This window comes from Chenopodium album, chromosome 26 (assembly GCF_948465745.1).
Source record: "Chenopodium album chromosome 26, dcCheAlbu1.1, whole genome shotgun sequence".
In the NCBI taxonomy this organism is placed as follows: Eukaryota; Viridiplantae; Streptophyta; class Magnoliopsida; order Caryophyllales; family Amaranthaceae; genus Chenopodium; species Chenopodium album.
The window spans coordinates 20,808,369-20,880,457 of record NC_137859.1 but is presented as its reverse complement, the minus strand read 5'-3'; the positions used below and the strand labels follow the sequence as shown (position 1 = coordinate 20,880,457).

General features: G+C 37.1%; 2 protein-coding genes and 3 pseudogenes across 4 annotated transcripts; 3 read left to right on the top strand and 2 right to left on the bottom strand.

Moving 5' to 3' along the window:
* The first annotated feature begins 16,303 nt into the window (after positions 1-16,303).
* LOC145617587 (mitochondrial inner membrane protease ATP23 pseudogene) lies at positions 16,304-22,061 on the top strand (annotated as a pseudogene). Its single transcript, XR_014107760.1, has 2 exons — positions 16,304-16,441; positions 21,214-22,061. The product of XR_014107760.1 is annotated as a mitochondrial inner membrane protease ATP23 pseudogene (transcript).
* Positions 22,062-37,415: 15,354 nt separating this feature from the next.
* Positions 37,416-38,577, bottom strand: LOC145616936 (uncharacterized). The gene is made up of 3 exons (XM_081671650.1): positions 38,274-38,577; positions 37,934-38,181; positions 37,416-37,817 (listed from the first exon to the last, which is right to left on the bottom strand). The coding sequence occupies exons 1-3, from the start codon at positions 38,575-38,577 to the stop codon at positions 37,416-37,418; spliced, it is 954 nt and encodes a 317-aa protein (XP_081527776.1).
* Positions 38,578-40,429: 1,852 nt separating this feature from the next.
* LOC145616934 (mitochondrial inner membrane protease ATP23 pseudogene) lies at positions 40,430-40,894 on the top strand (annotated as a pseudogene).
* Positions 40,895-41,089: 195 nt separating this feature from the next.
* On the bottom strand, positions 41,090-49,121 carry LOC145617384 (mitochondrial inner membrane protease ATP23 pseudogene; annotated as a pseudogene). Its single transcript, XR_014107719.1, has 2 exons — positions 48,966-49,121; positions 41,090-41,916 (listed from the first exon to the last, which is right to left on the bottom strand). The product of XR_014107719.1 is annotated as a mitochondrial inner membrane protease ATP23 pseudogene (transcript).
* LOC145616933 (uncharacterized) lies at positions 43,903-45,250 on the top strand. Its single transcript, XM_081671649.1, has 4 exons — positions 43,903-44,068; positions 44,161-44,408; positions 44,525-44,816; positions 44,928-45,250. The coding sequence occupies exons 1-4, from the start codon at positions 43,903-43,905 to the stop codon at positions 45,248-45,250; spliced, it is 1,029 nt and encodes a 342-aa protein (XP_081527775.1).
* Positions 49,122-72,089: the final 22,968 nt, after the last annotated feature.

The window sequence follows — 72,089 nt, the reverse complement described above, 5'->3', positions numbered from 1 at the left end:
AATCCAATTATACTTTCAATGTCCTTCTACCCCATTGGGGGGACATGTATAATTTCAAAAAGTAATCTAAGTAGGAACTTCAGTCGGTCACCGGCTGATGTCCTTTGGACATCCGGTGATCGAAACTTGGTCGTTCCTTAGATTGCTCAGGTCAGACGGCTATGGATGGCTGAATCAGCCATCAAATTGTGGCCGCCTGCATAGGTACGTAGAGTAAGCAGGTTGGCTTCTCTCTGCGACGATTGCACCCGGAGGGGTGTCGCCGGACGCCTTTGTCCATGATTGGGACAGGCGAATTTAGGTCGAAGTAGCCATCCGGCCATTGGCCTCTGGTCTTGTTATAGGCCGGCTGTATAGCCACTAAGCGTTTCTATGCTTAGCTTACTTATCTGGCCATTGGCCTCTTCGTCAATCAGACGTTAATTTAATTTCCAAGTGTCAAACTCAGAAAAACAAACAAGTGAACCGTCTGGGTTCAGACGGGAAACAAAGTATGATAACAAAAAGCAAATTCTCATTAATGTACTTCTTGCTTACAAAATTTACAAAATCTCAGAAGTAGTATTTTTTCAAATTATCTACATTCCAAGTTCTAGGCAGGCGCCTGCCGTCTGGAGTTTCCAGGCGGTAGGTGCCGTCTCTTACTTCTTCATAAATCCGGTAGGGGCCTTCCCAATTAGGAGTTAGCTTTCCAAGCTCATTGGCCCTACCGGTTGCCTCCATTTTCCGTAACACTAGGTCGTACACTTTTAAGGGACGCCTGTGTACTCTCTTGTTGTAGGCTCTTGTCATTCTCAGACGGTAAATCTCATGACGCAAGGCGGCATTGCCCCTACGTTCTGGAAGTGAATCCAATGCCAGGCGCATTGCCTCCCAGTTTGCCTCTTCATCATATAACATGACTCTGAGAGTCTGCTCATAGTGTTCAATGGGCAAGACGGCTTCAGCACCGTAAACCATGAGAAATGGGGTTTCTCCGGTTGACCCCTTTGCTGTTGTCCGGATGGCCCATAGGACATGGATTAATTCCTCAGCCCATAAGCCACCGGCTCTTTCAATTTTCTTCTTTATGCCGTCTGAGATCAGCTTGTTGAAGGCTTCAACTTGGCCGTTTGCTTGGGGACGGCCGACTGATGCGAAACAGGTTGAGATCCCTTGATCTCCCAACCAAGTTTTTAGCTGAGGCGTCTCAAACTGAGGGCCATTATCAAACACCATGGACATAGGTACCCCATACCGGGTGATGACATTCTTCCAGATGAAGGAAATGACGTCTGATGTCTTGATATTCTTTACCGCCTCAGCCTCTACCCACTTGGTGAAATAATCTACAGCCACCAAGATATAACGCTTACCGCCTGGTGCAGGCGTGTAAGGACCTAAAATGTCCATGCCCCATTTGGCAAACGGGATTGGGCTGTGGATGGCCGTCAGGTCAGTAGCCGGACGGTGAATAAGTTTGCCAAACTTCTGGCACTTGTCACATTTTCTCACCAATTCCTTGGCGTCTGCCTCTAGAGTAGGCCAAAAGTATTGCCGCCTGGCTCTGACGGCTAGAGATCTGCCGCCTATGTGGGAGGCGCAGAACCCCGAGTGCAAGTCTTCGAGAACTTCCTTCCCCTTCTCTGGGGTTACACACTTCAATAGAGGCTTAAGAAACCCCGCCTTGAAGAGTTCTCCATTTCTCAACTCAAAGCTTGCGGCTCGCTTTTTCAGAACGGCTGCCTCCTGTGGCGAGTCAGGGAGCGTGCCGTCTGAGAGGTACGCCCGGATGCCATCCATCCAGGTGGAGCTTCGGTCTAGGACTCCAATGGGATCTTCAAAGATGCTTCTTTTTTCAAGTACTTCCCAAAAGACTGACCGAGGCGTATCATGGCAGGCGGAAGATGCAAGCTTCGATAGCGCATCCGCCTGGTTATTGTCAGACCTGGGCACTTGATTCAGTCGGAACTCCTCAAGTGACCCAGCCTCTTCTTTGACTGCCTGAAGATATTTGATCATAGCCGGGTGAGTTGCCTCATATGTTCCCTGATACTGGCTAACGACCAACTGCGAATCTGAGTAGGCGTCAATTTTTGTTGCCCCTGCCGCCTTACACATACGGATTCCGGCTAGCAGGGCTTCATATTCCGCCTCATTGTTTGAGGCCTGAAAATTAAACCGTAGTGCATACTCATATCTGTCCCCTTCAGGAGACTCATAAATTACGCCTGCACCACAGCCGTTCTTCGTAGAACTCCCGTCTACATACACTTTCCAAACCTGATCAAGATTATCCGGAGCCACCGGACGGGTCATTTCCACAATGAAGTCGGCAAACGCCTGACCTTTCACTGCCTTTCTTGGTTCGAAAGTGATTTCAAGACTTTGCATTTCAATAGCCCATTTTAGCATTCTTTCGGATGACTCCAAGGTAGTCATTGGCCGCTTGAGTGGCTGGTCGGTGTAAATTACCACCGGATGGGCCAGAAAGTAAGGCTTCAACTTTTTGAATGCCATGTACAAAGCAAGGCCAAATTTTTCAACCAGGGGGTACCGGAGTTCAGCATTTTTAAGAACATGGCTAATGAAGTAAACCGGGAGCTGAACGCCGTCTCGTTCAGCAAGGAGAACGGCACTGAGAGCATGGTCTGAGACGGCCAAATACATATACAACGTCTCCCTAGGTAGAGGACTGACCAACCTAGGTAGAGAGTGCAAATGCTCTTTTAGCTTCTGGAATGCCGTCTCAGCATCGTCTCCCCATTCAAACCTGGTCTTCTTCCTGATTGCTTGGAAGAAGTAAAGGCATTTGTCACCTGACCGGCTGAGGAACCTCCCCAAGGCGGCCAGGCAACCAGTCAGCCTCTGGACTTCCTTGACAGAACGGGGTGACTTCATGTCAATTACCGCCTGTATCTTTTCGGGGTTAGCCTCTATCCCCCTTTGATCAATCAGGAATCCGAGAAACTTCCCAGACTCAACACCAAAGACGCATTTCTTGGGGTTTAACATGACCTTATGCCGCTTGAGGGTGGTGAATGTTTCTCGGAGATCAGCAAGGTGATCCGCCTGTTGCTTGGATTTGACTATCATGTCATCAATGTACGCCTCCACATTCCTCCCAAGTTGATTGATGAAGACCGTATTAATCATTCGTTGGAAGGTGGCAGGCGCATTCTTCAAGCCAAACGGCATCACAGTATAACAGAATAACCCCAAATCAGTGACGAAGGCCGTCTTCTCTTGATCTTTTTTCCAGAGGGGTATCTGATGGAAGCCGGAGTAGGCATCCATGAAGCTCATCAAGGCGTGACCGGCTGTAGAGTCGACCAGACTGTCGATCTTTGGAAGCGGGTAACTGTCCTTTGGACACGCCTTGTTGAGGTCTGTGTAATCAACACACATGCGCCAGGTCCCATTCGGTTTCTTAACAAGGACCACATTGGCCACCCAGTCGGGGAAATTGCAGGGCCGAATGAACCCGGCGTCTAGCAGCCTTTTGATTTCGGCAGCTGCCGCCTGACTTCTTTCCTCGCCATGGTTTCTTTTCTTTTGCCGGATGGGCTTCTTTTTGGGATCCACGGCGAGTTTGTGGACAGCGAGATCCGAGCTGATGCCTGGCATCTCTTCCACTTCAAAGGCAAAGATGTCTTTGAATTCTTTCAGCAGAAGGTGCAAGTCTGCACCCAGAGCAGCATTAGCAGCCGTCCCAACCTTCACCGTCCGCTCTGGACGGCTGTCGTCCAGAACGAGATCAATGTGTTCTCCAGCCGGTTGGGGACGGAGCTCTTCTGACCGTTCGCCGATCAGTGATTGCTATTTTTTCTCTTTTTTCACCTCCACCAGCAGAGGCGCTTTTCTCTTCTTACCAACGGCTGGCGGGGCAGGGTTGGCATCCTTGACAGCGTCAAGGTCTATTGGTTCCTTCCCTTGGCCGTCTGAGGCCACAGTATCTTTAACGGCTGAGAGATAACACTCCCGAGCCGTCTTCTGATCCCCGTTCAGGGAACCAACAGAGCCATCATCCCGCTCATACTTGACAAGCATGAGAGACGGGATGATCACCGCCTTGGTTTCGTTGAGGGTTGGCCTACCAAGGATAATATTGTAGGCGGTCAACTCCTCCACGACCAAGAATCTGACGACAACATGCCGTCCCTGGCCTTTTTCTCCCAGCCGGATGGGCAAATCAATTCTGCCGGCTGGGAAGACCATCCCACCCCCAAAACCGACCAAGGGGTGGGTAACCGGATGCATGCTGCTGGAGTTGTACTTCAGCTTCTGCAGGCACCGGAGGCTGATGATGTTCGACGAGCTGCCGGTGTCAATAAGGATCCGTCCAACCAGCTGGTTGGCAACCTTACATTCAATGACGACCGGGTCGTCATGCGGACGGCGGACGCTGCCCCTGTCCTTCTCAGTTATGAGGACGTCTGGGAAGGTGGAGGAGGCAGACGCCTGCTCATCATCATCCTTGTCCATCTTTCGAAGATGGCTCTTGGTGCCCCGGATAGTAGGGCCACCACATGAGAATCCGCCTGCTATAGTGTAGACCGGATCCTTATCTGTATCCGAACTACTAGCCGGCTGGGTAGCCTTGGAGGACTGACCCTTGCTCTTCTTTTTTGCCCCGGCTGGGGACTTAGAAATGTAGGACTTTAAAAGCCCTTTGTCAGCCAGACGGTCCAACGTCCGCTGCAGACTAAAGCAGTCGTTGGTATCATGGCCAACCTCCTCATGGAACTGGCAATATTTATTTTTGTTCCGTGACTGGACGGAGCTCTTCATTGGATTCGGCTTCTCAATGGACAGCCGGTCCTTTACCTCCATGAGGATGGAGTTGCAGTCTTTGTTAAACTCGTACTTGGGGACGTACGGTTTAAACTCTTTCTTCTTCTTCTGGGACGGCTGCTCAGAATCACTGACCGCCCAGACTTCTTTTCTCTTTCCGCTCTTTTCTTTTTTATTACCCGGCTGAGCTGGCCGGCTGTCTCTCTGTTTGTCAGACTTCTTAGAGTCTGACTGGCTACCAGGCGTGCAGAGGTCGGTAGCCTGTATATAGCTTTCCGCCTCCCTCAGGGCCGCCTGTAGCGTAAATGCCCCTTTTCTGACAAGGTCGAACTTAAAAGCCGACCCGTCTCTCAGACCTTTGAAAAAGTCTGTGAATGCTACCTCGTCAGACAGTCCTTGGATCTGTATTCTAACCAGGTTGAACCGCCTGACATAGGCGCGTAGCCCTTCTCTCTCACCCTGCCTAACGGTGCTCAAATCGAGGCTCGTTTTCTTGGCAGGAATGTTCATTGAGAAGTTGGTAGCAAACAAGAAGGCTAGCCTCTTGAAGCTATCAACAGAACCGGCTGGCAAGTTGCCAAACCACTGCTGGGCAATGCCCTTCAGTGTAGCCGGGAAACAACGACACCAGGTGGCATCGTCCCACCCCTGTAAGCACATGAGGTTGGTATATGCCATCAGGTGGTCTTCTGGGTTGGTGGTACCATCATAGGTGCCCACCAACACATTCTTAACCTTGGACGGCTGTGCCGTCCCGGTTATATTGGCTGCAAAGGCAGACGGTTGCTCGCCTAGCCTCATTAGCCGAAGCTGCCAGTCTAAAGGCTGGGCAGGAATATATGCCGCCTGACCTCCAAAAGGAGGTGGCTGCATGAACTGGAGGCCATATTGCCCATACTGCGCCTGAGGTGCGTATGGTATAGACCCTATCATCAACTGAGGTTCGGTGTTGACAGTTTTACCGCCTGTCCGACTCTCATGCAAGGACACAGAGTTCCTTGCAGAAGCTTGCTTGAAGCTGTCTGGAAAGCTCGAAGTGGAAGCTGACTCAGACTGCTGCCGTCTCCTTCGATCGATGACTTGTCGTGCATCGAAGGTAGACGCATTTTGTGCCTCCGGCTGGGGTCGCCGGGGCATCAGAATCTTAGACCAGTCAAGTGTTGCGGCTGCCTTCTCCTTTGGATGAGGAGTTGGCTGCCTGTCCTTGACCGGCTTCTTCTTCTTTCCAGAAGTGGGAGTCTTTTTAGCCGGCTGACTCTTGCTAGAGCCTGCCTTGTTTTTGCTGATCATAGCCTTGATTTCACCCTTGAAAGAGGTCATGAATTTCATGAGCTCATCCCGGGTGACTGGGGCTTGACCCTTGGCCTTCTGGGTTTCCCCTTCTGGCCTTCCAGATGGGCGCCTGCTTGGGCCCGCCTGGTCTTCATTTCGCTCCAGTTGATCCCTGGAACGAATGGATTTAGAGATGAGAGAGCCATCCTTAGATGTGTAAGTCTCAACATCATTGTCTTCCTCCTCATCCTCCTCCTCAGTGAATAACTCTGGCTGAGGCTGAGGTGGAGGCTGGGGGATTTCGAACCCGACCGGTTGAATAACCGGTTGCAAGTCATCCAAGTTACCCGTCTGGGTACCCGGACGTAGAGAGATAGAATTGATAATCGGTACAGAGTTTTGAACCATCTTGAGGTACTCTCCCCACAGACGGCGCCAAATGTTTTGGGGTTTTTTGTCCCTCGGGAGAGTTACAACTCGAAGACTGATCCTGCCGGCTCTGTACCTGCAAAATTAACGGAGACACCGGTTGGATGGTGCTCCGCCTCCAACGCTCAAGTTAGTAACTTGAAGTAGAGTAAAAGGTGCGGAAATTAAGGTGGGGATCTGCTTGGATTCCAAGCTCAGTTGTCTCTATCAAAGGGACAGTTTTTTGTTAATGGAAAAACGTGTCCTCTAAAAGAGGGGAATCTCCTTATTTATAGGGTCCTTGGGAATTGTACTCCTGATTAGGGTATCAAACCCTAATCATTGGTGGGCTGCGCCGTATTTGCGGCTTTCTCGGGATTTGGGCCTGAAGGCCGACATTCTCCCAAATATCTGGGACGACACGTGTCGGGCAGAGATAGGTCCACTTCGGACCATCCTGGGGTTGACACGTGTCGCCCTCTGATTGGGCCACTTGGCGGGGTAAAATTACCCTAAACAGTTTCAGTTTACCTTGTATCATACAGGCCTCGTTTTCCAAATTTGTTGACATTGAGCTAATTGACCAAACATCCCTTTTCCTTTCAGCTTTGCTCCTTTATTCACTCCTGTCCTCGAGTGACTTTGGACTTTTAATTATTTTTACTACATTTATTTCTATCAACATGTTGGGCGTTGGGCGTTTTACTTTGGTTTTGGGATTATCTAATATGGCCCACATGTCCATCTTAATAAGGCAGAACTTTTTTTGCCTTTGAGGAGCAGTGCCTAATGAATTTAAACAATATTCAGAACCTTATTTAGCTTTCAGTTCAGATTTGGAACAATAAGGTATAAGAAAGAAATTATTATGATTTTATTAGGCAACTGCTCCTTGATAGGAAGGTCTCTCTGAAGATTAAGATTAAGGGCTGTTTGCTCCATGACCCAAAAGGCCAAGGAAGGAGTGGAATAGAAAAAGGGATATAATAAGAAGCAGAAAACTTGTGAATTTTCTCTTATATTGCTGGCTAAGAGAAGGGTTTTAAAATTTTATAGTTATGTTTGGTAGATGAGTTATAATAAAACCTGTCCATCTCTATTTTCTGTTTTCCGGTTTTATCAGTCCAATAACTACTCCACACTATCCATCACTGCATTGCCATACCACCTAACAACCATATCTAAATTAAGATCTCCATACTGCTGTTCCTTTGCCGGTTCTCAACTATTGCCACATTAAAGCTGCTTTTGATGTTTTGAATTGGTCAAATGGCTATCTGAAGTCATATCACGGGGATTTTGGATAATGTATTCCTATTTGTGGCTTTCAATGGTCCTAATTTACAATTTGTGGTTCCGATGGTTCTAATGCTATTTTCTGCCCTTGTAAGTTGAAAGCTGAAGTTTTTGTGATCAATTTTGTTTGTTTTGATGAGGAATTTTGGGTGATTGTGGATCTCTACAGAAGCTGAAATGTTGTAAAAAAAGATGCTGTCTTTATTTACTGTTTGGTTGTTGCAATTAAGGAAGTGATGTTGGGGCGGGCGTTATCTGAGGTTGTTGGTTGAGATGTCAGTACTCGGCAAGGTATCTAGTGATGGCGCGTTATGGGGCTGTTGTGTTGGTGGTGGGGAGAAGCCTGGTGGCTGTGGCTTAGGGGATTATGATGGCTATGTTGTTGGTCCAAAGTTTAGGACTTTAGGGGAATTAGAAATTTTAAGCTTTTTGTGGGTGGAATCTTGGAGGGCAGGGGAGGGGGTGGGGAGGAGTTAGGAACTTATTATGATTATGGTGGTTGTCAAACCTATAGAGAATTTTCGGAGAATTGAAAAACCTTCGGAGATAAGTAGGTTACCAAAACTTAAGCATCAACTGAAAACCATAACAGAACAAAGTTTATAATTACTTTCCCTGTTTTTGAATCATCCTTTACCAAAAAGCCTGTTGACGCTTTGCTTTTACCCCCCTAGGTATCTAGTTCTTGAGCACGTGATGGCTAGTGAGGTGTTGCCCAGTCATTGGTCAGTTCCCTATGTTATTTTTTCTAATTTTTTATTTGCTTAAGGCATCACAGTGTAGATGAGAACAATTTTGTGTTTCTATTTATAGTCAGACCTCTTTAAATATGTAATATTGGCATATTTTAGCTTGTATGGTCATATTCTCTGCTTCTTTCCATCATGTTATTGCTGAACTCTCATTTTTCCTTGTTGACTTAATATATTGGCTCTTGACCAATGCTGAGTATATTTGTAAATGTGACAGAAGTTGGACCTATGAAGTTTCTTTTGTGTTTTGTGAATATTAAGGCCATGTTAGGGTGAGCAATGAGTGTAGATTACTGGAAATTTATATACTATGTATATCCTGTGGATTTTCTGCTGTATTTACATGCAAGAGAAGTGATGATGAATTTAGTTCATTTTTGGTTTGGGTGACTTATTAGGCTCGCTTTTCTCTTAATAGCTATATCTATTTTCAACATCGTATATGTTTCATAACCTCGTAGGTGTTTGTTGTGTGCTCATGTCAGATATGCTGAGTGCTAATTTTTTTTGTTTAGGCATTCTGAGTATGGCTTAGTGTTTATACAACCATTGTTGTAAAAGCTTTAGGGAATGTTTGATCACTTAAACTCTTTGCTTCTGAGGCAAATTACAAAGAGATTTTGATGACCTTGTTATTTTGTAAGACCCAAAAGAAAGAGAGATTTTTTAGACCATAGTTAATTGATTATGGGGATGATGCTAGGACTTGTAAGTGGGGAGTCAGAATCTAGTTGAAGATTATACACACCTGAACTATTGGGTTGGTTATTGTAAACTACCTTGATAGGCCCCCACTTGATGATAACTCGTTCTCTGTTACTAATATTGCATAATTTACTTCTCTTTTTTGTATGTTCTTAATATAAAAATATTAAAATGGAGTCCAATAAAGTAGGTCTTACTTTCCTCGAAAAAAAAAAAAAAAGAAAAGAAAAAAAGGTTTTCCCTTATGACTCTTTACTAAACACATTAATTTAAGTTATTGCACTGGTTCTATATAAAAAAAGTGAATTATAACGAAAACTTTTGACTTATCGATTATTTTCTTGAAATTTACTTTAATATATACTTCCTCCGTTTTCTTTTCTTGCAACACTTCCCTAAAAAGGAAATGTCACAATACTTACAACACACTATAAAAGGAAAGTTAGGGAAAAACTATACTATTTCCCTTATTTAAAGCACATGGCCCACTAAATTACACTCCTAACAACAACTCATCCTATTTTAAAGTTTATTATATCATGTAAACCCCACATTTCTTAATTACCGCGCTAAAGGGTGTGTTGCATCTAAAAGAAAACGGAGAAAGTATATAGTTAATGGTAGTATATTAATTTTTGAAAAATGAACATGGCTTACTGGCTTAGAAATTACCTAGTTTTTAACAAGCTATATGTCTTTTTAATTGTGTTGTTGATGCAATTGCCAGTTTGTTGAGGACTTGAGGTTGTATGTGGTATGAGTTTTTTGGTTAAAATTGGAGAATGCAATCTAGCAATACCTTGGGAATTCAATGTCCTGCCACATGAGAGTTCTAATAAGATTTTTATGGATACCTAACTGCGAATTTGATAAAGCTGCATTCATTTATTTTTTTAGCTGGTCTTATATTCGATCTATCAAATTGACAGTTAGGTAAAGCTGCAATAAGATTTTGATATATCGCACAATAACTCTGCAACTACATGTTAACAGGTTAGCTATCTTTGGAAGTAGCTCCGCTCATTGGGACGTAATAGTCTGCTGTGACAGAGGTTCAGTTTTGTCATCACCAAATGCTTTGTGCTGCAGATGTTCTCAATGTGCTTCCTGACTTCTTTAATCTCTCCTGCTCAGTGTAGTTTAGTTTGTAGTATCATAGCCTTTGAAGCCCTTGTTGAAGATATGTATATCATTATGTTAATTTATGTGATGTAGCTGTAGCTGTAGTTTGTTGGTGCCAGTAGCCCATATCCTGGCAACCTATTAGCTTTCTGATTTAGCCCATATTTGGCCGTCATCTTAGCTGAACTTTTTTCCTGTACTGTAAATGTGTCCTCGGCGGATGGGCTTCTGGGATATTATGATATATGCAGTGTTTTGACTTCGTTTATTTTCAATTATTGTTGTTTTGTTCTTGACTACGGAGTATATGATTCTGTTCGAATTTGGACGAAGAATCAGAAACCAGTCAGCAGGTGTGTTTGGGTTCTTGGTTTGTTCGTATATGAGGTTGTCTTTGACTCTTTGTTGTGGAAAACCTTGAAACAGAAGTGGATTGATGAAGTTCATGGTCTATCATGAATACAAACTCCATGTGTTTTCAGGTTTTGTAAGAATCTGAAGAGTGCTGCTACTGATTGGGAAATTGATAATGTGTAATTGTCAATAGCAATAAGTGTTACACTATACCTCCGAGATGTAAGTTGACGAGATATACAGCATATACTAGTAATAGTAGTATGTCGTATGGATCACTATGTAACTTATGGCTTAGGTAGCTGATTACTTGCGAGTATATCATCGTATCTGTATCTCTGTTCTCTGTTATAAGCTTGAGACATCACCTAGATTCTACTTGGTTGCAACTTGCACGTTAGATAAACTGTAGATTTTGCTTCTTAAATTATATTCGAGTTTTCTTTGTATGTAATTAATCTAATTATCAACACTTTTTGAAGCCAAAACCACTCTTAAATGTTGGAGTTTTTGTATGAAACAATAACCCTCACAACTCACACCGTTTCCACTCAATCAAGCAAGTAATAACAGGAGCACAAAATGAATTTTGGATAGTACCTTGAAGAAATGTCTCCTAGTACTTTTACAAAAAGAAAATAAACATACGGAAAGAGCAAGAGCTACCCCTCGAAACAAATCATGTCAGTGAAAATTCTTTTTTTAAAAAAAATATCATGTCTGTGAAAATCAAGTATGAAACATAGACTCAAAGTAAAGCAATGACACCCAATTTTTGTTGAAACATACCCCCCTCCCCCCCCCCCCCCACCCCACACACATTTTTTTTTTTTAAAAAAAAGGGGGCAAAAAAAAAGGGCAACACTTTTTATTAAATAATTTTTTAATTGCAATACTTCCTTAAATAGAATTACTGAAATAGAAATACTATGTACTTCTACTTTTTTTTATTTCAAACAAATCCTACTTATTAATATTTTGACAAATTCAAATCAATCTCATAAAACTCCATGTTGAGCAAAGTATTGCAATTTCAAAAAAAAAAAAAAAAACAAAAAAAAACAAAATGGTACAAGTATTAATGAAATAACTTTCCTTGATATGTACGTTCGATATGCAATGTCCAATGAAATGCAATTTTTAGATTAAATTCACATGTCAATCAAACAAGCACTTTCGCCAATTGGAGTTGTGTAAATAGTTCTATGTTGAATATATTATTAAGGTTGGATATTTTTTTGGATCTAAATGATTTCAGTGGTTAGATGTTAAACTATTAGATCTAACTAGCTTCGGCTAAATAATGAATTCTAGGTTGATTTGGGTTGTTGATCATGAAACTAATTTCAACTAATCTCCCGATTAGTTACATAAGAAGAGTTTGGATCTAAGGTTTTTTCGGGTCAAATCAATTCAGACTCAGCTCAATTCCTACCTTTTATAAATTATGATAAAACACTATAAATAAGGTGAAGACAATTATATCCTCAAGCGAGTTTGAATCTAAGGTTTCTCGGGTCAAATCAATTCAGACTCACTCAATTCCTACCTTTTACAAAGTATGATAAAACACTTATAAATAAGGTGAAGACAATTATATCCTCAAAATATTTGTTTTTGCCTATATGCTCCTATCAATCATCAATCAATAATCAATAACATAATACCAAAATAGGCACCAGTAATGGCACGTGCCAATTCCTAGTGTAATTTTTTCCCTCCATTAAAATTTCTTTGCTTTTTGCTAAAATTTTCTTTGGGAAATTTTGTATAATATAACTATCATAATATTATTCCAAATCTTTTATACGTATCTTTTATAATACATATATTCCCTTATAGCCATCATTACTCCATTTCCCATATCTTTTATTAATTGGACAATAAACCATAATAAATACTTCGTATTACTTTGTATGTCACATCTTTAAAACATCATAATTTATTCCTCCATATGATGAACATATTTTTAAATTACGTAATTTTGTAACAATATTTAAAATGATGAATCTATTAAATATTAATTAGTACTACACACAACACCATAGCATAACATTATAAACACTTTATCTATGCATGTAATCATGTAAGAAATTTTGATTAATTAAAATTTTATTCTTTTTTATTTGAATCTCTAGTACTTTCATGTATTATCATATTTTAGGACAAATTTACCAAATATAATTAAATTGGGTTTGTTATTCCTATCCATTAGGTGTAATAAATAATTTAATACTTATATGGTTAATAATCATAAAAATAATAAAGAAATGATACTAATTTATCATTAAGTTTTTAAAGCATTCATATGGTCTAACATGTAGTTTTGATATACTCACTTTTCTTATCGACTATTTTCATTATAATTCATGTTTCATTTCATTATATATGCAAAATAGGATGATAATGCTACTATAGTTGTATTTTATCTATGTTATTTTTAATAAAAACAGAAATTTATTAGTTAAATGTAGTGAGATTACCGTGCATGGTACATGACCTAATCTAGTTATTATAATGTTAATTGCCTCCAAGCTTTCCTTGTATGATTTAATGATTAACTCTTATAAATAGTGTTCGAACATTTATATCCTCTAATATGTTTAATTACTTATTTACCCTTATTAATGTTGCTAGCAACCTCCGTTAAATTTTTTGTGTAACTTTTGCCCAAAATGGATGATCAACATTATGTGTAACTTTTCATTTTCATTCCTATTTTAGTAAACAAAAAAGCTTAAAAAGACTTGCACCCTTATCAATAAAATAATAATAATAAATAAATAAGATTTTCATAATTATGCCATTATCTTATTAATGGTCCCATTTTCTCTAGCTCTCCCCTTACTATAATTGCTTCCCATTACTTTAGCTAATTGTCGTCCTTCAAATTTTGTCTTGGTAACCGTAAACTCTTCCAAAATTGCATAAAACATCTAACGAAGATAGTTGATGTTTTTTGGAACTCATAAAAATAGTAGCGGATATTTATAACCTTAAAATATGGAAAAATTAGAAATAATAATCCTAACTTTGATGAATTTTGGTAGAATAATACCACCTTTGGATTATTCTAGAATATCTGAACTTTGGGAGTTCTTTTTTTTCTTCAATCCCAATTACCAGTTACCAATAGAGTCAAATGAGAAGATCTTTAAAATGAGAAGGATAAGAAGGATTTTATGTGCATAATTTTGTACTGAATATGCATATTTTTCGAACTAAATGTGCAAAAAAAATTTGACAGAAACTCAATGTGCATAAATTTTGAACATAATGTGTATATTTTTAGTTTTTCTAGAAAATTCAAAATTTTTATTTGTTCGAAAATCAATTTTGCACATTTAGTGAAAAAAATATGCACATACTATGATAAGGGTATATTTTTAAGGTTGAACATACTACATAATGTGTAGTTAGTTCTATGTTGAACATATTATTAAGGTTGGATATATTTTTGGATCTAAATGATTTCAAGGGTTAGATGTTAAACTATTAGATCAAACTAGCTTCGGCTTGACAATGAATTCTAGGTTGATTTGGGTTGTTGATCATGAAACTAATTTTAACTAATCTCCTGATTAGTTACATAAGACGAGTTTGAATTTAAGGTTTTTCGGGCAAATCAATTCAGACTCAGCTCAATTCCTACTTTTTACAAAGTATGATAAAACACTTATAAATAAGGTGAAGACAATTATATCCTCAAAATATTTGTTTACCTATATGCTCCTATCAATCACCAATAACTTAATACTAAAACAGCCAGTATTGACACATGTCAATTCCTGGTGTAATATATTTCCCTCCAAACAAATACCTTTCCTTATTGCTAAAATCTTCTTTTAGAATTTTTGTATAATATAACTATCATAATATTATTCCAAATCTTTTATACGTATCTTTATAATACATATATTCCTTTATAGCCATTATTATTACTCCATTTCCCATATCTTTTTCGTATTACTCTGTATGTCACATCTTTAAACGTCATTTATTCCTCCATATGATGAATATATCTTATAATACGTAATTTTGTAACAATATTTAAAATGATGAATCTATTAAATAATAGTTCGTACTACACACAACAACATAGCGTAACATTATAAATACTTTATCTATCCATGTAATCATGTAAGAAATTTTGATTTATTAAAATTTTATTCTTTTTTATTTGAATCTCTAATACTTACATATACGTAGTATTATCATATTTTAGGAAAAATTTACCAAATATCATTAAGTTGGGGTTATTATTCCTGTCCATTAGGTGAAATAAATAATCTAAATACTTATATGGTGAAATAAATAATCTAAATACTTATATGGTTAATAATAATAATAATAATAATAATAATAATAATAATAATAATAATGATATTAATGAAATGATACTAATTTATTATTGAATTTTTAAAGCATTCATATGGTCTAACATGTAGATTTAATATACTCGCTTTTCTTATCAACTATTTTTATTATATGTCATGTTTCATTTCATTATATATGCAAAATAAAATACTCAACCATGTTAAAATGAGAATTAAGGCTATAATAAATTAATAAGAAGTAAGAGCTACTGTGATGGCTCACATGCTTTTCGTTTCATTAATGGCATTTTTGTAATTTTGCGATTTTTATAACTTTTTTCTAGTTAGCCAAAAACATAAAAAAAAATTAAAAAAAAAAACCAAAACCCCGGCCACCACCATCCCCTCCTGCATCGGAAACTCACAACCCTCCTCTCGCCATCTAGCCAACGCTAGTCAACCCCATTGCCCACCGAAACCCCAGCCGTCCTTCCCCCTTGAACCACCACCTTCAAATTTCCTTGGAAACCTCGTATCCACTATATTAAAACAGAGCAACAGCCCGCACCAACCACCAAACACCACTGCCCAACTATTCCTCTCACCTTCAATTATCCACCATCAACTCCCACTCTTCCACCAAACCGCATACACCAGCGCAACCACTCCCGAAAACCCCCCAAAACTCCTCCCCATTGTCAAAAAATCCTAGCCGCTTAGGGTTTAAGGGTGGTGGGAGTAACAATTTGGGATTTTTGGCAGTGGGGAGGGATTTCACCGGTGGTTTCTAGGGGAATACTTAGGGTTTTGGGAGTGGGGGTGTTGGGGAGGGAGAAAGACGGCGATGCAGCGGAGATTGTTTCACGGAGCTGGCCGACGATAAAGGTGGGTAGGCTGGGCAGTGTGGTGGTGGTTAGGGTGGGCTGGTAGGGGAAAGGTAGTGGTTGGTGATTTTTGAATATTTTGTTTTTTTTTTAGATATTTTTTAAATATTTGGATCAATCAGGGCTTAACATGTGTCAAGTGACCTGATATAATAGGTCAATGATTTTTGTTGACCGATTATGGATTGAAGAAAAAAGACCTCAAAATTCGAATTATTCCGGTATAATCCAAACTTATGATTATTCTACCTAAATTGATAAAAGTTGAGATTATTATTTCTAAATTTTCCTAAAAATATTTATTTACATATTTTCATAATTTATTTTACCAACAACTAAAAGGGCTCTCTGGACATTTTGTTTTAAGGTTGATGTAATAGGCGTGCCCTTAATATTCCTCCAAATCTCCAATGTCTATATTTTCCGTTTTTCCTCTTTAGATCTATTTCACATTTCCCCTGTTTGCACTCTTCTCCCTCTCTCTCCTCCATTGAAGCTTACTCTGATTTCTTCATTGAAAGGGCTGAGCTTTCGCATTTCCATTGAAGCAGCTTCCGAGGTAAGACGTTTTTTCAACAATTTAATCATCAAATGTCAATTTCACAATCTAGTGTTAATCGTTGATTTAATTGCTAGTATAGTCAATTTAGGCTTCTTCTAAGTTGGATTATTGAACTATTAGATATAAATTCTGAAGTTATGAATGATTAAAACGAGCGATCTTGTTGCTAGAACGCCTAGAAATTTGATCTTCATATGGAGTTTAAGATAGTGTTTAGAAATCTGATTTCATTTGAAATTGGTATTCATTTCAAATGTTGGAAATGAAATGTTGAAATTCAATTCCAAATATAGAGTTTGGCAATTACTGAAAATTTTTCAATTGAACTTTGATAATTAGAAAGTGAGTGGGATTTCAATTCTAGAAATCAGAAATGAAGATGTGATCTTTCAACTAAGCAATGAAAATTGAACATATGAACTAGAATTTATCAACAGTATTTTAAAATAACAAAATTTGAAATGATTTTGTTTTAGAACATTGGATATTTCGTAATTTAGATTCTCAAAGAAGAATCAATTCAAACTACAAGAAAAGCACTTTAAAAAAAAAACTATAATGGAAACAAATTCAGAAATATCAATCTTTCCTTTGAACTTGAAGTATAGAAGAAAGGTTCTTCAATGTTTGGCCGAAAACTTCAATGCATCAATTTAATTAATCAATGCAATTCGAGTGAATCAATTTGATTTATTGCAATTTGAGTACATGGAGTGATGAAAGAGGGGTTTTAGGAGAGGAGAGAAAAATTGAGTTGTGGTTAAATGTACAAGAAACTATACCTATGAGACTACGAGAGCATAAGATATTGGGTTGGCCGAAGAATTTCAAATGAAAACAAAAGATGACATTTTGATCTACATAAATTTATGGGCCTCTAACATAGTTTAAGGATTTGGACCGACTCCATGATGTCAAATTTCTAGATTCCCAAACACCTCATTTCACCCGCTTCAGAAATTTTAAATGGATTTTTTGCATCCAAACACACCAAACTGTAATTCTTAGAGCCTACTTGATTATTCAGTGAACTTTGGTTGCTAATGTGTTGAATGCTTTGGTTTATGTGAATATTTAATGCGAGGAGCCTAGGACAAAACCATGAAAATGGGCCTTTTTTTCCATTGGGAGGTCGGCTGCCCCTCTATTCCTAGCTCAGGGATGGGCTTGCTTGGACTTCAATGAGTCCAAATTTCAGACTTGGCTGTTTTATATATTTTCTATGTGTTTGGTAATTTTAGTGTTGAGGATTCTACATGAATACTTGTGTTAAAGTGAAGAGGCTAGAGCGTACAAAATATGAATGTCACGTACAAGATATAAATGTGATAATGCATACGATTGTTGGAGAAAGCTACAATTATTGTGTAACACTATTTAGTTAAAAGTGTTTAATTTGACTTACAATTTATAGCCATATAGTTTTTGAATTCAGGCTGTCTGTTATACACTCGAGCGTCCTGATGGGTCGATGACTCGATGGGCAGTGTACTCCCCTACTCATATGTTTTTTTTTTTCCCCTCTTCAAATGAACAAATGGGTGGAAAGTAAACAAGTATGGTGGAATTTTTCTTCTTCATTAAACCGCCATAGCATTTTATTAATTTCACCTTTGATTGCCAAATTGATGGGGATAAATAGTGAGTGATTAGGCCAGCAGTGTTATTCTAGAAAAATCTGTCATCCAATCAGTTTAGCAGAGTTGTTTGCAAAATGGGAAAAAAAATGGGTTTGGAAAATGAGATGTGTGTTAGTTTCTTCATACAAATTTGTGCTGTGTCAACGGTGCAAAGTTTGTTTCCCATGTTAGTTTGTCCCACAGTCAGGGAAGGTAATGAAGTTGTGTATGCCAAAGCTTGCATTCCCTTAGGTAAAACAATTTGTGTAGAGTCATTGAGGTAATGGGTTGCCTTTGTTCTGAAAAGGATAGGATGAACTGATTTCCCGGTTTAATTTTGCATGCATTACCTTTTATATAATTCCTAATCAACTGTCCACTAGTATGTTTTACCCTTCGGTTACAATTTTGTAAGACACCATGTCTTTAATTCGAGTTCAATTTGAATCTTTAAGAACTAAGCTGATCCTTGAAACCTCTACGAAACCTTTTTTGACATGCAAAACGAGAAAATAAATTAATTAGTTGACCATTAACGACTACTTAATGTCAGGTTAACGACAGTGGCATGTGTCATGAAAAATTGTAACTGACGGGTATAGTACCATGTGTAATATGGAAAAACGGTTTTTTCACCATTTACCCTTGAGTTTTTTTGTTTATTCACCATATACACATACGCTTAATGAGGACTGCTCTACCAGCTTTAGACAGGTGTTTAGCTTTCCAACTACTCAACTTACTTCTGACTTAGTAATAATATGGTTTAGCTGAGTCTTAGTAGGCCTTTTGTCAGTAAGAGGGAAACCAAGGTAGATACCTAAATCAGAACTAACAGGGACTCCTAGACTTGCACTAAAGAGATCCACAGAGAAAGGGGAGGCATTCTTAGAGAAGTAGAGTTTACTCTTAGAGGGGTTCATACATTGCCCAGACATGGCCCAGAAAAGATCCAAAGTGTCTTGCATGGCATTGAGAGTGGTAGGGGAAGCTTCACCAAACAAGAGTAAGTCATCAGCAAAGAGCAAATTAAATGGGATATTGGGGTAGAATTATTTCTAAATCTAAAGGGCTTCCACAAAACCCCCTGAGAGCAGGAGGATTCAATCAAATAGGAGAGATAGTTCATGCAGATGATGAAGATGTAGGGGGATAAAGGGTCACCCTGTCTGATTCCCCTAGAAGCAGAAAAAGAGGGAGAGGGGGAGCCATTGACTAGCACTTGGAAGGAAGGATTAGAAATGCAATTCATGATTAAAGTAACTGAGTGCTCATCAAACCCAGTCCTTAAGAGGCAGAACTCAATGAATGTCCATTCTAACCTATCATAGGCTTTCTCAAGGTCAATTTTAAGACAAAACCAAGCTATCCTCCCAGATTTTTTTCTTTCTCAAAAAAAAAAAAAAAAAAAAAAAAAAAAAAAAAGTGATTCCCTTACCTCAAAAACAAAAAAACCCAAAAAAAAAAAGAAAGTGATTCCCAAAGATTACTCCGGAGTACGATTTTTGTAAATTAACAACACATTACACATATTGTGTTTTTCACCTTCTCGGCTCCTCCCGCCTCCCGTTCTCTTTCCTCCATTGAGGCGACTACACTGAATTTTCTGGTGAAGCGAATAGTGAGCTTTCTCTCCTCCATTGAACCTTAGGTAAGATGTTTTCTCTTAATCAGTCAACATCAGTTTCACAATATAGTGTTAATCCTTAATTTGATTCAATCTAGGGTTCTTCTATGGTGGATCGATTGTTGAACCATGTTTAAGTTACAAGTATAATTTAATCACTGCACAAAGAAGAATTAAGTTTGATAATTGAGTCAAATTTGATTGCTATATGTTGCAAAACCCTTAAATGTTAAGACTGAACTATAAAATAGGAATTTTTCTTCCTGCTTTCACTGCCTCTGTCAACATACCAAACTCCAGATTTGGTATAATTACAGATTTTCGCTTTATGCCAAAATTTTGATTTGGGTTCAGTTAAAATTGTCTTTGCTGAATTGGGTATTCCTCATACTTACTCTTTGACCACTTTGTTATCAGCATTTTCTGAGTCACGTTGATTATGCCTGCCAACTGCTTGATGAAATGCCTCTTGGAAATGTTAAGCCTTGGAATGTTGTAATTATTGGGTGTTCTGAAATGGGTATGATGTTGTTGTATTTGACTTGTGTATGAGAATGAATTTGTTGGGTGTGAGCCATGACAATTATGCTTTTGCTTGCGTTCTGTTGTCGAATTATATGGCATTTCTTCCTCCTGCCCTCGCTCATAAGGAAGTGTGGATTCCCTTGGTTGATGGGGTTTGGGCGAGGCAAGTCTTTTAAAGCTACTGATGCTAATTATTAGTGGTGTGGGATAAATGGCTTTAGCTTTGTTACTTGGAAAGGTGAATTTGTTGCCTTAGGTGTGGACGTGTGGTGCAACGACAAATTCAGTTTGATTTGGAGTTTTACGATGCTAGGGTTACCTTTTTGGCTTCAACTAAGCTGGGACTCTAGGAGGTTGGATGTTGGAGTTTAGCTGCTGAGTCTGATTGCTTTGATTCATCAAAATTGAAACACATTTAGTTCCTACTTCATATTTGCGGTGATCGATACTTATTGTCTTGGTCATAAGATATGATTTTGTCTTTGGTCCTTTGCTACGGAGGGAAAAATCTAGGTAATACCAAAGCTAGATTTATGTCTTTCATTTTAAAAGGAAAAAAAAAACAAAAATCGCTCTGATGATGTGCTAATTCATTTAATTGATTTGATGTCTCTAGACTACTGTATGTATATAGCTGGAATTCCTGTAACCTGTAAACAATAAATTTTCTTGTCTCTTGCTATGTTGCAAACTATGTTTCTCTCTATGTGTAACTATGTTTACAATCTTGAATTGAAGGCCAAATTCTTAAATTTGGGATTGTTTATTTTTGTCATCCCCATTATTGATAGGACTTGATGGGTTATTACTTATTTGTTTGCTTCTTGGATGTTTTGCTAGCAATTGCTAATAAGTTTTCAACTTCACTTGCTTCTTACATGACAAGTCAGCAGTAGTGTAGTGCCAAAAGTAAAGGCTTTTTGATTGGTAATAGCACAATTTGTCTGGCTTTAATATAGAGATTTTATGCCTTATTTATTTAAGTTTCAAAATCGCAGTGGGTGGAAGCCTTAATGGAAGGTGAAACGGCTGATGCCAAAGGGGGGACAGAAAGCTTTCCATCAACGGTGTATGGTGATGGTGTATCTGTGCAAGAGTGTCAAAAGATGATCCAGAGAAGCTTGCGAACTCCCATGGTGAGATTTCTGATGGAGAATTTGGAAAAATCAGGGTGTAGCATTGGAGATAACTTCATAAAAGCTGTTGATTGTAAGCAAAAAGTTAGTGGTGGTTATCTTCGTGGTGGAGGGATAATGGTATGTAGCAATTATATGAACATGCAAGATGAGGTCAACCAAGTTCTGATTCATGAGCTCATTCATGCTTATGATGATTGTACAGCAAAAAACTTAAATTGGGCTAATTGTGCTCATCATGCTTGTAGTGAGATTCGCGCTGGCCATTTGAGTGGTGATTGCCACTTCAAACGAGAGCTATTGCGTGGCTATATGAAGCTCCGAGGTCATGAACAAGATTGTGTGAAGAGAAGAGTAATGAAATCAGTGATGGCCAATCCTCACTGCTCTGAAACAGCTGCCAAGGATGCAATGGAAGCTGTATGGGAGACTTGTTACAATGATACACGACCCTTCGATAGAGCTCCTTGAGATACACTAGTTTTCTTATAAGTGGCTTATGTGTAATGTTTGAAGCTGGTTACACAAAATTTTGTTTCCATAACTTTATAACATTTTACTTTTCTCTGAAACAATCTTGATTGTTGCACCACTTTATAGTGGATCTATTTGATAGGCAGATCAATTCGAAACAATTATACTAGAATTTGTACGGGAATGAATCAAACAAATAAATCTGAATTTTTTTTAAGCATGATTTCAATCTTTAATCCCTTTGCTTCTCTCCTCCCTTCAAATTTCAATGAGACAGAATCTGCAGCTGGTGCCACTTGTGGTCTCACCTCTTTCAGAACAAAGATTTTGGCAGCTGTGAAGAATGAAACAAGGAGTCAGTCATGGTTAGTCTTTCCTCGGAAACTCAGGTGAAGTTACCCAATTCATGCTTAATCTGAAGATGTTAGGAATGTAAGCTATGCCATGTATCGACATAAGATGTGATATGTATCAATAATTTTCTTGTGAAGTGTTTTGTTTCTCTATTAGAATTAACCTTAGAACGATCTATTATTTGTTAGCTTAGCTATACTGAATTTCTTAAGTGACTCAATGAATGGTCTACAAACCTGAGCTGCATTGTGAAAAAAAAAAAAAAAAAAAAAGAAAAGAAAAAAACCCCTCAGAAACACAGAATTTGCTATATGTGACTGTGAGCAGGGTTGCAAATTGGTAACAACGGATATGATTCTTGCAACCTGTGCTCAGGTCCGATGGCTATCAGGAAATGTACTAGCTGCAGCTCCTGCAATGGAAAACCCTGGTTCTCACTATTCTGTAGTTCTGTAATCTGTACCATTTGGTATGGATTTAAATGGTGTGAAATTACATGTAGCAGTTCCACGTCCCATGCTCAACAAATTCAAGTCTTCGAGAGTTAAATGATTACTATCAGTACTGCTTAAAATGCTTCATGGGTTAGTACTCGACTACTTAGAGCCACTGGGGGGAAGGAGGAATATGTGTATTTATCTATGGACAATGTATTTTACCTTTTTTTTTTTTTTACAAAAATGTTAATTTGTAATGACCTTTTCATTCTTTTTTTTTTCCCTGTCATATAAAAGTTAGTACCTATTGACAACTTTTTTTTTTTATTTTTTTTTAAACCTATTGACAACTTACCTATTGGTAATTTGCTTCATGAAAAGGGGAAAAATAAATTATTTCAATAATAATAATTCAAAATTAAAATTGTACGTAGTATATGTCTGTTGAAAAGAATTGGGCCTAACTCTTTTTTTTTTTTTTTTTTTTTTTTTTTTATATATATATACATCTATATATATATATACATGTATATATATATATATACATGTATATATATATATATACATATCCTCCTGGGAAGTTTTCCCGGGGTGCGCATGAGTGAGGACAAAATGCGCCGGAAGGACTTGTGTTGGTCTGTGGGGACAGTTGTTGGCCCTCGATGCGCATTTCGTGACAATAGTGTTGACTGCAGGTATGCATGCCATTTTGCAATTATTTAGTAGAAATTTATTTTGTCCTATTAGATTAATTAGTATCTGTTACAAAGTCATGTGCTGTTAGACCCATAGGATAGTGTTTCTCAGTTGTTTCATTTAGGTCTTAAGCTGTTTAGCAATTGAAAGAGACTAAATCTGTTTGTTATTATTTTTTTGCCAATACATCTGTTATGAGTGTTGTTTCCTTCAGCAGAGCTATGGTTTGTAGCTATTCTACGATTATATGATACAATGAACAGATTGGAAGATTATATTCTTCTCAATTGAGTCTTTGATCATGATCTTTCCTTTTTTCGATGGTGCTGGAAGTAGCAGATGCTGTTGTTGTGCGAAGTGTCATTTTTATTACACCATTTTTGAAGTATATATTTGATTTGATGTTGAAGTCAATGTGCTCACCTTTTGATATGGATAATGCTCTGAGAGTCACCTTCAGGGGCTTGGCTGTTTCTTTATAGGTGTTTGCATGATGCTTTTTATACACTAAGAACAATGGCCCTATAGCTTTGTCCCCTACCTCACACATGCTAGTGACTTTCTAATTTCTTAGAATACATCCTTAGTAAAACAGTGCGGGAACGCTTCTGATTGAGAAGAAAGGAGGTTGGGAAAGAAGACATAAAAAGTAAATAGTGGATATTGACTTTATTGAGGCAAAAATTTTCAGCAGTTAGTTTAGTGATAGTGTGATATTGACATTAGAGGTATTAGGAGTTTAATTTGTGGTTGGTTATGAGGGTGACAATTAGATGGAGGGATATAGTTGGTCATTTACAGAGCTTAAATTTTGGTCGGGAAAATACTTGGACGTTGCATGGACATGTGGTTTCAGTTTACCTTGTATCATACAGGCCTCGTTTTCCAAATTTGTTGACATTGAGCTAATTGACCAAACATCCCTTTTCCTTTCAGCTTTGCTCCTTTATTCACTCCTGTCCTCGAGTGACTTTGGACTTTTAATTATTTTTACTACATTTATTTCTATCAACATGTTGGGCGTTGGGCGTTTTACGTCGGTTTTGGGATTATCTAATATGGCCCACATGTCCATCTTAATAAGGCAGAACTTTTTTTGCCTTTGAGGAGCAGTGCCTAATGAATTTAAACAATATTCAGAACCTTATTTAGCTTTCAGTTCAGATTTGGAACAATAAGGTATAAGAAAGAAATTATTATGATTTTATTAGGCAACTGCTCCTTGATAGGAAGGTCTCTCTGAAGATTAAGATTAAGGGCTGTTTGCTCCATGACCCAAAAGGCCAAGGAAGGAGTGGAATAGAAAAAGGGATATAATAAGAAGCAGAAAACTTGTGAATTTTCTCTTATATTGCTGGCTAAGAGAAGGGTTTTAAAATTTTATAGTTATGTTTGGTAGATGAGTTATAATAAAACCTGTCCATCTCTATTTTCTGTTTTCCGGTTTTATCAGTCCAATAACTACTCCACACTATCCATCACTGCATTGCCATACCACCTAACAACCATATCTAAATTAAGATCTCCATACTGCTGTTCCTTTGCCGGTTCTCAACTATTGCCACATTGAAGCTGCTTTTGATGTTTTGAATTGGTCAAATGGCTATCTGAAGTCATATCACGGGGATTTTGGATAATGTATTCCTATTTGTGGCTTTCAATGGTCCTAATTTACAATTTGTGGTTCCGATGGTTCTAATGCTATTTTCTGCCCTTGTAAGTTGAAAGCTGAAGTTTTTGTGATCAATTTTGTTTGTTTTGATGAGGAATTTTGGGTGATTGTGGATCTCTACAGAAGCTGAAATGTTGTAAAAAAAGATGCTGTCTTTATTTACTGTTTGGTTGTTGCAGTTAAGGGAGTGATGTTGGGGCGGGCGTTATCTGAGGTTGTTGGTTGAGATGTCAGTACTCGGCAAGGTATCTAGTGATGGCGCGTTATGGGGCTGTTGTGTTGGTGGTGGGGAGAAGCCTGGTGGCTGTGGCTTAGGGGATTATGATGGCTATGTTGTTGGTCCAAAGTTTAGGACTTTAGGGGAATTAGAAATTTTAAGCTTTTTGTGGGTGGAATCTTGGAGGGCAGGGGAGGGGGTGGGGAGGAGTTAGGAACTTATTATGATTATGGTGGTTGTCAAACCTATAGAGAATTTTCGGAGAATTGAAAAACCTTCGGAGATAAGTAGGTTACCAAAACTTAAGCATCAACTGAAAACCATAACAGAACAAAGTTTATAATTACTTTCCCTGTTTTTGAATCATCCTTTACCAAAAAGCCTGTTGACGCTTTGCTTTTACCCCCCTAGGTATCTAGTTCTTGAGCACGTGATGGCTAGTGAGGTGTTGCCCAGTCATTGGTCAGTTCCCTATGTTATTTTTTCTAATTTTTTATTTGCTTAAGGCATCACAGTGCAGATGAGAACAATTTTGTGTTTCTATTTATAGTCAGACCTCTTTAAAATATGTAATATTGGCATATTTTAGCTTGTATGGTCATATTCTCTGCTTCTTTCCATCATGTTATTGCTGAACTCTCATTTTTCCATGTTGACTTCATATATTGGCTCTTGACCAATGCTGAGTATATTTGTAAATGTGACAGAAGTTGGACCTATGAAGTTTCTTTTGTGTTTTGTGAATATTAAGGCCATGTTAGGGTGAGCAATGAGTGTAGATTACTGGAAATTTATATACTATGTATATCCTGTGGATTTTCTGCTGTATTTACATGCAAGAGAAGTGATGATGAATTTAGTTCATTTTTGGTTTGGGTGACTTATTAGGCTCGCTTTTCTCTTAATAGCTATATCTATTTTCAACGTCGTATATGTTTCATAACCTCGTAGGTGTTTGTTGTGTGCTCATGTCAGATATGCTGAGTGCTAACTTTTTTTTGTTTAGGCATTCTGAGTATGGCTTAGTGTTTATACAACCATTGTTGTAAAAGCTTTAGGGAATGTTTGATCACTTAAACTCTTTGCTTCTGAGGCAAGTTACAAAGAGATTTTGATGACCTTGTTATTTTTTAAGATCCAAAAGAAAGAGTGATTTTTTAGACCATAGTTAATTGACTATGGGGATGATGCTAGGACTTGTAAGTTGGGAGTCAGAATCTAGTTGAAGATTATACACACCTGAACTATTGGGTTGGTTATTGTAAACTACCTTGATAGGCCCCCACTTGATGATAACTCGTTCTCTGTTACTAATATTGCATAATTTACTTCTCTTTTTTGTATGTTCTTAATATAAAAATACTATAATGGAGTCCAAAAAAGTAGGTCTTACTAAAAAAAGAAAAAAATAAAGAAAAAAAAAAAGGTTTTTCCTTATGACTCTTTCCTAAACACATCAATTTAAGTTATTGCACTGGTTCTATATAAAAAAAAAGTGAATTATAATGAAAACATTTGACTTATCGATTATTTTCTTGAAAATTACTTTAATATATACTCCCTCTGTATTTTTTTTTTTATTTTTTTTTATTTTTATTTATTTATTTATTTTTTTTTTATATGCATCACTTTGACAATTGCACTATTCACATACTATGGTTGTCTTAATTTTTTCACCTCTAAAAAATGAATAAATGTTATTATATTATATATCATTAGATTCGTCATAATGTCTAGTCTTATAATATAATTTTGTTACAATTTTTACTAATACACAACGAAAGATATTTATGGTCAAAGTAGCGTCTTGGCAAATGTGCCGGTCAAATTGATGCATATAAAAAAAAAAAAAAAAAAACAGAGGGAGTACATGGCTCATAGTAGTATATTAATTTTTGAAAAATGAGCATGGTTTACTGGCTTAGATATTACCTAGTTTTTAACAAGCTATGTATCCTTTTAATTGCGTAGTTGATGCAATTGCCAGTTTGTTGAGGAATTGAGGTTGTACGTGGTATGAGTTTTTGGTTAAAATTGGAGAATGCAATCTAGCAATACCTTGGGAATTCAATGTCCTGCCACATGAGAGCTCTAATAAGATTTTTATGGATACCTAAAGCTGCATTCATTTATTTTTTTAGCTGGGCTTATATTTGATCTATCAAATTCACAGTTAGGTAAGCTGCAATAAGCCAATAAGATTTTGATATATCGCACAATAACTCTGCAACTACATGTTAACAGGTTAGCTATCTTTGGAAATAGCTCTGCTCATTGGGACGTAATAATCTGCTGTGACAGAGGTTCAGTTTTGTCATCACCAAATGCTTTGTGCTGCAGATGTTCTCAATGTGCTTCCTGACTTCTTTAATCTCTCTTGCTCAGTGTAGTTTAGTTTTTAGTATCCTAGCCTTTGAAGCCCTTGTTGAAGATATGTATATCATTATGTTAATTTATGTGATGTAGCTGTAGCTGTAGTTTGTTGGTGCCAGTAGCCCATATCCTGGCAACCTATTAGCTTTCTGATTTAGCCCATATTTGGCCGTCATCTTAGCTGAACTTTTTTCCTGTACTGTAAATGTGTCCTTGGCGGATGGGCTTCTGGGATATTATGATATATGCAGTGTTTTGACTTTGTTTATTTTCAATTTTTGTTGTTTTGTTCTTGATTACAAAGTATATGATTGTCTGTTCGAATTTGGACGAAGAATCAGAAACCAGTCAGCAGGTGTGTTTGGGTTCTTGGTTTGTTCGCATATGAGGTTGTTTTTGTTGTGGAAAACCTTGAAACAGAAGTGGATTGATGAAGTTCATGGTCTATCATGATTCATGAATACAAACTCCATGTGTTTTCAGGTTTTGCAAGAATCTGAAGAGTGCTGCTACTGATTGGGAAATTGATAGTGTGTAATTGTCAATAGCAATAAGTGTTTTACTATACCTCCGAGATGTAAGTTGACGAGATATACAGCATATACTAGTTATAGTGGTACGTTGTATAGATCACTATGTAACTTATGGCTCAGGTAGCTGATTACTTGTGACTTTGTGAGTGTATCATTGTATCCGTAACTCTGTTCTCTGTTCTCTGTTATAAGCTTGAGACATCACCTAGATTCGACTTGGTTTCACCTTGCACATTAGATGAATTGAAGATTTTGCTTCTTAAAACATATTCAAGTTTTCTTTGTATGTAATTATCAACACTTTTTGAAGCCAAAACCACTCTTAAATGTTGGAGTTTTTGCATGAAACAATCACCCTCACAACTCACACCGTTTCCACTCAATCAAGCAACTGAGCAAGTAATAACAGGAGCACAAAATTATTTTTTGGATAGTACCTTGAAGAAATGTCTCCTAGTACTTTTACAAAAAGAAAATAAAAATACGGAAAAAAAAGAAAAAAAAAAAAAAAACTACAGCAAGAGCTACCCGCCTACGGCCTACCCCTCGAAACAAATCATTTCAGTGAAAATTCTTAATTAAAAAAAAAAATTGTCTGTGAAAATCAAGTATGAAACAGAGACTTTAAAGCAATGACACCAATTTTTGTTGAAACGTACCCCCATTTTTTTTTTTTTTGACTTTTTATTTTTTGTTAAGTGCAACACTTTTTATAAAACATTTTTTTTTTTTAATTACAACACTTCCTTAAATAGAATTACAGCCAATTAATGAAATAGAAATACTATTTACTCTTATTTTTTTTTATTCCAAACCAATCCTACTTGATTAATATTTTGATAAATTCAAATCAATATCATAAAACTCCGTATCGATCAAAGTGTTAATATTAAAAAAAAAAAAAAAAAAAAAAAAAAAACAAAGGGGGTACAAGTATTAATGAAATAACTTTCCTTGATATGTACGTCCGACATGCAATGTCCAATGAAATGCAACTTTTAGAATTAAATTCACATGTCAATCAAACAAGCACTTTCGTCAATGTTGTGTAGTTAGTTCTATGTTGAACATATTATTAAGGTTGGATATATTTTTGGATCTAAATGATTTCAAGGGTTAGATGTTAAACTATTAGATCAAACTAGCTTCGGCTTGACAATGAATTCTAGGTTGATTTGGGTTGTTGATCATGAAACTAATTTTAACTAATCTCCTGATTAGTTACATAAGACGAGTTTGAATTTAAGGTTTTTCGGGCAAATCAATTCAGACTCAGCTCAATTCCTACTTTTTACAAAGTATGATAAAACACTTATAAATAAGGTGAAGACAATTATATCCTCAAAATATTTGTTTACCTATATGCTCCTATCAATCACCAATAACTTAATACTAAAACAGCCAGTATTGACACATGTCAATTCCTGGTGTAATATATTTCCCTCCAAACAAATACCTTTCCTTTTTGTTAAAATCTTCTTTTAGAATTTTTGTATAATATAACTATCATAATATTATTCCAAATCTTTTATACGTATCTTTTATAATACATATATTCCTTTATAGCCATTATTATTACTCCATTTCCCATATCTTTTTCGTATTACTCTGTATGTCACATCTTTAAACGTCATTTATTCCTCCATATGATGAATATATCTTATAATACGTAATTTTGTAACAATATTTAAAATGATGAATCTATTAAATAATAGTTCGTACTACACACAACAACATAGCGTAACATTATAAATACTTTATCTATCCATGTAATCATGTAAGAAATTTTGATTTATTAAAATTTTATTCTTTTTTATTTGAATCTCTAATACTTACATATACGTAGTATTATCATATTTTAGGAAAAATTTACCAAATATCATTAAGTTGGGGTTATTATTCCTGTCCATTAGGTGAAATAAATAATCTAAATACTTATATGGTGAAATAAATAATCTAAATACTTATATGGTTAATAATAATAATAATAATAATAATAATAATAATAATAATAATGATATTAATGAAATGATACTAATTTATTATTGAATTTTTAAAGCATTCATATGGTCTAACATGTAGATTTAATATACTCGCTTTTCTTATCAACTATTTTTATTATATGTCATGTTTCATTTCATTATATATGCAAAATAAAATACTCAACCATGTTAAAATGAGAATTAAGGCTATAATAAATTAATAAGAAGTAAGAGCTACTGTGATGGCTCACATGCTTTTCGTTTCATTAATGGCATTTTTGTAATTTTGCGATTTTTATAACTTTTTTCTAGTTAGCCAAAAACATAAAAAAAAATTAAAAAAAAAACCAAAACCCCGGCCACCACCATCCCCTCCTGCATCGGAAACTCACAACCCTCCTCTCGCCATCTAGCCAACGCTAGTCAACCCCATTGCCCACCGAAACCCCAGCCGTCCTTCCCCCTTGAACCACCACCTTCAAATTTCCTTGGAAACCTCGTATCCACTATATTAAAACAGAGCAACAGCCCGCACCAACCACCAAACACCACTGCCCAACTATTCCTCTCACCTTCAATTATCCACCATCAACTCCCACTCTTCCACCAAACCGCATACACCAGCGCAACCACTCCCGAAAACCCCCCAAAACTCCTCCCCATTGTCAAAAAATCCTAGCCGCTTAGGGTTTAAGGGTGGTGGGAGTAACAATTTGGGATTTTTGGCAGTGGGGAGGGATTTCACCGGTGGTTTCTAGGGGAATACTTAGGGTTTTGGGAGTGGGGTTGTTGGGGAGGGAGAAAGACGGCGATGCAGCGGAGATTGTTTCACGGAGCTGGCCGACGATAAAGGTGGGTAGGCTGGGCAGTGTGGTGGTGGTTAGGGTGGGCTGGTAGGGGAAAGGTAGTGGTTGGTGATTTTTGAATATTTTGTTTTTTTTTTAGATATTTTTTAAATATTTGGATCAATCAGGGCTTAACATGTGTCAAGTGACCTGATATAATAGGTCAATGATTTTTGTTGACCGATTATGGATTGAAGAAAAAAGACCTCAAAATTCGAATTATTCCGGTATAATCCAAACTTATGATTATTCTACCTAAATTGATAAAAGTTGAGATTATTATTTCTAAATTTTCCTAAAAATATTTATTTACATATTTTCATAATTTATTTTACCAACAACTAAAAGGGCTCTCTGGACATTTTGTTTTAAGGTTGATGTAATAGGCGTGCCCTTAATATTCCTCCAAATCTCCAATGTCTATATTTTCCGTTTTTCCTCTTTAGATCTATTTCACATTTCCCCTGTTTGCACTCTTCTCCCTCTCTCTCCTCCATTGAAGCTTACTCTGATTTCTTCATTGAAAGGGCTGAGCTTTCGCATTTCCATTGAAGCAGCTTCCGAGGTAAGACGTTTTTTCAACAATTTAATCATCAAATGTCAATTTCACAATCTAGTGTTAATCGTTGATTTAATTGCTAGTATAGTCAATTTAGGCTTCTTCTAAGTTGGATTATTGAACTATTAGATATAAATTCTGAAGTTATGAATGATTAAAACGAGCGATCTTGTTGCTAGAACGCCTAGAAATTTGATCTTCATATGGAGTTTAAGATAGTGTTTAGAAATCTGATTTCATTTGAAATTGGTATTCATTTCAAATGTTGGAAATGAAATGTTGAAATTCAATTCCAAATATAGAGTTTGGCAATTACTGAAAATTTTTCAATTGAACTTTGATAATTAGAAAGTGAGTGGGATTTCAATTCTAGAAATCAGAAATGAAGATGTGATCTTTCAACTAAGCAATGAAAATTGAACATATGAACTAGAATTTATCAACAGTATTTTAAAATAACAAAATTTGAAATGATTTTGTTTTAGAACATTGGATATTTCGTAATTTAGATTCTCAAAGAAGAATCAATTCAAACTACAAGAAAAGCACTTTAAAAAAAAAACTATAATGGAAACAAATTCAGAAATATCAATCTTTCCTTTGAACTTGAAGTATAGAAGAAAGGTTCTTCAATGTTTGGCCGAAAACTTCAATGCATCAATTTAATTAATCAATGCAATTCGAGTGAATCAATTTGATTTATTGCAATTTGAGTACATGGAGTGATGAAAGAGGGGTTTTAGGAGAGGAGAGAAAAATTGAGTTGTGGTTAAATGTACAAGAAACTATACCTATGAGACTACGAGAGCATAAGATATTGGGTTGGCCGAAGAATTTCAAATGAAAACAAAAGATGACATTTTGATCTACATAAATTTATGGGCCTCTAACATAGTTTAAGGATTTGGACCGACTCCATGATGTCAAATTTCTAGATTCCCAAACACCTCATTTCACCCGCTTCAGAAATTTTAAATGGATTTTTTGCATCCAAACACACCAAACTGTAATTCTTAGAGCCTACTTGATTATTCAGTGAACTTTGGTTGCTAATGTGTTGAATGCTTTGGTTTATGTGAATATTTAATGCGAGGAGCCTAGGACAAAACCATGAAAATGGGCCTTTTTTTCCATTGGGAGGTCGGCTGCCCCTCTATTCCTAGCTCAGGGATGGGCTTGCTTGGACTTCAATGAGTCCAAATTTCAGACTTGGCTGTTTTATATATTTTCTATGTGTTTGGTAATTTTAGTGTTGAGGATTCTACATGAATACTTGTGTTAAAGTGAAGAGGCTAGAGCGTACAAAATATGAATGTCACGTACAAGATATAAATGTGATAATGCATACGATTGTTGGAGAAAGCTACAATTATTGTGTAACACTATTTAGTTAAAAGTGTTTAATTTGACTTACAATTTATAGCCATATAGTTTTTGAATTCAGGCTGTCTGTTATACACTCGAGCGTCCTGATGGGTCGATGACTCGATGGGCAGTGTACTCCCCTACTCATATGTTTTTTTTTTTCCCCTCTTCAAATGAACAAATGGGTGGAAAGTAAACAAGTATGGTGGAATTTTTCTTCTTCATTAAACCGCCATAGCATTTTATTAATTTCACCTTTGATTGCCAAATTGATGGGGATAAATAGTGAGTGATTAGGCCAGCAGTGTTATTCTAGAAAAATCTGTCATCCAATCAGTTTAGCAGAGTTGTTTGCAAAATGGGAAAAAAAATGGGTTTGGAAAATGAGATGTGTGTTAGTTTCTTCATACAAATTTGTGCTGTGTCAACGGTGCAAAGTTTGTTTCCCATGTTAGTTTGTCCCACAGTCAGGGAAGGTAATGAAGTTGTGTATGCCAAAGCTTGCATTCCCTTAGGTAAAACAATTTGTGTAGAGTCATTGAGGTAATGGGTTGCCTTTGTTCTGAAAAGGATAGGATGAACTGATTTCCCGGTTTAATTTTGCATGCATTACCTTTTATATAATTCCTAATCAACTGTCATAGTCTGAGTATGTGACTGTTAGGATACCTATTGGACTTCTTTCTGCTCTTGATATTAGCTTGGAACTTTTCTAATAGGCACCGGATAATCTATACAAGCAAGCAAATTGTTTTTGAACACAGCCCCTTGATGCACAAGTATATAAAACTGTTTGTTTGAAATGACCAATGCTTCTAGATTCTGTTTTATGTTCAGCAATTGTTTTCAAATTTTATTCACATTGAATGTGGGATATTCTATTTGTTGAGTAATACTCTAATGTGTTTGTTGGGAAGGTTTAGGTAAAGGATCTTTGACAAAGATGTTTTTTGGTTTGCAGTGAATGGGTTTTTGGACATTGATCGAAGGGTTCCTGCTTTTTGCAAATGCTTTGGCAATATTAAATGAGGATAGATTTCTCACTCCAAGGGGGCTGAGTTTTGAGGCTACAACAGGCAGAAAAAAGTCTCTTAAACAACAAGCTGTAGGTCTTATCTATGTAGCTCAATACTTCAGGTTGCCCTTGATAATTTTGAATGTTATCATGATCGTATCAAAACTGGTTTCTGGATGAGGTAATGGTGAACTGGTTATATCCAAATTATTCATTTAACATAGGACATCGTCACATCTGGATGTTTTGTGCTCCATATGGCATCCCGTTATCTAATTTTTTGATATGGCATGGCGAACAAGAGATGTGTTTATGGGTGCTGTAATTTGCTTTTGAATCTGTATGTGATTATTTAAGTGACAGAACATATGTAAAGGATGTTGTGTATCTTTTGTTTTTCAGTTTATATGAATAACAAAAACTTGATTTTGTAATAGACGAGATAACACTTCTAGCTTATAACTAGATGTTTTTACATCTATATCATGTACTAGTTCTTTTTATTGTTCACTTCAGCTTTATTTCAACTCAATTCAGCTCAGCTCCAATCAGTTTAGTTTAGTTTAGTTCCGTTCAGTTCAACTCCTAATTTCCTTCTCTCATAAAATATTCATTTCAGCTCTATTCAGTTTAGCTCAGCTCCGCTCCAATCAGTTCAGTCAACTCAGCTCAGTAAATGTGAACATGTCCTTAATTCCCAACAACGCAACTTGTAACCACCGCTGTCGCAAAATCATAATCACGGTGCAACCTAAATAATCAAGTGTAAAAGAATCGAATTGAAAGAAAATCAAAAGAATAAAAGTTAACCTAGCTTTGATGCATATGCTTATTATGGCAATGCTTAAAAATTAACAAGATATCTTTGTAAGTGATTCTGTTGCACATTAAGACAAGCCATCCATAAGGTTATCTATGTACATTTTGTACCATTCTTTTTCTGTTACCATATAAGGAACCAATCGCATCTTGAAGTGTTTTGAGTGTAAGTAGGTGACCATCTGGTCAAGTACCGAGGTTGTATTCCATCCCTTGAATACCTTGAAAGTCCAGAAGTTCAAGTTATCCGCTAGTACTTTTTCAGTTTATTGGCACTGATCTGAAATAAATTTGCCTTAGGAAAGTACACAACTATACTACACTGCTCTCGGTTAGAATGACTTTTTTTTATCATTGACTCATTGTATGTTATAACTATTGAATGTTAGAACTTAATAGGCATTCTATAATCTATAGCTCTTTCCGATTTAGGTTACAGCTAGATGAGTTCACCCACATATTTTGCTCCTGTTCTGCTTTACTTGCTAAAGCTAGTCTCTTTAATTTGTTTGCAATTAAACATGTGAACATCTTTGACTATTATCTCGCAAATGGTGGCACATTAATATGGACCGATTTTGATCTGTTATGGGTTTAAGAAGCTAGCCATGAAAAGATTGTTTTAATATAATGTGGGCAGGAAATATGTAATATGGTCAATTGGTCATTAAAGTATTGACTACTCATCACAGTGTTTCTTTTGCAGTGAGTCAGTGACTATTACTCTTAATTGAAACCACGCCCACCCCTTTGTCCATTACAATTTGCAAGTGCCCTCATTGTATAGTGGAGACAAGATTATGTTCTTAACCCTTACAATCTATCCAATCTTTTTGTTTTATTTATCTACCAATTCCATTAACTTCCCAATAACCTACAAAGTATTAATCTTATAGGAGCTCAATTTCTAAATTTTTTTTGTCATCCAATATCTTGTTACATTTAATTTCTATCTGTTCTCGTAAATTAACAAGAACACATTTTAGATTAAAATAATAAAACAGCCTAAACAGGGCATTGCTCGGACCTTGCATCAAATCTTTTAGGGCTTGTTCATTAACAAAGACTGATCCAGGTTTGCAAGGCGTGTCAATTCGGCGGGCACATGAAGATGGATCAGAGGGTAGGTTTCTCCATGATTACATACGCAAAGGCGAAAGCTGTTCCATAGATAGTCTCTCGTGTGATGTGAAAGCCCGTGGCAAAATTAGCGGGGAACGCTCTCTTACGGAAATTCTATGCGGTGTCTGTAGTATTGATGAACCAATTAGCCTTTTGATTTATTTTGTAATGTTCTTGTTGGGGGTTTTTTTTTTTGGTTGAAATACGAACTATATTAGATAAGCATCATTAAAGTTAGTGGCCACAACCAACTTACAAAAGCAACCCCCATGTCTAGGGTGGTTGATGCAGAAATGGGACCATGTCCCCTACAGTTAGTTGTCCGGAGTTTAATAAGTTTGGACCAAAAGACACATTAGCACGATTACAAGTTTGCAAATTAGCCTGTACAGGCTCCTGAATAATTACAAAATGTTCTAATATAGCTTCCTGATTGCATAGGCTACTAGTAGTTTGCTGTAGAGCCAACAAAGCTTGCCTGCCCACCGCATCTGCTTCCTTTACTGCTGCCCTGGAAGTTTTGAACAGTTTTGCCCTTCCTGCTGTTTCCATCAGGTCCCTACATAAAGAGTAATAGTTCTTCATTTCATCAGTCCCAACTCTTGGATTGTTGATGCCTTGCACAACCCTTAGACAATCAGAGAAAATGTTAACCCCATTCCAGCCTTCCCATATGGCCCAAGCAGCACCAGCTAAGATAGCCATAGTTTCAGCCATCACAGCTGAGAGTGCATTGCAATGGACTGCAATACCCTTAATCCACAATCCCTGTCTATCTTTACATACACAAGCAATACCAGCTTCAAAAGAGTTAGACTTAAAAGATGCATCCACATAGATGTTAAAGTCCTGCAGAGTGTGTTGACTCTCATAGATGGTTCCAGTTGGGATGGTACTAGAAGGCATCCCCAGACAAGAGAATTCTAACATAAAGTTCTTCACAGAGGCTAGCCATCTCTCATTATTTATGGATTTCTTGTTAAAAAGCCAGTTATTTCTTCTTAGCCACATTCTCCAAGTAATGAAGGCAAAACACTCATTCTAGGGAAGATTGAACATAGGGTGGTTTATGGTTGATTTTAGGTTCTCACACCACCAGTTATCAGCAGTAAGGTTATGGAAGAAAGTGGGGGGGGGGGAGACAATGTTCCAAATCTCAGAAGCTCTATTACAGTCCCTAAAGACATGCAGAGCAGTTTCCCTAGTGGAAGGGCAGAAACAACAGGAGCCTGAGGGTATTATGTGTCTATAGTTGAGATGATCAGCAGTAGGAAGCCTATCCCAAAGACATAACCACAGGAAGAATTTGGCAGGGGGGGGATATTAAGATCCCAGATGGTAGTATTGAAAGGCACAGACCTATATGTAGAGTGGGACTGGTCCCAAAGATAAGAGTAGGCAGTCTGGCTGTCAAAATGGCCTCCTTGGCCAAGGGAAGAGAAAGGGAAATCCTCACCATGACATGAGAGGGGAATGGAAGATAGTAAGGTAGATATGTGAGGAAGGAGGTTAAAAAGATCATCTAGAGATTTTTTCTCAATCCCTTCATTTGACAGAAGAGAGTAAACAATTCTATTCTCCTCTTGTCTAGGAAGAGGCCCTTAAACCAAAGACCTAATAGAACCCAAGCCAGACCAGTTATCCAGCCAGAAATTACACTGGTCTCCCTTCCCAAGGCCCCATTGGGAGAAGTGGGTGAGGATGTCCCAACCTTTCCCAGCATCTTGCCAAATGTGGGATCCCTTAGCAAAAGGGGTAACTACAGGTTTGTGATAGTACTTCTCCTTAACTAGAGTAGCAGACAGATTATCTGAGGTCAGAAACTTCCAACACAATTTTTCCATGGACACTCTGTTCTGCAAATGGGCTAATCTGAAATTGAGCCCTCCCCTAATTCTAGGGGAGCAGATTTTGTCCCAAGCAATAAGGGGGATCTTTTTAGCTTCAGGAGTAGTACCCCAGAAAAAATGAGAATAGATTTGATCAATCTGGGAAGTCAAGGACTTGGGAAGGCAAATGGTTTGCAAAGAATAAGCAGGAATGGAATAAAGGGTAGCCTTAATGAGGACTGCTCTACCAGCTTTAGACAGGTGTTTAGCTTTCCAACTACTCAACTTACTTCTGACTTAGTAATAATATGGTTTAGCTGAGTCTTAGTAGGCCTTTTGTCAGTAAGAGGGAAACCAAGGTAGATACCTAAATCAGAACTAACAGGGACTCCTAGACTTGCACTAAAGAGATCCACAGAGAAAGGGGAGGCATTCTTAGAGAAGTAGAGTTTACTCTTAGAGGGGTTCATACATTGCCCAGACATGGCCCAGAAAAGATCCAAAGTGTCTTGCATGGCATTGAGAGTGGTAGGGGCAGCTTCACCAAACAAGAGTAAGTCATCAGCAAAGAGCAAATTAAATGGGATATTGGGGTAGAATTATTTCTAAATCTAAAGGGCTTCCACAAACCCTGAGAGCAGGAGGATTCAATCAAATAGGAGAGATAGTTCATGCAGATGATGAAGATGTAGGGGGATAAAGGGTCACCCTGTCTGATTCCCCTAGAAGCAGAAAAAGAGGGAGAGGGGGAGCCATTGACTAGCACTTGGAAGGAAGGATTAGAAATGCAATTCATGATTAAAGTAACTGAGTGCTCATCAAACCCAGTCCTTAAGAGGCAGAACTCAATGAATGTCCATTCTAACCTATCATAGGCTTTCTCAAGGTCAATTTTAAGACAAAACCAAGCTATCCTCCCAGATTTTTTCCTCATGGAATGTTCTTGTCGGGGTTGAATATCTTTGTAGGTGCCTTAAGGCTTTCTTATTAATGGATTTTTTTCTTTCTCAAAAAAAAAAAAAAAAAAAAAAAAGTGATTCCCTTACCTCAAAAACAAAAAAAACCAAAAAAAAAAAGAAAGTGATTCCCAAAGATTACTCCGGAGTACGATTTTTGTAAATTAACAACACATTACACATATTGTGTTTTTCACCTTCTCGGCTCCTCCCGCCTCCCGTTCTCTTTCCTCCATTGAGGCGACTACACTGAATTTTCTGGTGAAGCGAATAGTGAGCTTTCTCTCCTCCATTGAACCTTAGGTAAGATGTTTTCTCTTAATCAGTCAACATCAGTTTCACAATATAGTGTTAATCCTTAATTTGATTCAATCTAGGGTTCTTCTATGGTGGATCGATTGTTGAACCATGTTTAAGTTACAAGTATAATTTAATCACTGCACAAAGAAGAATTAAGTTTGATAATTGAGTCAAATTTGATTGCTATATGTTGCAAAACCCTTAAATGTTAAGACTGAACTATAAAATAGGAATTTTTCTTCCTGCTTTCACTGCCTCTGTCAACATACCAAACTCCAGATTTGGTATAATTACAGATTTTCGCTTTATGCCAAAATTTTGATTTGGGTTCAGTTAAAATTGTCTTTGCTGAATTGGGTATTCCTCATACTTACTCTTTGACCACTTTGTTATCAGCATTTTCTGAGTCACGTTGATTATGCCTGCCAACTGCTTGATGAAATGCCTCTTGGAAATGTTAAGCCTTGGAATGTTGTAATTATTGGGTGTTCTGAAATGGGTATGATGTTGTTGTATTTGACTTGTGTATGAGAATGAATTTGTTGGGTGTGAGCCATGACAATTATGCTTTTGCTTGCGTTCTGTTGTCGAATTATATGGCATTTCTTCCTCCTGCCCTCGCTCAGGGACGAGCCTGATAAGGAAGTGTGGATTCCCTTGGTTGATGGGGTTTGGGCGAGGCAAGTCTTTTAAAGCTACTGATGCTAATTATTAGTGGTGTGGGATAAATGGCTTTAGCTTTGTTACTTGGAAAGGTGAATTTGTTGCCTTAGGTGTGGACGTGTGGTGCAACGACAAATTCAGTTTGATTTGGAGTTTTACGATGCTAGGGTTACCTTTTTGGCTTCAACTAAGCTGGGACTCTAGGAGGTTGGATGTTGGAGTTTAGCTGCTGAGTCTGATTGCTTTGATTCATCAAAATTGAAACACATTTAGTTCCTACTTCATATTTGCGGTGATCGATACTTATTGTCTTGGTCATAAGATATGATTTTGTCTTTGGTCCTTTGCTACGGAGGGAAAAATCTAGGTAATACCAAAGCTAGATTTATGTCTTTCATTTTAAAAGAAAAAAAAAAACAAAAATCGCTCTGATGATGTGCTAATTCATTTAATTGATTTGATGTCTCTAGACTACTGTATGTATATAGCTGGAATTCCTGTAACCTGTAAACAATAAATTTTCTTGTCTCTTGCTATGTTGCAAACTATGTTTCTCTCTATGTGTAACTATGTTTACAATCTTGAATTGAAGGCCAAATTCTTAAATTTGGGATTGTTTATTTTTGTCATCCCCATTATTGATAGGACTTGATGGGTTATTACTTATTTGTTTGCTTCTTGGATGTTTTGCTAGCAATTGCTAATAAGTTTTCAACTTCACTTGCTTCTTACATGACAAGTCAGCAGTAGTGTAGTGCCAAAAGTAAAGGCTTTTTGATTGGTAATAGCATAATTTGTCTGGCATTAATATAGAGATTTTATGCCTTATTTATTTAAGTTTCAAAATCGCAGTGGGTGGAAGCCTTAATGGAAGGTGAAACGGCTGATGCCAAAGGGGGGACAGAAAGCTTTCCATCAACGGTGTATGGTGATGGTGTATCTGTGCAAGAGTGTCAAAAGATGATCCAGAGAAGCTTGCGAACTCCCATGGTGAGATTTCTGATGGAGAATTGGGAAAAATCAGGGTGTAGCATTGGAGATAACTTCATAAAAGCTGTTGATTGTAAGCAAAAAGTTAGTGGTGGTTATCTTCGTGGTGGAGGGATAATGGTATGTAGCAATTATATGAACATGCAAGATGAGGTCAACCAAGTTCTGATTCATGAGCTCATTCATGCTTATGATGATTGTACAGCAAAAAACTTAAATTGGGCTAATTGTGCTCATCATGCTTGTAGTGAGATTCGCGCTGGCCATTTGAGTGGTGATTGCCACTTCAAACGAGAGCTATTTCAGATTAAGAGCAATCAAAATCCCTCTATTTCAGATTAAGCATGAATTGGGTAACTTCACCTGAGTTTCCGAGGAAAGACTAACCATGACTGACTCCTTGTTTCATTCTTCACAGCTGCCAAAATCTTTGTTCTGAAAGAGGTGAGACCACAAGTGGCACCAGCTGCAGATTCTGTCTCATTGAAATTTGAAGGGAGGAGAGAAGCAAAGGGATTAAAGATTGAAATCATGCTTAAAAAAAATTCAGATTTATTTGTTTGATTCATTCCCGTACAAATTCCAGTATAATTGTTTCGAATTGATCTGCCTATCAAATAGATCCACTATAAAGTGGTGCAACAATCAAGATTGTTTCAGAGAAAAGTAAAATGTTATAAAGTTATGGAAACAAAATTTTGTGTAACCAGCTTCAAACATTACACATAAGCCACTTATAAGAAAACTAGTGTATCTCAAGGAGCTCTATCGAAGGGTCGTGTATCATTGTAACAAGTCTCCCATACAGCTTCCATTGCATCCTTGGCAGCTGTTTCAGAGCAGTGAGGATTGGCCATCACTGATTTCATTACTCTTCTCTTCACACAATCTTGTTCATGACCTCGGAGCTTCATATAGCCACGCAATAGCTCTCGTTTGAAGTGGCGATCACCACTCAAATGGCCAGCGCGAATCTCACTACAAGCATGATGAGCACAATTAGCCCAATTTAAGTTTTTTGCTGTACAATCATCATAAGCATGAATGAGCTCATGAATCAGAACTTGGTTGACCTCATCTTGCATGTTCATATAATTGCTACATACCATTATCCCTCCACCACGAAGATAACCACCACTAACTTTTTGCTTACAATCAACAGCTTTTATGAAGTTATCTCCAATGCTACACCCTGATTTTTCCCAATTCTCCATCAGAAATCTCACCATGGGAGTTCGCAAGCTTCTCTGGATCATCTTTTGACACTCTTGCACAGATACACCATCACCATACACCGTTGATGGAAAGCTTTCTGTCCCCCCTTTGGCATCAGCCGTTTCACCTTCCATTAAGGCTTCCACCCACTGCGATTTTGAAACTTAAATAAATAAGGCATAAAATCTCTATATTAATGCCAGACAAATTGTGCTATTACCAATCAAAAAGCCTTTACTTTTGGCACTACACTACTGCTGACTTGTCATGTAAGAAGCAAGTGAAGTTGAAAACTTATTAGCAATTGCTAGCAAAACATCCAAGAAGCAAACAAATAAGTAATAACCCATCAAGTCCTATCAATAATGGGGATGACAAAAATAAACAATCCCAAATTTAAGAATTTGGCCTTCAATTCAAGATTGTAAACATAGTTACACATAGAGAGAAACATAGTTTGCAACATAGCAAGAGACAAGAAAATTTATTGTTTACAGGTTACAGGAATTCCAGCTATATACATACAGTAGTCTAGAGACATCAAATCAATTAAATGAATTAGCACATCATCAGAGCGATTTTTGTTTTTTTTTTCTTTTAAAATGAAAGACATAAATCTAGCTTTGGTATTACCTAGATTTTTCCCTCCGTAGCAAAGGACCAAAGACAAAATCATATCTTATGACCAAGACAACAAGTATCGATCACCGCAAATATGAAGTAGGAACTAAATGTGTTTCAATTTTGATGAATCAAAGCAATCAGACTCAGCAGCTAAACTCCAACATCCAACCTCCTAGAGTCCCAGCTTAGTTGAAGCCAAAAAGGTAACCCTAGCATCGTAAAACTCCAAATCAAACTAAATTTGTCGTTGCACCACACGTCCACACCTAAGGCAACAAATTCACCTTTCCAAGTAACAAAGCTAAAGCCATTTATCCCACACCACTAATAATTAGCATCAGTAGCTTTAAAAGACTTGCCTCGCCCAAACCCCATCAACCAAGGGAATCCACACTTCCTTATCAGGCTCGTCCCTGAGCGAGGGCAGGAGGAAGAAATGCCATATAATTCGACAACAGAACGCAAGCAAAAGCATAATTGTCATGGCTCACACCCAACAAATTCATTCTCATACACAAGTCAAATACAACAACATCATACCCATTTCAGAACACCCAATAATTACAACATTCCAAGGCTTAACATTTCCAAGAGGCATTTCATCAAGCAGTTGGCAGGCATAATCAACGTGACTCAGCTTAGAAAATGCTGATAACAAAGTGGTCAAAGAGTAAGTATGAGGAATACCCAATTCAGCAAAGACAATTTTAACTGAACCCAAATCAAAATTTTGGCATAAAGCAAAAATCTGTAATTATACCAAATCTGGAGTTTGGTATGTTGACAGAGGCAGTGAAAGCAGGAAGAAAAATTCCTATTTTATAGTTCAGTCTTAACATTTAAGGGTTTTGCAACATATAGCAATCAAATTTGACTCAATTATCAAACTTAATTCTTCTTTGTGCAGTGATTAAATTATACTTGTAACTTAAACATGGTTCAACAATCGATCCACCATAGAAGAACCCTAGATTGAATCAAATTAAGGATTAACACTATATTGTGAAACTGATGTTGACTGATTAAGAGAAAACATCTTACCTAAGGTTCAATGGAGGAGAGAAAGCTCACTATTCGCTTCACCAGAAAATTCAGTGTAGTCGCCTCAATGGAGGAAAGAGAACGGGAGGCGGGAGGAGCCGAGAAGGTGAAAAACACAATATGTGTAATGTGTTGTTAATTTACAAAAATTGTACTCCGGAGTAATCTTTGGGAATCACTTTCTTTTTTTTTTTTGGGTTTTTTTGTTTTTGAGGTAAGGGAATGACTTTTTTTTTTTTTTTTTTTTTTTTTTTTTGAGAAAGAAAAAAAATCCATTAATAAGAAAGCCTTAAGGAACCTACAAAGATATTCAACCCCAACAAGAACATTCCATGAGGAAAAAATCTGGGAGGATAGCTTGGTTTTGTCTTAAAATTGACCTTGAGAAAGCCTATGATAGGTTAGAATAGACATTCATTGAGTTCTGCCTCTTAAGGACTGAGTTTGATGAGCACTCAGTTACTTTAATCATGAATTGCATTTCTAATCCTTCCTTCCAAGTGCTAGTTAATGGCTCCCCGTCTCCCTCTTTTTCTGCTTCTAGGGGAATCAGACAGGGTGACCCTTTATCCCCCTACATCTTCATCATCTGCATGAACTATCTCTCCTATTTGATTGAATCCTCCTGCTCTCAGGGTTTGTGGAAGCCCTTTAGATTTAGAAATAATTCTACCCCAATATCCCATTTAATTTGCTCTTTGCTGATGACTTACTCTTGTTTGGTGAAGCTTCCCCTACCACTCTCAATGCCATGCAAGACACTTTGGATCTTTTCTGGGCCATGTCTGGGCAATGTATGAACCCCTCTAAGAGTAAACTCTACTTCTCTAAGAATGCCTCCCCTTTCTCTGTGGATCTCTTTAGTGCAAGTCTAGGAGTCCCTGTTAGTTCTGATTTAGGTATCTACCTTGGTTTCCCTCTTACTGACAAAAGGCCTACTAAGACTGAGCTAAACCATATTATTACTAAGTCAGAAGTAAGTTGAGTAGTTGGAAAGCTAAACACCTGTCTAAAGCTGGTAGAGTAGTCCTCATTAAGGCTACCCTTTATTCCATTCCTGCTTATTCTATGCAAACCATTTGCCTTCCCAAGTCCTTGACTTCCCAGATTGATCAAATCTATTCTCATTTTTTCTGGGGTACTACTCCTGAAGCTAAAAAGATCCCCCTTATTGCTTGGGACAAAATCTGCTCCCCTAGAATTAGGGGAGGGCTCAATTTCAGATTAGCCCATTTGCAGAACAGAGTGTCCATGGCAAAATTGTGTTGGAAGTTTCTGACCTCAGATAATCTGTCTGCTACTCTAGTTAAGGAGAAGTACTGTCACAAACTTGTAGTTACCCCTTTTGCTAAGGGATCCCACATTTGGCAAGATGCTGGGAAAGGTTGGGACATCCTCACCCACTTCTCCCAATGGGGCCTTGGGAAGGGAGACCAGTGTAATTTCTGGCTGGATAACTGGCCTGGCTTGGGTTCTATTAGGTCTTTGGTTTAAGGGCCTCTTCCTAGACAAGAGGAGAATAGAACTGTTTACTCTCTTCTGTCAAATGAAGGGATTGAGAAAAAATCTTTGGATGATCTTTTTAACCTCCCTCCTCACATATCTACCTTACTATCTTCCATTCCCCTCTCATGTCATGGTGAGGATTTCCCTTTCTCTTCCCTTGGCCAAGGAGGCCATTTTGACAGTCAGACTGCCTACTCTTATCTTTGGGACCAGTCCCACTCTGCATATAGGTCTGTGCCTTTCAATACTACCATCTGGGATCTTAATATCCCCCCCTGCCAAATTCTTCCTGTGGTTATGTCTTTGGGATAGGCTTCCTACTGCTGATCATCTCAACTATAGACACATAATACCCTCAGGCTCCTGTTGTTTCTGCCCTTCCACTAGGGAAACTGCTCTGCATGTCTTTAGGGACTGTAATAGAGCTTATGAGATTTGGAACATTGTCTCCCCCCCCCCCCACTTTCTTCCATAACCTTACTGCTGATAACTGGTGGTGTGAGAACCTAAAATCAACCATAAACCACCCTATGTTCAATCTTCCCTAGAATGAGTGTTTTGCCTTCATTACTTGGAGAATGTGGCTAAGAAGAAATAACTGGCTTTTTAACAAGAAATCCATAAATAATGAGAGATGGCTAGCCTCTGTGAAGAACTTTATGTTAGAATTCTCTTGTCTGGGGATGCCTGCTAGTACCATCCCAACTGGAACCATCTATGAGAGTCAACACACTCTGCAGGACTTTAACATCTATGTGGATGCATCTTTTAAGTCTAACTCTTTTGAAGCTGGTATTGCTTGTGTATGTAAAGATAGACAGGGATTGTGGATTAAGGGTATTGCAGTCCATTGCAATGCACTCTCAGCTGTGATGGTTGAAACTATGGCTATCTTAGCTGGTGCTGCTTGGGCCATATGGGAAGGCTGGAGTGGGGTTAACATTTTCTCTGATTGTCTAAGGGTTGTGCAAGGCATCAACAATCCAAGAGTTGGGACTGATGAAATGAAGAACTATTACTCTTTATGTAGGGACCTGATGGAAACAGCAGGAAGGGCAAAACTGTTCAAAACTTCCAGGGCAGCAGTAAAGGAAGCAGATGCGGTGGGCAGGCAAGCTTTGTTGGCTCTACAGCAAACTACTAGTAGCCTATGCAATCAGGAAGCTATATTAGAACATTTTGTAATTATTCAGGAGCCTGTACAGGCTAATTTGCAAACTTGTAATCGTGCTAATGTGTCTTTTGGTCCAAACTTATTAAACTCCGGACAACTAACTGTAGGGGACATGGTCCCATTTCTGCATCAACCACCCTAGACATGGGGGTTGCTTTTGTAAGTTGGCTGTGGCCACTAACTTTAATGATGCTTATCTAATATAGTTCGTATTTCAACCAAAAAAAAAACCCCCAACAAGAACATTACAAAATAAATCAAAAGGCTAATTGGTTCATCAATACTACAGACACCGCATAGAATTTCCGTAAGAGAGCGTTCCCCGCTAATTTTGCCACGGGCTTTCACATCACACGAGAGACTATCTATGGAACAGCTTTTGCCTTTGCGTATGTAATCATGGAGAAACCTACCCTCTGATCCATCTTCATGTGCCCGCCGAATTGACACGCCTTGCAAACCTGGATCAGTCCTTGTTAATGAACAAGCCCTAAAAGATTTGATGCAAGGTCTGAGCAATGCCCTGTTTAGGCTGTTTTATTATTTTAATCTAAAATGTGTTCTTGTTAATTTACGAGAACAGATAGAAATTAAATGTAACAAGATATTGGATGACAAAAAAAATTTAGAAATTGAGCTCCTATAAGATTAATACTTTGTAGGTTATTGGGAAGTTAATGGAATTGGTAGATAAATAAAACAAAAAGATTGGATAGATTGTAAGGGTTAAGAACATAATCTTGTCTCCACTATACAATGAGGGCACTTGCAAATTGTAATGGACAAAGGGGTGGGCGTGGTTTCAATTAAGAGTAATAGTCACTGACTCACTGCAAAAGAAACACTGTGATGAGTAGTCAATACTTTAATGACCAATTGACCATATTACATATTTCCTGCCCACATTATATTAAAACAATCTTTTCATGGCTAGCTTCTTAAACCCATAACAGATCAAAATCGGTCCATATTAATGTGCCACCATTTGCGAGATAATAGTCAAAGATGTTCACATGTTTAATTGCAAACAAATTAAAGAGACTAGCTTTAGCAAGTAAAGCAGAACAGGAGCAAAATATGTGGGTGAACTCATCTAGCTGTAACCTAAATCGGAAAGAGCTATAGATTATAGAATGCCTATTAAGTTCTAACATTCAATAGTTATAACATACAATGAGTCAATGATAAAAAAAAGTCATTCTAACCGAGAGCAGTGTAGTATAGTTGTGTACTTTCCTAAGGCAAATTTATTTCAGATCAGTGCCAATAAACTGAAAAAGTACTAGCGGATAACTTGAACTTCTGGACTTTCAAGGTATTCAAGGGATGGAATACAACCTCGGTACTTGACCAGATGGTCACCTACTTACACTCAGAACACTTCAAGATGCGATTGGTTCCTTATATGGTAACAGAAAAAGAATGGTACAAAATGTACATAGATAACCTTATGGATGGCTTGTCTTAATGTGCAACAGAATCACTTACAAAGATATCTTGTTAATTTTTAAGCATTGCCATAATAAGCATATGCATCAAAGCTAGGTCAACTTTTATTCTTTTGATTTTCTTTCAATTCGATTCTTTTACACTTGATTATTTAGGTTGCACCGTGATTATGATTTTGCGACAGCGGTGGTTACAAGTTGCGTTGTTGGGAATTAAGGACATGTTCACATTTACTGAGCTGAGTTAGCTGAACTGATTGGAGCGGAGCTGAGCTAAACTGAATAGAGCTGAAATGAATATTTTATGAGAGAAGGAAATTAGGAGCTGAACTGAACGGAACTAAACTAAACTAAACTGATTGGAGCTGAGCTGAATTGAGTTGAAATAAAGCTGAAGTGAACAATAAAAAGAACTAGTACATGATATAGATGTAAAAACATCTAGTTATAAGCTAGAAGTGTTATCTCATCTATTACAAAATCAAGTTTTTGTTATTCATATAAACTGAAAAACAAAAGATACACAACATCCTTTACATATGTTCTGTCACTTAAATAATCACATACAGATTCAAAAGCAAATTACAGCACCCATAAACACATCTCTTGTTCGCCATGCCGTATCCAAAAATTAGATAACGGGATGCCATATGGGGCACAAAACATCCAGATGTGACGATGTCCTATGTTAAATGAATAATTTGGATATAACCAGTTCACCATTACCTCATCCAGAAACCAGCTTTGATACGATCATGATAACATTCAAAATTATCAAGGGCAACCTGAAGTATTGAGCTACATAGATAAGACCTACAGCTTGTTGTTTAAGAGACTTTTTTCTGCCTGTTGTAGCCTCAAAACTCAGCCCCCTTGGAGTGAGAAATCTATCCTCATTTAATATTGCCAAAGCATTTGCAAAAAGCAGGAACCCTTCGATCAATGTCCAAAAACCCATTCACTGCAAACCAAAAAACATCTTTGTCAAAGATCCTTTACCTAAACCTTCCCAACAAACACATTAGAGTATTACTCAACAAATAGAATATCCCACATTCAATGTGAATAAAATTTGAAAACAATGTAAAACATTCAGTAATTGCCAAACTCTATATTTGGAATTGAATTTCAACATTTCATTTCCAACATTTGAAATGAATACCAATTTCAAATGAAATCAGATTTCTAAACACTATCTTAAACTCCATATGAAGATCAAATTTCTAGGCGTTCTAGCAACAAGATCGCTCGTTTTAATCATTCATAACTTCAGAATTTATATCTAATAGTTCAATAATCCAACTTAGAAGAAGCCTAAATTGACTATACTAGCAATTAAATCAACGATTAACACTAGATTGTGAAATTGACATTTGATGATTAAATTGTTGAAAAAACCTCTTACCTCGGAAGCTGCTTCAATGGAAATGCGAAAGCTCAGCCCTTTCAATGAAGAAATCAGAGTAAGCTTCAATGGAGGAGAGAGAGGGAGAAGAGTGCAAACAGGGGAAATGTGAAATAGATCTAAAGAGGAAAAACGGAAAATATAGACATTGGAGATTTGGAGGAATATTAAGGGCACGCCTATTACATCAACCTTAAAACAAAATGTCCAGAGAGCCCTTTTAGTTGTTGGTAAAATAAATTATGAAAATATGTAAATAAATATTTTTCGGAAAATTTAGAAATAATAATCTCAACTTTTATCAATTTAGGTAGAATAATCATAAGTTTGGATTATACCGGAATAATTCGAATTTAGAGGTCTTTTTTTTCTTCAATCCATAATCGGTCAACAAAAATCATTGACCTATTATATCAGGTCACTTGACACATGTTAAGCCCTGATTGATCCAAATATTTAAAAAATATCTAAAAAAAAAACAAAATATTCAAAAATCACCAACCACTAGTCAGCCTCCCTTTCCCCCACCATCCCACCCTAACCACCACCACACTGTCAGCCTGCCCACCTTTATCGTCGCCCAGCTGCGTGAAACAATCTCCGCCGCGTCCCCGTCTTCCTCCCTCACCGACGCACCCCACTCCCGTCAACCAGCATATCTGCATTAAATAATCAGCTTGTAATCCACTTTTCCTTTTCATTTATCACATTAAGAAATAGCACATCACAGTAGGTAATCCACTTTTCCTTTTCATTTATCATAAAAGAAAAGTCAATCATTTGCAACTTAGCACTAGCAGCAAAATACTTCTATGAATATAGTAAATAGCAAGTTACTACACAATATAGGATCTGAAAAGTTTAAGAGTTTTTTAGTTCTGGATTTCAGTACTGAAATTGTTAGGAATATATAGTAAACAGCAAGTTACAATACACGATACAGCAAGTTACTACACAATACAGCAAGTAGTAGGGGAGCAGGGCAGACAAGCAGAATAAAAGCAGCAGGGGAGCAGGGCAGACAAGCAGCAGTAGGGGAGCAGGGCAGACAAGCAGTAGCAGGGGAGCAGGGCACACACACACACACACACATCACACAAGCATTTTTGGATTGAAGTTCTGATTTCCATTTCTGAACTTCAGATCTGATTTTTAGTTCTGAACTTCAGGTCTGAATTTAGTTATGGATTTCAGCTCTGATTTCAGGTATAAAGAGAAATGTGACTTTGTTACCTGATGTTTTGCTTTTCCTAAGAATTTAGATGCTTTGTTTAAAAGACCCGGAGATGCATTCCCTTGACAAGAACATGGCTAATAGTGTGAGAGGCCACCTGAGCTAGAGATACAATTAACAAAAGAGAAAAAGATTAAAGAATGTTGAATTTTACCTCAAAAATCGTAATACATACGGAACCAAAAACAATTAAACAAAATAAAAAAATTATTGAAAAGAGGCTATCAAACAACTCAAAAGTCATCATAATTGTGCTTCAAATGCAGAACAAAAAGCTAAAATTTTCAGAATAGACATAAAATAGAAGCACAATGAAACATAATAATACTTTATATACATGAAAAATCCTTGAAATATAAACTGTCTATGAATCAAATATTTTAAAACAATACAGACAAAGCAATTACTAACAGGAAGGTCAAATTCATTAGGCAGGTAAGAAACAGAACAAAAAAAACATAAAAACCGAAAATCTGAAGAACCAAAAGACAAAGATGGTATAAATTTGAGATTAATTAGATGAAACCTTAGTGTCCTCGTCCAATGGAATGTAAGCCATTTCTTTGCAAAGGTCAAACAAACTGTACTTCACACTCTAGCTGAAAATATTTTGCAAGACACCCACATAAACTGTTGCTAGAAGAGGAGTCAACCTAATGGATACAATTACAGGTGCAAGTGGAGAACCAAACAAAATAAATGAAAAGAAACCAACTCCTGTAATGAGAAGAACAGACATAATGCATGTGAAAATTTGGTTTGTTTTATTTGAGCTAGATGACAGCAGCTTGTAATGTCAAGAGTACAATTTTTACAATAAAATAATTTCTCTCTTTTTTATATACTATTGAAACATGGAAATAACTACGTCGTACAAAACTATAGCTGATAGAGTGGGAAGAAATTAACCTTTAACCCAATGAATTATAGTAAGTTTTTTTTTTTCTCATCTTTGAAGCAAAAAGAGTTATCAAAGCTTGTTTTCTTAAAGCTAAGTTGAATTAATATAATAAAATTAGCTCTTTTGACAAAAGGTTAGTAAAATTTTGCTAATAATAATTGCACAACAATAAAATGCTAGATACAAAATAGTGTAAAAAAGAAAGACTCGGAACAAAATAATGAACAACCAGGTTCTCATATCAAAGACCAAACTTCTCACACAAAACAATAGTTATTATCACCTAATTCACAAATGTGCGAGATATACATCTATCCTTGTCAATTATCCATTCAATTACAATACATAAGCTAAATAGTCACAACATAGACTTACATTCATGATATTCTATATATACAAGCACTCTAAGACAAGGCCCACACCAAAATTGTTTCAACATAAAGCTTAAGCAAAACATCTTCCAATTCAGTTTTTTTTTTTTTTTTTTGACGGGAATCTTCCAATTCAGTTTAAGAGTGTAAATTTTAATCAAAGTTCAAATTTTGCTAACTCGTAATTTAAGAGCATAATTTCTAAAGTAAAATGATTTATCTATTATTTATAAAATATTGAAACGTGGACCAAACTACAAACAAAACTATAGCTAACAGAGGGATATGAAGAAATTAACCTTAGACCATGAAATACTTGTGACTTTGATGAATTCTCAGCAAATAAGAGTAATTTACAAAAATAATTATTCCCATTAAAATTAAAAAAGACAAGATGAACGGCTTGATCAAAAACCAATAGTAGCTCCCACCATCCATTCATTAGGAAGCACGCGGTCAACAAACAATGATTTGAGCATACATATTTCCCAAATAACTACTTATTCAACTTTTAATTTGATTCTCGTGGCCCTTAATTAAAAAATTCATATGTACCTGGAGATTTCCTTTGTTGATCGCCATTGTTACTTGGATGGGCTAATGTTGATGCCTCACATTATAGAATCTGCAAGATTCATGACAGTTATTCAGTGATTTCAACAAGATCTAGAACCTAGGTTTTGAAACGAGTAATATTTGGTAATTGCAACTTACAAGTATCAATTAAACTCACACAAAAAAAATGAAAGAATTACTATTAGGAGTTAAAAACAAACAAAGAGTGATGAAAAAATGTACCTTGTGAGGAGAACAAGAGCAATAGCTGCCGCAAATCCATCTTTAAAGCAAATAACCAGATCTGAGAGAAAGAAAATAATTTGGCAAGATATATAAATTATTGTGATAGAATTTTAGAAACGCGAAGAGAAAGAGGATCTGAATTCGAAATCTAAGCAATGACTCCATGAATCTCTAAAATAAACAAACCCTAAAATATCAATTGCTCATGAATCAAACCCATTTCAGACCAAATTTTTGTGAAATTATTGTAAAATAAACTCTATAAACAAGCTATAGGACTCGATTCGAAGAAAAACTGAAGCCCAAAAGGAAAGGATGTACCTCAATTTTATCGGCAAAGAGAAGACGAAATTAAACACCATTGAAGGTCGGTGGGAAGATTAAATTAGGTAAGCAAAATTACTGATGAGCGGTGCAAAGGGAATAAATTGAAGATCTGACATTGAAATCCATGATTTTCTTAATCACTTTGCAAAATTTTGTAAGATGAAGGAGAGATGAATTGTTAGGGTTAAGATATGGGAGCTCAGAGAAGTAAAGAGGGTTTTCAAGTTTAGTACTATGGGCGGTTTTATTATTTCCGAAGTTTTGAAACCGTGGGTAGAGCCAAATAAACTCACGAGCCCTGCATGTGTAGTTCTCGACGCTAATTTGCGTCGAAATTCAATCTAGGCGTCGAAAAAACACGCATATTATATTTACCACCTGACACCCTTGCCTAAGCGTCGAAGCTGAAGCGTCGAAAAAAGACTCATTTTGTAGTAGTGACATATCATGTCTGGAGAGGAACTGTGGGAATGTGTTAAAGACCTTCCAAGGGCAGTAGATGGGCCGGAAGCACTGAAACTTCTCAAAAAAGCCAAAAAAGGGTGGTTCAAGCAAAGCACGCTTTGGGACCTTCCTTATTGGAAGCATTTGCTCGTCCGTCGCAACTTAGATGTCATGCACATTGAAAAGAACTTTTTTGATCAGTTAATTCACACTATCATGGATGTCAAAAAGCATACATGTGACACGCCATCTGCCCGAAATGACATTGCCAAATACTGTAAACGGCTACAACTCCATCTTCAGGAGGATGACAAGGGAAAAGAATTCATGCCAAAGTCCCCATTCGCCCTTGACATTGCGGTTTCCTGATGGATACGCCTCCAATTTGAGCAGATGCGTAGATTTGCAAGCATGTAAGCTTCATGGAATGAAGAGCCACGACTGTCATGTGTTCATGGAGATTTTATTGTCCACCGCCTTGAGGGAATTGCTCCCTCTCTATATTTGGAATGCGATTACAAAGATCAGTCTATTCTTCCGCGATTTGTGGTGCTACACAATCACAGTTAGTGACATGGAGCGGTTGGAGAAAAACATCGCTGAAATCCTTTGTAAGGTTGAGAAAGTTTTCCCCCCTGCTTTCTTTAACTCCATGGAGCATTGACCTATTCATTTGCCATATGAAGGCAAGTTATGTGGTCCTGTTCAATAAAGATGGATGTATCCCTTCGAAAGGTAATTTCAACACCCTTTCACATGATCTTTCTTAAAAACCATTCATTGTCATGACTTGTTCAATGTAATTGCAGGTTCTTGAATCACTTGAAACGAAATATTGGTAACAAGGCTCGGGTTGAAGGTTCCATATGCAATGCTTATCTCTCTGAAGAGATAGAAAACTTCTGCTCAAATTACTTTCAAGCGTCGGTCGACACAAAAACATGAGATCTCGGTCGTAATGTGAATGTAGATGTTGATAGCAATATGGATAACGCAGATTTACCAGAGTTGTTCTCGGTGGACAGTGGTCGTGTCTCAACTGAGGGTAAAACTTGGTATTTAGATGACAAGGAACTCGAGTGTGCTCATTTGTTCGTGTTAAGAAACAGTGGTGTTCTTGGCGAATACGAAAGGTATACGTTTTAAGGAATGAATTGAATTCAAAGTTCTAAACAATTAAAATGGTTGAATTACTAATTTATCTTGGTTCATTTATGTAATAGGAAGTTTGAGGACTACATTCTTAGTACTCGACCTTACCTGCGTAGAGAAGAAGTCATGGAGAAATGTGAATCTCAATTCTCTGATTGGTTTCATCACAAGGTGATAGAAACTTTCTAGCTTTTATGTAAAAATGAATTATAGATGTTGCAATTTTATCGATTTGATGTATTGTGACATGTGTAGGTGGTTGAAGAAAAACCAAATTCGGATGTCTTGCAAGCATTGTCCATGCGCCCTTTCAAGCGCGTTCGAACATGGAAGCAGATTTTTGTTGGTGGATTTAAATTCCATACACATTCCCATGGCAAACACAAGCCTACCATGAATTATGGTGTGTGTGTGTCTAGTGAGGACGGTGGAGAGTACTTTGGGATTCTAGATGACATCATTAAACTAGTCTACACTGGCCTGGAAAAACAATACAAGACAATTCTGTTTAAGTGTAGTTGGATGGATTGTGGTAGGGGTATGAACATACATGAACAATACAAGCTAGTGGAAGTAAATCATACTAAAAAATACCCCAAGTATGATCCCTTTGTGTTATCTTATCAAGTGACCCAAGTGTACTACGCATCCTACCCTAGCCTAAAACGGGATGGAGTTCAATGGTGGGCTGTGTTTAAAACACAAGCAAGGTCAGTCATTGATGCTCCGGTGGACCTTGAGTTTTTGCAGGCACCGTCCCCACAAGTACATGCTACGCTTTGTCCACCAAATGACATTCCTGACTATGACCTTGAAGATGATGATGAAGATGAAGATGATGATGTCGGCCTAATTATCTCAAGCGATGAGGATGACGAATCTAGTGTTGACTCTAGTGACAGTGACGAGGATGATGACATCGATGTGTTTTTAGATGATAGTAGTGTTGAATTTACTAGTGATAATAGTGTTGAAAGTGATAATAGTATTGAAAGTACTGATTAGGACAATTTGTTTGTTATTGTAAAATCAATATGAGATTATGAAACTCTATGTATTTTGTGTCATATAACACTGCTCTATTTTGTATAATGTCTATTACATAACACTACATTGCATTATATGTATTATAACGCAGTATACTTCTAATTATTGTTATTTGCATAATATCATGTATTCGTTACTAACAATTATTATCTCAGGTGGTTATGGCGGGAGGCAAAAAAGGGGAAGCGTCGAAGAAGAAAAAAGGAAAGGAGAAAGCACGTGCTCTGGTGTTTGATGATGACGAGGAAATGGAGGAAGCGGAGGCTCATGATTTGAGTGACCCTGAGGATCCAGCCTTCACCCAATCTGAAATTCAAGTACAAGGCAATGGCCAACAGCTTCAGGGGCACCAGGGGCAGAGGCAGCAAGGACAGGGATCACAGTCTGCTGAGTTGATAGTATTAGATCCTGCTTCACAATGGTATGTCTGTAGATTTGTTTACATTACTTAAACTTATATTCCAATTTCCATATTTAATGTATATTTGTTTACATTACTTGAACTTATATTCCAATTTCCACATTAAATGTAGGTTTGATGATGGGGACGTGACTAAGTGCGTCTCCGGTGTCCTGATAGGCTACTATCGAGACCCTTGGCGAAACTATGGAGAGGTTGATGAGAATACGAAGAAACATTGGTGGAACTTGTTCAAAGTATATCATTTTCTACTTTAGACATATATTACTAAATGTATTAATGGACATGTGGTTACTAACTTTAAAAGTTTGTCATTGCAGAAACAATGCACATGGCCTCCTGAGTTGGATGACCATGTGCAGAGAGGCTGAAGTTGGCTGATCGGCTGAGAGACATGTTCCACACAATCACCAAAAGGATGAATGGCATCAAGCCTGGCTGGCTTAACGAGGAGGTCCACAAGAAGATGATGGACATTGTTACCAAAGATGAGAAATTTTTGGCGCGGTCTGAACAGAGCAAGAAGAACAGAAGAGGTGGTTCTATGGACAAAGTGGTTCAACCAACACACTATCAGGGTTCAATTTCAGCTTTGCAGCATGCAAAAAGGATGGTAAAGTTGTTTATTACGCAAGTGAAATTCAAGTTAATTGTGTTCTATAGTGAAATCATATCTAACACCTCTCCTTTCCTTTTGTTGCATGTACACTCAAAGGCTAAGAAGAATAAAGGCCAGTTCCCAACTCCGCATGAGCTTTTCATGAAGACACACTTCAAGGATGTCCCTGGGAAAGGACTAGTGCTTGACAATGACCAAGCCAAGGAGATTGCGGTAAGCACTTGAACTATGCTTAGCAAATAGCTTGTTTAATGTCATTACAAGGCATGACCACCTATAACTATGTAAAAGTGAAGTAATTTGAGAAAAAATGAGTTCATAGTCCTAGAAATGTAGAGAATTGGCAAACTAGAAGGCCTTTTGGCCATATTTGGCTCCATTTTGATTAAAATGGCTCCTATACTTAGCAAATACCTCATTTAATGTCATTTGAAGCCATGATCACCTATAACTATGTAAAAGTGAAGTAACTTAAGAAACAATGAGTTCATAATCCTAGAAATGTAGAGAATAGGCAAACTAGAAGGCCTTTTGCCCTTATTTGGCTCTATTTTGAGTAAAATGGCTCCTATACTTAGCAAATACCTCATTTAATGTCATTTGAAGCCATGTTCACCTATAACTATGTAAAAGTGAAGTAACTTAAGAAAAAATGAGTTCATAATCCTAGAAATGTAGAGATTAGGCAAACTAGAAGGCCTTTTGCCCTTATTTGGCTCTATTTTGAGTAAAATAGCTCCTATACTTAGCAAATACCTCATTTAATGTCATTTCAAGCCATGATTACCTATAACTATGTAAAAGTGAAGTAATTTGAGAAAAAATGAGTTCATAATCCTAGAAATGTAGAGAATATGCAAACTAGAAGGCCTTTTGGCCTTATTTGGCTCTATTTTGAGTAAAATGACTCCTATACTTAGCAAATACCTCATTTAATGTCATTTGAGGCCATGATCACCTATAACTATGTAAAAGTGAAATAATTTGAGAAATAATGAGTTCATAATCAAAGAAATGTAGAGAATAGGCAAACTAGAAGGCCTTTTGGCCTTATTTGGCTCTATTTTGAGTAAAATGGCTCCTATACTTAGCAAACACCTCATTTAATGTCATTTAAAGCCATGATCACCTATAACTATGTAAAAGTGAAGTAATTTGAGAAAGAATGAGTTCATAATCAAAGAAATGAAGAGAATAGGCAAACTAGAAGGCCTTTTGGCCTTATTTGTCTCTATTTTGAGTAAAATGGCTCCTATACTTAGCAAACACCTCATTTAATGTCATTTGAAGCCATGATCACCTGTAACTATGTAAAAGTAAAGTAATTTGAGAAAGAATGAGTTCATAATCCAAGAAATGAAGAGAACAGGAAAACTAGAAGGCCTTTAAGCCAATATTGAATGTGTGTAGGTGAAAATGGTTCCTAATTTCAAGTATTTGGTTGTTTTATTTCATTTCAAGTCATGGAAAACTTTAAAAACTATTAACTTATGATGTTTCATGCCTTTTTTATTTAATATATGTTTGTATAATGAATATCTTGTAGGAAACCTACCAGAAGAAGGCTGAATAAGCAAGTACTCAAGGGATTAAGAAGAGTCCCAATGAGTTGTATTGGGAGAGTGTGGGTGGCCGCAACAAGAAGGGTCGAGTAAGGGGTCTTGGTCAAAGTGCGGAGTTGTACTACAGCAACCGGATGGGTCGAGTTTCTAGGTCGTCACAGCAGTACACACCGTCCGTTGTTTCTCAGATGCAGGATCAGATGGAGCATAGGGTTCAGGCTCTTCGAGATGAAATCAGAAGTGAAATGGAAACTGAGATGCAACTCCGAATTCAAAGTGAAGTGGCTGAAATAGAGAGGAAAAAAAAGGAGCGGTAGGATGAGTTTATGAGTCGATTCGCTAGCAACGACTCATGCAATGTTCTACCTTTCTGCCTCAGCATCGAGACCCCAGGGATGACCCGGGTAGTGGAGGAGCAGGTCAGGGTACCCCGGCAATTGTGTAGCCTAGCTTATGTTTATAGTAGTATGGACATGTAGTCTCATGTAGTAAGAACATGTAGTTAATCTAATTTGTATAGCTTTTGATTATGTTTTCGCTCTTTTGGAAACAACTATATGTTATTATGTTACCAAAGGGGGGAAACTGTTTATGTCTACAATCCCAATCTAGCATGAGACTAGCCTGGATGTAGATGGAACGTCCTCTCCCTCGCTAATAGGCTCGTCCTCTTGGCGCGATTCTCTCGATCGAGAGCCAGAACCACGTTGTCTAGCCATGCTAAAGTATGTAAAAGTAATTAATTTTAAGGCTCTACAGTATCTAAGGTTCACCTAAGCCGCATGATACTATGTTCGCAAAACAGAGTATGTAGTACTAAAACAAAGCAAAAATTCAACTAAACATGATAAGCATTTTTCAAGCAAACAAACAATTTCTTGCAAATGTATGATGAATATTATGACAAATTATACAAGGAAAAGCAGTAAAAATGCGAAGAACGAGTCACATTGTTCTTCACGACCTTAAGAGGTCCAACAATGGTGAGGTCCAACAATGGTGAATTGTTCGTTTCTTCACCAAATTGGGTCAAACAAGTCTCAAAATACTCCCAAGACAATATACAAGCATAATTAAACAAGTTCAAGACATGAAATTCAACAAACAAAGCAAATTAAGCAAGAACATTTTCCGATTTTTTCGAAAATCCGTGAACAAGAATGCGCAATTCATCAAAAACCGAGTAGATTTTGAGCAAAACTTACATTGATCAAGAAAGTAGATGACAAAAGATTCGATTTGCAACAAGTTTGAGCGAATTCGGTTGAGAAACGAGCAAGAATGAGCAATTTGAAGATTTCGTGAAAACGCACAAGCAGAGCAGCAATAGCGAAATGAGAAAGAAAGAAGACGGGTGTTTTAAAACCCTGATTCTGTTGCCAAACGATAGGATTGTCGCGAGGCGACAGACCCTGTCGCGTCGTGACAGACGCGAATGCTGGTGACAGCTGTTTCTGGCTAGCGCTAGAGCGGCGACAGACTAATGGGCCATACATTATGACCTTTTGGACCTATTGCAATAGTTTGGGTTCCTTGGTACGCCAGTTAGCCCCTCTAAGAAAAATTGACATGATTTAGTCAGCTTGATTGCGATTGCATTAAGTGATCGACCTAATGAAAGATCGTCTCACTTAGCTTAAAGCACCTAAGTATTGGCTCATAACAAGGCACCGAAATAATGGTTTGATAAAAGCACCGATATAATGGTTCACAAAAGTAAAAGCACCGAAGTAGTGAAACAAAAAATGATGATATATTTAAGATCGATACATAGAATGATCTTTGGCGATATCCCAACATAGAGAGGTGTTGTCTAGTGGCGAAATACTACTGTGGGGAGGTAATGTCACAAATTTTGACGATGGCAACATATGGTTACCTTCGACGGTCCCTCAAGGTAAAGAAGAGATCGTTTATAGCAGCGACGTACTGCCGTGGCGACGTACAACCACAACCCTGAAGATGACGACATACAGTTATTTTCGATAATGTTCCCGAAATACTGTGGAGGATTGTCACCAAGAGTATTGAAGATGACGACGTATTGTTACCTTCAATGATGGCGTTCACGAGATACTGTGGAGGTTGTCACAAACAACAAAAGCAACAACAAAATGGTTACTTTCAGAGACGTGTGCTCGACGGTGCAAGATACGCGTTTCTTAAATCTTTTATCTATTTTAATTAATGATTTAGTTTGCAGGTATCGGCGTTATAAGAATGATTTAGGATGGCAGAACGTTCTGAATCATTCTCCGTCCCTATCGCTACTTTCACTTTTGTTTTCGAAACATAAGTTTCTCCAAACTCAGTCAAAGTAGGGGCTTCTGTAGACACCCATTTTTGTCTCCCCAAAACCAAACCCAGTGATGAATGCCTTTCACGTCGAACCATAATCGAATGAGGTGAAAGTGTGGAAAGGTCAAGTGTTGCGGTTTAGTTTTATTTAAAATTCTCTTCTCTCTGTTTTCGAAAATAACTCTATTTATTTAAAAATAGCCAAACCAGTTTAGTTTGGTCTATAATTAAGGTCTAATAATAGTATAGTTGGATAGGACTCGAAGAGACCTTTCCAACGATATATTATAAGCCCAATTCCGATGAATATTGAGGAAGTTATGGCCAAAATACTAAACTGGGCCCAGTCAGTTATTTACATACGGCCCAATGATCTAGAGGAGGGCCCAATGTTAATTTTATTCCTAAAATTATTAGGATTAATTATAACTTTCTAGAAGTTTCTAGAATGTTCCTTTTAATTCTAATATTATTAGATTTAATAATTATTTATTTTAAGGTGGACTTTTATTTGGAATAAAGTATTATTATTGTTTTAATATCATTATCATTATTATTATTATTATTATTATTATTATTATTATTATTATTATTATTATTATTATTATTATCTTTAAAAAAAACACGTTTTTTATCTTCTGTACGGATTCCGTAGATCAAGTTGATTAAAGATCGGATTCCGAGTGGAAAAGCGCGTCTAAGTCAGACTGTCGCCAAACGACAAGGCTGTCGCCTCGCGACAGGGTGAATTCCTGGCGACATCGTGTTGTTTTATTCCTTATCAAATTCCATACTTTTCCGGATTATTTCCTTATAAAGAGGGTCTCAAACCTCTGTTTTTATTCATCAACAATCAATTCTCTCTATCAACTTTCATCAAGAATTACTTCTTATTTTCTCTCTCTCTTTCTAAACCAACCTTTCTATTAAACATAATATGCCGCATTCACAAGACTTAGAATCACCTAGCCAAGTTCGAAGTTTCTTTCGCCCTAGACGTGCAAGGTTTAATATTTTCTGAGGGTTTGGACCAAATCTAGTTTAAACTTTATTTAATTTGATTTCAATTTAATTCCTTTAATTCTTTATTATTTTCATTGAATTCTATGATCTTCTCATTTAAAAAAAGGATAATTAAGATATTTTAGAAACTTATAAAAGATTCTAATCAATCCTAATTAGTTTAGGAATAGGATTAAATCTTTGGACCCTCCTCATGATCATTGGGTCGTAGGTAAAATCCAGTTTGGGCCCAGTTTAGTATTTTGGCCATAACTTCCTCATTATTCATCGGAATTGGGCTTATAATATATCGTTGAAAAGGTCTTTTGAAGCCCCATCCAAATACACCATTACTGGACCCTTATCATGGACCAAAATAAATTGAATTGGACGTTTTCATAAAATAGAAATTGTTTTCGAAAACAGAAAGAAGGATTTTAATAAAAACTAACCGCAACACTTGACTTTTCACACTTTTACCTCATTCGATTATTTTTTTACGTGAAAGGTATTCATCACTGGGTTTGGTTTTGGGGAGACACAAATGGGTGTCTACAGTCATGTTCCTAGGCGCGGGCGCGCGCGACTATGGCACGGCCACGCAGCCTAGTGGCACAGGCGCGCCTACTCCTGGCGCGGGCGCGCCTCTATGGGTCTCTGTTTCCGTACTCATTTTCTCGCGGCCGCGTTTCCTTTGTTGTGACCGCGACTTCCCAAGTTTCTTTTGGACGATCTAACTAACTTCTTTTGTTAGTTTTACTATTTATAGTTTTTCCTTCATTTTTAGAGGGAGAATGAATTAGAATTAGTTTAAAGTTGGATTTTCTTAGAGAGAAAAACATTAGTTCTTAGATTTTTAGAGAGAGAAAAGTTGAAGATTGAATGGTGTTGATGATTGAAGATAGCTACATTTCCTTTTGATTTTGATCAAGTTTGTAAGAATTTCCTTTACTTTAATTCAATTTTTAGTTTGATTTCGATTGTTTTGTTGATTGTTCAAGTTATTGATTGTTTGATTGATTTAGTTTGCTTTCAACCGATGATGATGAATTTGTTTGTTAGTTTAGCTTTAATATTGATGTTCTTGATGGTTGTGAGTAATTTGCTTGCTAGGGTGAGGGTGAAGCATATATAGGTAATGGATTGATGCTAATTGGGGGAAATTAATGGAGCTGATGATGTGATTAAATTGGTTGATTGATTATGTGCATGTGTGTGATTTAGGAGTGATCAACCTATTTATTCGCACTAGATTGCAATGTAGATTCACATTGATACGGACAATTGATTTGTGGCTTGCATTTGTCGTTTGAGGTGTCTTGTGACGTTCCTAGCTAGATTCTCTCGTAGTTGACGCTAATTGACCTATAGGAGACAAGCTTTGTAACACCCCGACCCCAAACAAATTAGGGTGGGGCCTATTGTCACGAAATGCGCATCGAGGGCCAACAACTGTCCCCACAGACCAACACAAGTCCTTCCGGCGTATTTTGTCCTCACTCATGCGCACCCCGGGAAAACTTCCCAGGAGGTCACCCATCCCAAGACTACTCCCAGCCAAGCACGCTTAACTATGGAGTATTCTTAGCATATGAGCTCCCTAAAAAGAAGATGCATCTTGTTGATATGAGTAGTATATCAAACTCATTTTAAAGCAATCATGAGGGGTATTACAAGCTTGATATGCTCTTTCGATTGCATGATTGATTTTCCCTCGCAAAACTGGACTTACTCAATTCCTTTCCAATTAGTTGAATCCGTTACAAGTATATGTGGATCCCAAACCCTAGTACTAGATATATTTGTTTCGACCTAGTTTGTTTAGTTGTTTAGCATTCACACCCCTTTACCTTACCATTTCAGAATAGCTTGACCTTGACAATAGAAGATTGCCCCCGATTCCTTAGTGGTTCGACCCTTGACTTACCATTATACTTGTATAAGGGTGTGTTGAGAAATTATAAATTTTGTTTGACCTAGGGAAGGGTTAATTTCAACGACCTAGCTTGACCCTTGTCATAAGATTTGCAAAGTAATGATGACTAAACTACCTATGCAATAAGTGAACAACAACATTCACAAATTGCGTGAAAGAAATCAAGCATATCAAATATGGGTGTGATTTCTATAAATGTTTTATGAACAGTACTACTCTTAAAACATTTGGAAAACCATTTATTAGAAGATGAAACGTTGTGAAGTTTCATAGTGATATAAAATTTTTCTAAATATTCCACAAAACTATTTAATTGTGGTTTAGAATTAAATAATGAGTCCATTTGATTATGAGAATATTCAAAATAGGGTATCAAGACAATGTATTGAATAAAGAAAAACCTATTAATTGAACATTGAATTTTTAATTGAAAATTATCCCTAATCGAGGTCATTTAAATGGTGGACGATTTATGACCAATTAAGATTAGTGTGTAGTATGATTTATAGCACCGTTTCTTATGCTACGAGGACATAAATCATTTGCACAGGTATTTGTTTAGAACCATACAGGATCGACCTATGAGAGTGTAGGAGTTTATAGGTACTACGCAGCGGAAATAACATACATGAATCATATTCAATAAAGTACCTAATCCCAAGAATCACATGCATAACACACAAGACACATAATCATACCTTTGAAGCGTGAATTCCACGAAGCTATTCGACAGGCAAATCAAGGAGAGAATAGAGCCCCAAGTGTTGCTCCTCTACTTAGTCCACGAGATTCGAACGAGCCGTCCACCAATACTAGATTGGTCGAGTGATTGAGGAAAACCGCGATCACCACCTTTTTGGACAACCGACCACCGCACGAACCACCACCACCACGAGACACCACCGTGCGCCGGGAGGAGGGGAGTGACGTGAGAGAGGGAGTATGAGAGAGGTTGGTTTCGTGTTTGCTAATTAGGGTTTGATCTAAATGATCAGTTAATTCCTTACATGCAAACCTAGGCACCTAGTCTATTTATAATCTCATTATAATTAGACTAGGGCACGAAGCCCAATAGCCTCTCAAAGCCCCTACATGGCCGGCCACCTAGAGAGATGAGGCCCATGATGGGCCTCGTCCTCTAATGCTCGATCTAGCCCCTTTGTGTGACCTTATAGGATCCGTCCAATTGGGCTTTGGCCTATTTTACTAGTCCAAAGATCGTAAGTACCTCTAGCTATGGCAAAACGACGACCCAAATGTCCGGACTTAATTATCTCCATAATTTGATCCAATTATATATCTAGTAATTGCACACGACGAAGACATAACTCCTTCAATCTCCCACTTGTCTGAGACAAGGGTGCAATGTTCAAATTCCTTAAGTCAATGTATATGTCGATTTGATAATATGATTGCATCACATGTCGAGATCACATTAATCTACAAATCGTTTCTTGAAATCTGAGTTAGAATTACAAAACCAAATGATTACTGAGTAATGCATTTGAACGCGGCCACGTATTTTCTGAATTCTCCCTCTTCAAGCGGCCACGACACATTTCCTAATTTAATAGGTAGACTCTATCCAATCTTGTGGCAACAAGCCTCCCACTCAACTTCTGAAATAACCGGGAAACATCCTTTATAATCTCCAGTTACGGGTAGACGTTTGAATGTACCACAGTTATAACATCCATTGAATGAAATCAATGTTCCACTCATGTCAAAGGAATCCACTAATATATACGGAAGCTCTATACTTGAACTTCAAAGTAGGTCAATAGTTCAATCATGCATCATTCATGCATATCCAAGTGATTGATCGAGCATCACTATGCCCCTATAGCCCATGAAACCGAGCTATCCAATCAATCTTACATGCTAGTCCATTTATTGAAATCATTTATGTCCACTTTAATGATTTCGAACTAGGAACTTAAATAATATGTGGATTTTGTTCACCTGTGGGGTTTCATACACCAGGTCTCTATCTGATAGATAACCTGATGAGCCCATCAATCCATAATTATTTTGGACATTTTATTTAATTTCAAAACCATAATTAAATAAGAGAAATAATAATTTCTGTTTTAAACATAATTCTGCAAATTGATGTATTTTCTCATGTAATATGTTTCCACAAACATACACAACTTAAAATACATAATTTGCTTCAATCCAAGACTTTAATGTGACTTTCATACCTTTGTCTATGGAAGGGGTTTAGTGATTTCTCACTCATAATAAAACTTCGCAGAACGTGACCTTCCGCCGGTCAATGATCTCATAACTGAGGCGATATTTTATATCCATTTGTTTGGATTTGTAATGTGACCCTGGCTCCTTTGTTCTTGGGCAAAGGTGATCCTTTAGTCATATTACATTTTAATCCGAACTTCCTCTAAAACTATCCGACTATAGCTTAATACACATATTCTGACATTGAGCATGCAATAGTGCTCTGCTTTGAACTTTTCAAGCTCACTGTATTTCTCCATACTGACAAAATTGTGCGTCTAGATCAAAATCTAGAGTCATCTTGCCTGTTTGGAGAGAACTCGCATTCGTAAAACTTTTGACAAACTTGTTTACCTTTAACACCATAAACTAGAAAAATTCCTTTAGCGCTTCTCAAGTACTCAAGGATTTGTTCTTGGTAACTTTCCGTATGCTTATTCTGTATTTGCTTGAAACTTGCTACACATGAACAAGTCATATGTAACAACTTGCTTTGTACATTTCATGGTACATGTAATGGTCCCTTTTGCAAAAGCATTAGGTCCACTGCCTTTACAACTCAACTCAACTAGCTTTTAAGGCACTGAGTTTTACTGAGTGTAAAACCATGAAACATGGGAAGAGATCCTCTCTTAGAATCTTGCATCTTGAACTCGTCAAGAACCTTATCAACATAAGTCTCTTGATTTGGTCCAGTCATCCTTCAAGATTCACTTTGTGGATTTTGATTCCCAATATGTACTCAACATCTCCTAAGTCTCCCATATAGAAACAATCTTTCTAACCATTGCTTGACTTATTCAAGCATTGATATATCGTTTCATATGAACTGTATGTCAACTACATACTAGACTAAGAAGACCAATTGCTCCCACTAAACTTCTTGTTTCTACAAGATTTCTTTTCATTCTTCCAAGGTAATCAAACTGTTTGATTTCCTAATGAATATTTCAACTCCTTAATGCTTACTTCAATCCATAAATGAATTTCTGAAGTTTGCAAAACTTTCTAGGAATTTCTGGAATTCAAAAACTTAAGTTGTATCATATACATCCCATCCATCAAGAACATTTCATGAAGGTGATTTTGATTTCCATAACTAGAAATAATCCGAATAGGCTTACATGACTAATAGGTTTGACCCTATTTGTAAGACTATCATGGACTAGCACATCTTTACAGACATGGAGTCCATTCTGGATTTCTTGGCCTTAAGCCATTTCCTGAGTTGGCACTTGTCCAAAGCTTGCTTGTAGGTATGGATTCCAACCATTCCAATAGGAAAATTTTAGAATCCACCTTTTACTAGATTCCAACAAATTGTTTGTTTTAATCTTAAGTAACCTACGATAGGTATGAGCGACAATAGAATTATTCTCTTCAACTCATTGAAGCCTTTCATTCTAGTAGGACGATAGAAGTCTCGCTAGTTGAATTAGCTTGCTTCGACACATGTTTGTTCAAATTAGCTGATTTCATGCGCATTCGTCTCTGATGTAGTGTTATCTACATCCCTTTGTTGCTCGTCTCGAGATCTAACTTTACTCCCACTTGGCTTTGTAGGAAGACATTTCTTTCTATAAAGACACTATCGCGAGCAACAAACATTTTGTTTCTACGCGATTGTAGGAATAATACCTCTGATTTAGGGTTTATGATGTCATCTTTGTAAACATTTTACATAGATTTCATATTCCCTCAATCCTGTTTAGAAAAGATTATTTTGGAATATTTCCATCCTTTCTATTGCTTTGGTTAAGTTTCTGTTTAGTATATTCGCAATTGTTGTTGTTCTAATGCATATCCTCAAAACGATATTTGTAAATCATTAAATCTTGGATCGAACCATGGCAAGCAAAGTTTGATTCCTACTCTATACATACATTTTAATTGTAATGTTCCTGGATTGTGAACTAATTCAACAATTCCTTTAGATGATCATTTGTTTTGAGTTAAACATTTATCACAACAATCATATTGTGGTGCTAAATTGTTTATCTCAAACTTGATTTTACATTTCATTTTTGGAATTTTGAACATTTCAATGATTCCAACTTTTATTTCATTAAGTGAATATCGACATATTTACTTAAATCGTTAATAAAAGCAATGAAATAGTTAAATCCTTTTGCTATATCTTGAACTTATGGTACACACACATCATATGTTTGTGTTCCAAAAGGTCATTTTAGCTCTTTTACCCTTTCAACTAAAAGGTAACTTGGTCATTATACCTTATCAAGCATGACTTCTAATTCTTAAGTGATTCATAATCATATAAGAGTAAGAGTCCATCCATAACTTTGGATGTGCAAATGGTTTATGTGACCTAACTTTACTTTGTTATAAGTATGTTTGCTTTGAATCATCTAAATTTACTTTTGTGATCTACATATATCAATGTCATAAATAAAATTAACTCATATCTAGCAAAATGAAAACAATTTATTACCTTGGTCATGGATCAACATTTGTCCAAGCCAAGTAAGACAAATCAGTATTCAAAACAAGAAAACCGAAATATTGTCTCATCAAAAACTGGAAATAGTTCTAAATGTCATGATAAACTAATCAGAAATTAAAACTATGAAGCTATCTCTGGCCACTCAAATACTTCTAGTGCACCTTCAAGCTCCATCTCCATGCTAGCTTCACTTGCTTGCAGTTCCTGTGCAACATCATAATGTTAAGCACTGCAACTTGGTATCACATACCTTAGTGAAAGTTAAAATGAATGTAACTTAATACCTGAGGTTGATGCTCCATTCTTCTTCTTGAGGAAATCAAGGTATTTCTGGCAATTGCGTTTCCAATGCCCCTTCTTCTTGCAGTAAAAGCATTCACTCTCACTTGCAACTTTGGGTTTTGGATTCGCCTTAGGCTTTTCAGGAGCCTTGGCAACTTGCTTGCCCTTGCTCTTGGCATTAGCCTTTTGCCCCTTCTTCTTGAACCCCTTTCCCTTTTGAATCATAAGAACTTCCTTCTTAGGTTCCTTAGGGATTTGTTTCTCAGCACTAACCAGCATTGCATGCAATTGACTCATAGTCTTTGCATTCGTAGTCATGTTAAAGTTCATGATAAACTGGTTGAAACTTTCTGGAAGTGAATGGAGAATGATGTCTGTTGCCAAATCATCACTAATTGGGTACCCCAGTTTCTCCATACTTTGAATTAGGCCGATCATTTTGAAAACATGATCATGAACTGTGGCACCCTTCTCCATTCTACAATCCATAATCTCACGATGAAGCTCATACCTTTCAACTCTAGCTTGTTTCTTAAACAAAACTTTGAGCTCTTCCATGATTGAATAGGCATCCAGGTCCTCAAAACGCTTTTGAAGACTAGGTTCCATGGTAGCAATCATTAAGCAAGTGATAGGCATAGCTCTATCATGAGCTTCCTTGTGCTTCTTGATATCTGCCGCAGTTGGATTTTCTGGCAGAGGTCCTGGTAATGGGGTATCAATGATATCCTCCTTACTTTCAGATTTCAGAATAAGTCTTAGCATTCTTTCCCAGTTGGAAAAGTTTTCCACTGTCAACCTATCCTTCTCAAGGAATGGTCGCAAATTGTAAACGATGTTGTCATTGTTATTACGGCTACTCATCTATGTCAAAATAAGGCAAAGTTTAAAATTATGTTTAATAAATTAAAGTACCATAAAAACATTCATTTGGTAACTTTAAAACACTTTATTCAATAATTAAATGATCCCAATTGAATTTTAAGTGATTCCAAGATCCTTTATTTGTGCAATAATTAACCAGAGTGATTCCCCGCATCAACCATTACATTTTCAAGGTGAGTAAACTCTTTACTGATTACAACTCTTGTAATTCTTGGTTGAATAATTAACCATCGCATGTTTAATTATTACTCTTAGCTTCAAGGTTCTAAACGATTTAGGTAACCTTGTTGAATATAACCAATTAAAAGTGTAGTTATGCAGTTCTACCCCCACTTCCCCAAGATATATTATGATGCTCTGCTGAGAGCTGACCCATCACAAACGATCAAGGTTTTCGTCGGGTTTTTAATTGGAAAAGCTGCATCAATATTGCTGGGATCTAGATTTATTATGCTGTGATTATATAGTGAACTCTAGCGCATCATCAAACAACATAAATAAACCTAAAACATGCATAATCTACTAATGCAATAAAATATGACATAGTATGGCCCCTTAGTCCTAAGAAAAACTAGAAATGAAAAATGCTCCCACTTGAACCATCATGGATCTTCATCCACCTTGCTCCTTTGGGCCTTCACTTCATGGGCTTCTTTTGGGCTAACACCATTTAAATAACTATTCTATTTACATTAAATAAAAGTTATGAAAATACTCAACGGTACGCAGACCGTATTTAGATTACAAAAATACATCACGATACGCAGATCGTATTTAAGAATCTATGGGCCATACTAGTCTATATATAGCAACATAATATCATATATTAGAAAAGTGCCATATAATAAATCACTCAACATGCTTGTCTAAATTACAACATCGAATGTTTATAATAAAGTCAACGCATTTCCTAAAATATCTTATATTTTAATCATAATTAGATAATATCATATATTATTCATGACTGTTTATAAAATATCATATATTTAATTTAGTCATGAGATAGAATCAAATCATATTTTAATCTAGAAAGATAAAATCATATTTAATCTTCCATGATTATCCTAACTAATTTAGGAGATTCTATCCTAATTACTAGCCAATCAAATAATTTTAAAATCAATTACATCCTAATCTAATTATGGGATAATCACATTATTTAAATCAATTATTATCCTTTTGGAATATGCTCAGAATATCCTCATCAATCTTATCCTTAATTAACCACTTTAATTTAGGATAATTATCAAAATAACAAACTAAATATGGATAATATCAAATATAACAACTTTTGAATATTTGATTTTATCCTAAAACAAAAAGATTTTATCCAAATAAAACCAAATTTATCTTTTAAATTAAAAGATCATATTTTGAAAATATTTGAACTTATCCAAAATAAAACCAATTTTATCCCAAAATAATTCGTAATTATCCTGAAATAAATTTTTAAAACAGAATTTTTTTTTTTTTTAAATTTCCGCAACCACCACGCCGGCCACCGTGGTTGGCTAGCCGAAGCTAGCCACGGTGGCTGGCTGCCGTGACAGCAGCCACTGCCGCAAAGGGCAGCAGCGTGGAGCTGCTTTGCTGGGGCTGCAGGCCACCGTGTGTGGCCAGCCGAGGCTAGCCACGGTGGTTGGCTGCTTTGCAGCAGCCACTGCCGCGCAAGGCAGCAGCAGCACCGAGCTGCAGCCGTGGCAGCAGCCGTGCAACGGTTGCACGCTGCTGCCCACAGCCACTCTAGACCGCCGCCCTCCCTTCCCTCCCTCTTGGACGCCACCTGGTCGGCAGCCGCCGTGGCTGCGCCACCCAGCCGCGGTTGCCGGCCAAAATAAATTAAATTTTTTTTTTTGTGTTTTAATTTAATTAAAATAACATTTATCCTAATTAAATTAAGTTAGTCCATAAGATTAAAATTAAATCATATTCAATTTTAAAATAGGGTTCATCATAAAATTAATCCCAATTTAATTTTAACGTTTAAAATTAAATCTATGATCATACATAAAACATTTTTATGCATGAATCAAACCAATTAAAATTATGAAACATAAAACATATCGAATAAAACCAAAGTCAAGCACAAAAATCATATTTTAGGGCTTGAAATTTTCGTAATATAGGGTTAGGGTTTTCGAAATTTTCGAAAATATTAGGGCATAATTCGGTCCTCTTTATGGCTATTTGAGCATAATTAAATCATATTTAACCGATTCCAAAAGTTTAATCACATTAAAATAATAATCGAACCATAATTAAATTAATTTCTCCCTCTTAATTGATTATAAAATTAACGTGGACATCAAATAATCGTATTATTATGATCTAGCGCGTTAATGCAAGAGGCTAACTGATACCACTGTAGGAGTTTATAGGTACTACGCAGCGGAAATAACATACATGAATCATATTCAATAAAGTACCTAATCCCAAGAATCACATGCATAACACACAAGACACATAATCATACCTTTGAAGCGTGAATTCCACGAAGCTATTCGACAGGCAAATCAAGGAGAGAATAGAGCCCCAAGTGTTGCTCCTCTACTTAGTCCACGAGATTCGAACGAGCCGTCCACCAATACTAGATTGGTCGAGTGATTGAGGAAAACCGCGATCACCACCTTTTTGGACAACCGACCACCGCACGAACCACCACCACCACGAGACACCACCGTGCGCCGGGAGGAGGGGAGTGACGTGAGAGAGGGAGTATGAGAGAGGTTGGTTTCGTGTTTGCTAATTAGGGTTTGATCTAAATGATCAGTTAATTCCTTACATGCAAACCTAGGCACCTAGTCTATTTATAATCTCATTATAATTAGACTAGGGCACGAAGCCCAATAGCCTCTCAAAGCCCCTACATGGCCGGCCACCTAGAGAGATGAGGCCCATGATGGGCCTCGTCCTCTAATGCTCGATCTAGCCCCTTTGTGTGACCTTATAGGATCCGTCCAATTGGGCTTTGGCCTATTTTACTAGTCCAAAGATCGTAAGTACCTCTAGCTATGGCAAAACGACGACCCAAATGTCCGGACTTAATTATCTCCATAATTTGATCCAATTATATATCTAGTAATTGCACACGACGAAGACATAACTCCTTCAGAGAGTACTTTAAGAGATTAAAAAATCGT

Excerpts from the sequence above, each read along its gene's own strand:
- LOC145616933 (XM_081671649.1), top strand. The coding sequence starts at position 43,903 with ATGAATTGCATTTCTAATCCTTCCTTCCAAGTGCTAGTTAATGGCTCC. Across the intron at positions 44,069-44,160 it reads TGAATCCTCCTGCTCTCAGG|CTTCCCCTACCACTCTCAAT; the intron begins GTTTGTGGAAGC and ends TGTTTGGTGAAG. Across the intron at positions 44,817-44,927 it reads TTGGCAAGATGCTGGGAAAG|GGCCTCTTCCTAGACAAGAG; the intron begins GTTGGGACATCC and ends CTTTGGTTTAAG.
- LOC145616936 (XM_081671650.1), bottom strand. The coding sequence starts at position 38,577 with ATGAGGAAAAAATCTGGGAGGATAGCTTGGTTTTGTCTTAAAATTGAC. Across the intron at positions 38,182-38,273 it reads TGAATCCTCCTGCTCTCAGG|CTGCCCCTACCACTCTCAAT; the intron begins GTTTGTGGAAGC and ends TGTTTGGTGAAG. Across the intron at positions 37,818-37,933 it reads ATATTATTACTAAGTCAGAA|TCCTTGACTTCCCAGATTGA; the intron begins GTAAGTTGAGTA and ends TGCCTTCCCAAG.